Source organism: Humulus lupulus, chromosome 5 (genome assembly GCF_963169125.1).
Source record: "Humulus lupulus chromosome 5, drHumLupu1.1, whole genome shotgun sequence".
Taxonomy (NCBI): Eukaryota; Viridiplantae; Streptophyta; class Magnoliopsida; order Rosales; family Cannabaceae; genus Humulus; species Humulus lupulus.
The window spans coordinates 21791309-21863397 of NC_084797.1; the positions used below are offsets into that span (position 1 = coordinate 21791309).

Genomic DNA, 72089 nt, shown 5'->3' on the forward strand with positions numbered 1-72089 from the left:
CATGGCATTAATGCGGGACTGACCCTAAGGTCGAAGAACTTATAAGCGCTTGCCTGGTCTATGACCAGATGTTTATAGCCAAGGTATATGACCCCGGTGACTGTCTGTCACATGGCTAGGGGACGCTGTCCATAGCACGACTCTAGAGTCGGGATGAAGGTTATGTTGGTGACCATTCACCATGCACCTGTCCTAATCAAACTTATGAAAGGATCACTTATCAGCTAAGCCCTGGTGACCCTATCGTCACATGGCTAGAGGGAGCGATACTCATTATTGTGACTTTTGGCTATTGTCACCTATTTGTTTGGACTGATAGTCCTGAATGGTTGTTATGATCGTTGTTGATATTATATCATGCTTTATTGTGTTTTCTTGCTGGGCTTTGGCTCACGGGTGCTACGTGGTGCAGGTAAAGGCAAGAGGAAGCTGGACCATCCTTGAGTTGAAGAGCTTAGGTGATGACGTGTACATATGCAGCTGCTCGTCTGCCATGGCCGAGGTTTATAGTGGAACTAGGGTTGAACCCTATTTTTCCGCTTAGAACGGCCTGTTGTAAATATTTTCTGTAATAAACTCTAAAACTTTATTTTCGAGGTCCCAATATATAAATATTAAACGTTCTAGTGAAACGTTACATCTTAACCAAAATGTTTAAACCCTAAACCGCTAATCATACTTAGTTACACGTTTTTGGCCAAATGACTCGATTAGCGGGTTTAGCATTGTTTACAAGGCACACCGTAACTGTCCCTGGAGTTTAGGGTGTTACATCGGAGGTCTATCCGAGCGGCTAGGCCTGGACTGATTACCCCAACGGGACTTACGAGTCTCGCCTTGCCTCTTTCCAATGTTAGCGTCGGTTGTAAGAGGGGGTAATCAGGCCAACACCTCCTTAATCTGCTGACTAGATGTCGCCAGTTGGCTCCTCAGCTGAGTGTTCTCCATCTCTACCGCAGTGTAAAAATTCAGGTTTGGATTAGTTGGCCGGGGTGCTGAACTTCCAATGTCATCCTGGCCTATCGGCTGGTTGCCCGGCCGCTGCTGGACTTCAAGGTTTTGCTCACCAGAGATGGCGGCATGATGAGCCTCCTGCCCATCATGTTGTTCCGCCTCGTTACTGTGTCTTGATCGAGTGGTCACCATAGTTGGATATTCGCGATAGCACCAATCTAACAAGCTATCAATGAAAGCACCAAACTGTTGACGCAGTTCTTCGCCAACAGGTAATTAAGAGAATGAGATAATGAGATTATTGCTTAACAATGAACCGAAACAGATGAATGATCTTTAGATGGACTGATGATACAATTACGTTTTTAGGTGGTTCAAAGGTTAAAATCCTTCTACTCCACCAGCCAATATTATTGGTATATTTCTGGTATTTTTTACAGGGTATTTCATTACACAATAGAATCCAACCCCTTCCAACTCCCAGGGTCTCCATATTTATAGGAGAGGGCACCTGAGAGTTGGTAAAAGGGGGGTCATCCCGTGACCCTCTTACCCATCATGTCACTTCTGTGACACTCATGATTAATTCCTAAAACCTGACAAATGAAGTTTGGTCTAATCAATAGGTAAAGGAGATAATGGGCCGCACTGCCCAACCCAGTCGTGGGTGCATGAATACGCACGTTCATGCTGCGTGTCCAAGAAGTTAGGGATATATCAGACACGTGATGTCTGATATATGCACGTTTACCTTGCATGGTTGACTTTATAAAAGGTCATAGCTTCCAACTCCAGCTCGTACCATGAGCTGGATGCCTCCTCGACCTGCGGCCTTCACAGTGCTGACTTGGTCCTTAAGTAATCTTGGCGAACCTTTGGAAACCCCGAGCTAACGAGGTAGGACCTGACGACAACAGCTCCGGTCATGGGGGATCCACGTGGCTGACATAATTAGGCCATACCTCAGCTCGCTAATATCCCGTTGGAAAATCAAGGCGTACAGATAGTGTTGCTCTTATTCCTTCAGTTGTCTTGAGGTGTAGGCTATCACCTTGTCACTTTTCATCAACACACAACCCAATCCTTGCTTGGACGCATCAAAGTATACTACAAACTTGTCATTGGGTGTCAGTATGAAAAGTATTGGTGTTGAACACAATTTGTCTTTGAGCAACTGGAAGTTTTCTTGACATTTATCAGTCTAGTTGAACTTTTGTTGCTTCCGGGTCAGGTTGGTAAGCGGAGTGGCTATCTTAGAAAATCCTTCTACAAATCTTCGGTGATAGCCTGCTAGCCCGAGAAAACTTCTAACCTCTGACACATTCTTAGGTCTTGGCCAATCCTTCACAGCCTCTACTGCGACTCCATCCTTGGATACTATGTGGCCGAGGAACGCAACTTGTGATAGCCAAAATTCACATTTCCTGAACTTGGCATAAGGTTGGTGGTTCTTTAGTCGCCGCATATGGTAAGTCTTAAATGTTCCTTGTGCTCGACTTCATCCTTGGAGTATACCAATATATCGTCAATGAAAACCATGACGAATTTATCCAAGTAATCCTTCAAGACCCTATTCATTAAGTCCATAAATACGGTTGGAGCGTTGGTAAGACCAAAAGACATAACTAGAAACTCGTAATGTCCGTATCGAGTCCTAAAAGTTGTCTTTGGTATATCATCTTCCCTTACCTTGAGCTAGTGATAACCGGACCATAGATCAATCTTGGAAAAAAAATCGCTCCTCGGAGTTGATCAAATAAGTCGTCAATCTGGGGTAGCGGGTACTTGTTCTTAATTGTCACCTTGTTCAGTTCAAGGTAACCGATACACATTCGTATGCTTCCATCTTTCTTCTTCACAAATGAATCCAATGTCTAAGTTCTCTTGTAACTGCATTTTCAACTCCATGAGTTTGGTAGGTGCCATTCGGTATGGTACCTTTGAGATAGGCTCGGTTCCTGGTACTAGTTCAATTTTGAAGTCAATTTCCCGAGTAGGGGGTAACCCTGGTAAGTCATCATGAAATATCTCTTGAAATTCCTTTATAATGTGGACGTCTCCAACCTTTAATGGTGTTTCTTGTGCCACATCTATGATGCTTACTAAGAATGTGTGAGATCCTTTCTCTATCATCCTTTGAGCTTTGAGAGATGAGATAAGTGGTGTCCGTAGTCCTGAAACTTTTCCCATAAAACATAGTTTCTGACCCTCAGGGGTTTCGAACGTTACTTGCTTACGTCGACAGTCGATGGTTGCACCATGTCTTGCTAGCAAATCCATGCCCAGTATTACGTCAAAGTCCTTGATCTCTAGCTCTATCAGGTCTCCTTCTAGCTCTGTGCCCTCGACTTTGATCGGTACTCCTCGTACTATTCGTGATGATAAGAAGATTTTGTCTGAAGGCAGTTCCGTAACAAACATATTTCTAAATCTTGCACAAGGTTTGTCTAATTTCTCTATCATTCCTAACGATATATACGAGTGTGTTTCTCCTTAATCAAACAATACTGAACATATATTATCGAGGATAGGAAGCTGACCTGTGACCACCTTGTTACTAGTTTTGGCTTCTCCTTGGGTTAAGGCGAAGACTCTGGTTGGAACCATCATGTTGTCCTTCTTTTCTTCTATTTTGAGCTGCGGACAATCTCTTTTCTGATGATCTTCCTGGCCACAATTAAAGCAACCCTTGCTGTTTGCACAACACTCCCCAGTATGTCTTTTCTGGCACTTGGAGCACTGATGGTATTCCACATAACCCAACATGTTATTACCATTGTTAGTTCGTGCTCTTTTGTCAACATCAGTCTGTTTATTATCAAGATTCTTTCTTTTCCACCCATTATTGTTATGCAGGTTGTTACGGTTTCGACCATTCTGAGTCTGATTCTGCTGCTTGGGTTCTGACTGCCTCATCCTTGCTAACATTTTCTTGGAGCCTTTCCACCTCTATAGTTGTTTCCAAAACATTGGCGTAAGAAGTGGTTCCGGGGTTTGCAATCTTGACCCCTAATTCGATCTTGGGTATGAGTCCCCTGGTGAACTTGGTAACCCTTAAGTAGTCGTTTGGGACTAACTCTGGTGCGAACTTTGCTAGTCAATCAAGTTGTCGAGCGTACTCGACTACCATCAAATTTCCCTGTTTCAGACTGGCAAACACTTCGACGCTCGTAGCAATGACTGCCGAGTTTTAGTACTTTTTGTGAAACAGCTCCACAAATCGGGCCCAAGTCATGGTGGTGATATCATGAGTTTGCTATACAAAATCCCACCAGATTTTGGCATCCTTTTTCAGTAGGGAAGAAATGCAGGATATGCGATCCGCGTTTCTGAGGTTCATGTGTGCCAAAATTGACTCTACATTTCTGAGCCGTTCTTCATCCTCAAAGGGGTCGATATTCCCTTCAAAATTTGGAGCGTGCTGCTTTCGGAAATGCTTGTAGACTAGCTCTATGTATTGAGCTGGATAAGGCGTATAATTTGCCATCAGCCATCCCCCATATGGATATCCTCTATTATGCTTTTCCTGGGGTGCTTGAGCCGTTGGTTGAGGCTGTGACTGAGGTTACGGCTGTAGATGAGGTTGCGGATGATGTTGTCATTGTTGCTGCAGTAATTCTTCTACTTATTGCCATAACCATATAATCTCAGTGTTGTTGTCAACCGGAGGTGGTGCATTTCTATTAGCAGCAACATTGGTAGCACACGTTCCCCTTCTTCGGATTGGAGGGGCCTTGTGAGTCTCGTTGGCGGTGATGGGGGCATTGTCATTCGTGCATGCAGAACTTCGAAGCGACATCTTCAGCAAAGTTCTAACAGTTGAGAAAACACATTAGAACATACCCTAATAATTTCTAAGGCAAAAACTTAGTCTAAGCAAACATAACTCGGACCTATCAGTTATGGTTTCTTATGAAAATTTATGTAATTCATCTTTATAAATTAGGGTGTGTTTCTATACTTAGATTATTAGGCCATCTTTATTATTTTCTAAGTATGTTTCTAACCACCCTATATGACATAATTCTCATGCTCGAAACTTGTTGTTGTTCCAAAGTTAACCATATTGAGGGAGGGTTAGGATCAGTAAAATCGTTCCCACTACTATGGCCTTCTAAACTCTCAATATAGAACTTGGTCCATTGATTTGTATCCACTCTCACCGAACTCAGTCATTATTTATTGAATTCATTCCAAGTTAATTATGATTTCAAAAACCAAAAAAAATCAAATTCAAACATGCCATTAAAAAATAACAACTTTATTCATTTGGAAAAATATTTTCACTTATCACAATAATAAATAAAAAATAAATAAAGAAACAATACTAATAATAACTACAGTAAAATTTCTAAAAATCCGGATCTTCTACATCTGGCATGTCATCGTTTATTTCCTCATAATCATCAATATCATAAGCCTCGAAACTACCACGGGGAGTATTCATTAGGACATTATTCTTTTGTTCATTGGTGAATTGAATCTCAAACCTATTAGTAAACCTAAGTATAAGAAAATAATATCTCATGGCTACCGGTAATTCATCTTCATCATCTATAGTTTTCCATAATGCTTCCAAATTTGAAACCATAGAAGGCATATCTTTAAAAAGCCTAATTACTATGACATGGCTGTCATCATAATTTTCCTAGTGATTTGAAGGTGAACTATCTCCTTGTGAAATTTGACCAATCTTTGAGTGATTCTTTCTAGCACTCCTATTGTATCCCTTGGTTCTCTAACCCTTTTCAATGCCTTAATGGCACAAATATCTTGATAAGTCATAGCTCCATTCATTTTTGACTAAAAACATAAAGTCCTCCATTCAGAGCAGTTTCATACATGTTTCTAAGAGGTTCTACCATCCTCATCTCATTATTGCCATGTGTGCTCAAGTTGGTGTGAAATGGGATCCTTCAGAGCCTTTGTTGCAGCCCATGCATATACTTAATAGATCCTCCATCACTCGCTTCAAGGTCACTAACACTGCAAGGGAAAGCTCATCTTCTCAAACTCAGGCTAGGCCACCGCCATCAACCAAAAATATGACCTTGGCAGACCATATGACACTTGTGGAGGAATCTCCGTACACTACCTCTCAAGAGTTACACGCTCATCGTATTGAATTTCAAGCACACCAGCAGCGCATGATTGAGTGTGCCAGCTACCAAGATGTCTATTTCAAGATGAATGCCATACACCTTGGTATGGATATGGCGAATTATCCACCTGCACCACATTGGATTCAACCGTATCCACCACCTATTCCCATGATGTACGATGACGAGAATGAGGAGGAAGCTGAAGATGATCAAGCAGATATGGCTGATGAATGAGCATTTACTTCGGTTGAGGGAGTTTTTTTTTTCTTTTTATTTTACTTTTCATTGAGGACAATGTATTGTATAAGTGTGGGGGAAGGGAACAACTAAAACTGAATTGCTTTGATTTTATTTTTATTATGGTGCGTTGTTTTTATGTTTTTATAACGTTTTTTTTTTTTCATTTTTAGTTTGTTTAGGTTGCCATGAGCATGGTTGTGTTGAAAGTTGTTTGTCGATGATAAAACTTCTGATTGAGATGAGACTATTCCTAGGAAATTGATGAATTCTGCATGAATTGTGTGCTTAACTCTTGTGTGGTTGTTACTTACGCTTGATCTTAGATTTTTAAAATAATGTGTGCACAATTAGATTTACTTTTTTACTATTGTTTGGAGATATTTATGCATGCTATCATCTATATACATATAGTCTCGACCACTCTAGAAATCATTGATTAATTTTTTGAGGTAAAATCCTAAGTACACATTATTAGGAAAATGATTAAGGCGTGTTCTTTGGATCATTTGAGCCTTTCAAGCTTACCTATGAAATTGAATATCCTAGTTTCTCATTTTTTTAGCCATATGACTAATCGTTTTCTTTTATAAGCCAATATCTAAACCTTTGTAGCTTAAATTTTTTATCCTTTTTGTGACCCATTACACCATAGTTTTATATGATTGTTTGATTTGGTGGGTTGGATTTTGGATTGTAAAAATGGGAAGTTGTATTGGTTTGTTGGATTATATGGTGAAAGTATATGATCTACTATTTCTCACAATGAGTCGAATTGAGAAAAAATAATAAAGAAAAGAAATATATGCATAGAGAAATATTGAAAGAAAAAAAAAGTTTTGCAAAAGTTTAAGTGTGGGGGAATTAGTAAGATCAATGTGAAAAGAACGAAAGGCGGAGATTGTGTATTTTTTTTAATTGTATGGGAAGTTTGTGAGAAGATCTAGATTATAGAAAAATATATAGGCTATGGTGTGATTTAAGCTTTAATATTCCTTTTTTTATCTACCTTCAACCTTAGCCTTACATTACAAGCTTTTAAAGACCTTTTGATTCTTGGATTATGTGTGTTTACATTAGTGGAAAACAATTGGTTAATGTCTATGGAGTGGATGTTTTTCATGAAAATATTATTACATATGAGACTTTAAAACATATTATGGCATGCATAAATTGATTCAAATGTTTGTGTTTTGGTAGGTTTAATTGTGCATAATCATAAATGAATCAAGTTTAGGTGCTGACTAGACATTGAGTTGAAATTTTGAGGAATGTGGAATTTAGATTTTTCTTATAATGTATTTGGTTGATCAATCTTTGAGACAACTAACACTTTCGACAAAATTATTGCTTATTTTTTATTTGTTTAGTTTTTAGTTTTTATTAGTAGTTTTGCTAAGGGACTAGCAAAGTCTAAGTGTGGGAGAATTTAATAAGGGTATTTTGGATATTATATTTGTTATCCTTTCGCACTTAGATAATGTTAATTTCAAGTGTTTTTAGGTGTTCTTAGCTTTGTTTTACGAGTCTTTAATTTTTAAGCCATAAAATATTTTATAAGGTATTATTGATGAATTTTATATAATTTTGTGGTTAGGAATGGATGTGCAATGATAGGACTCAAGAAAATGATGTTTGGAACAAGTTTGAAGTGTTTTAGAAGTCCCTAAACCTGAGGTTCGAGCTTAAAGTTGAAGATTACGAAGAGAAAGCACAAAGCAAATTTTGGGTTGTGGCTGCGGCCACCAACATTTATTGGTCGCGGCCACCGAGAATTAGTGGTCGCGACCATGCAACAACATTTTTCTTAAAATTTCAATTTTAAATGTAATTTTTGGTGGGCTATAAAAGGAATTAGGGTTAACTTTGAATACAGCTTTGGATTGCGAATTTAAGAGGCTAGAGCAGTAGAGGAGGAGAAAAGACACCAGTAATAACATTCTTCAATCTATTTTTTCTTTCTTCTCAAAACTCTTATTTTCATTGAATATTTATGTTTATGAATATGAATATGATTATGGAGTGGTTTTCTTTATAGTTTATGGTTATTTCAAAACCATAGACATAAGATCTTGAATGCATTGATGAATTTTATTTCTTCTATTCCCTTATATTAAATTGCTTATATTTTTCTATTTGAATGTTATGAATCTTGTAAAATCTTGTTTAGATGGCTACTAATTAGGGTTTTGCATTGTTCTACTATCATCTTAGGATTACTATTAACCTAATAGTTTAGGATTCTAAGTAGAGTGATAAATTACAATTAGAATATTGTGACGGGTATTTTAATTGTGATGAAAAATAGAACCTAGGTTAAATGAATTGCATGCTTAATGAATTTGTTGCCTAGATTAACATGTTTCCATAGAGTGTAATGTTTTTACTAGGTTAAATAGATCGCATGCTTAATGGTTTTATTGCTGGGTAAAAAGGGTTAATTAAGAGCGCTCAACTTTAATTAAGTATAATAAGGAAATTGGGATAATTGACTACTTTAATTGGTTTTATTGGTTTTATTGCGGGATTAATAGTTTAATTGGGAATAGGGAATATTATTCATCATTGTTGATAGATTGATTGTCGAAGATGGAGAGTAATTCTTGACTATTTCTTTAATAATGTTATATCCTTAGTTATTTAATCTTTGATATTTATTTCATTTTATGTTTTCAGATTTTAATACTACAATCTCTTTCTAATTTCAGTTTGGTTCTTATTTTGAATAATAATTGGATCAAAGTCCTCGTGGGTTCGACCCTTATTTATCGTTGTACTGAAGTAGCTGATATACAAAAATATATATTTAAATTTGATACGGTATTCAACACCCATCAGTCTACAAGAAGGTTTCAAGAAGAAGCTCGTAGGATTTATCAAGGATAAACTCTGATAAGACTCCTTTTATTTGTGTCGCTTGGGAACCAAAGAAATCACCACAATTGGCCCCCACAAGAAGAAGCTAGTAGGATTTATCAAGGATAACCTCTGATAAGACTCCTTCTATTTGTGTTTCTTGGGAACCAAAGAAATCACCACAATTGGGGTAGTAGTTTTTCTTTATTCAAGTTATGCCTCGTAAGGAATTAAAAGTTTCACCACAGTTGGCCCCCCGTAGATGTAATTTATCTTGATAGGATCCAAAGAGGTCACCAAGCTGACTCTAGGATGTAATATGACAATGGCATTGTGCTTACCCTTGCATGTTGCCTACTATTACTAATGTCAAGCTCCTATCTTATATATTACATCTCTTGTCTCCAATGACACTTATATGACGCACATATTGTCGTTGACAATTGGAATTGTCAAAGCGTATCGGAGAGAACGAACAACAAAGTGTCGGGTGAGATAGATCTTATCAACCACTTGGGAGGTATTGTACCCAACATCACCAAGCACCTAGCCATGTACAAAATAGGTTCCTAGCCTCACGAGCCTCAACAGGCACCTAGCCGTGTACAAAATAGGCGCCTAGCCTCGCGAGCCTCAACAGGCACCTAACCATGTGCAAAATAGTCGCCTAGCCTCGCGAGTCTCAACAGGCCCCTAGCCATGTGCAAAATAGGTGCCTAGCCTCGCAAGCCTCAACAGAGACCTAGCCATGTGCAAAATATGTGTCTAACCTCGCGAGCCTCAACGGGCGGCTGGCCATGTGCAAAATAGGTGCCTGGCCTCGTGAGATATATATATATAAATACTTATAATATATATGTATGAGCGGTGAATCTTATAAGACAACATTTGGATCTATAAGTACTATCTACCCTTATAGAGTCTAAGAAAGTCAAAAGGTCCCTCAAAAGTGACTTCCTCACAAACAAACCCACCCTACAAAGGGACCACGTTGTAGAAGACAAAAAGGGAGCCCAAAGAGATCCTAAGTCTAGATCGACCAAGTCGCCTTACCAAGGGATAAAAGGGCCATGAAAATAGGCATTGCGAGGCTTTACAAGTACCATCTCCCTATAAGGGTCCCAACCCAAGGGGAGATCACATCAGGGACCAAAATGGCTCCTCATAATATCATATGTCGACTAAAGTCACTGTAACGCCCTGGATAGCCAGGATCGCTACACTGTGTACTTATAAAGTGCAAGACTTGTTAATTAAGTCATCAATTTAAAAAAAATGTGTCATTAGTTTAAGTGTTCTAGGGTTAAAAGACATTTTGGTCTCAAAAGACACGTTTTATAAGTTGTAAACAGTTTACAGTAGGGATCCCCAAAACATCAGTGTTCAAAAGCTGGTTTACAGAACCCAACAGTTAAAAGTAAATATTAGCCATACTAAGGCAAAATACAAGGTTCTGGTCCTCTCATCCCTGTAGTCTCCTCAACCGTGGTGGCTGAGCGGCCTGTCATGTACATTCACCCTGCAGAGTTCTCCAATCAAGGATGATCGATCTTGCCTTTGCCTTTACCTGCACCACACAGCATCCGTGATCCAAGGCCCAGCAAGAAAACAACATACACAACATATATAGAAATCTCAAAACAGATATTCTAACAAGCATGATCAGTTATCAAATCCATAGCATATAAGCATATTTCAAGGTACAAGCAACTTCAACCACACTTAGATTACTCAACAACCTCATCTATAGCCAAATACAGTATTCAATTTACACAAATACTAGGGCCGACACCTTAGGCCGCACCCTCTGTTTAACCCACTGACTCTAGCCCGCTTAAACCGAGCTCAGTGCAAAATAAGCTGTCCTCGGATACTAGTGTTTGAGCCGTGCCAATTGCACAAGTTAACCGTGGCTTGCTTAGGCCGTTGGTTACAATTTATGTGGCATAATACCACTCTCTCAACCATCTATATTAGGGAGCCCTTAGTCCCGTTCAAATATTCAACCGAGTGTAGTTTTCTTACCTTTAGTCTATACGGTTATTGAATTACGAGCAACGCCCCTCAAGCATGATCTGTTCCCGAGCCTAAGCCTTTATCACCTAGTCACAACCAAATTATAGGGTTCCATTAATACTTGAATATAGGTTTCCAGTTACAAAACTGACTCCCGGGACTCCAAATTCCACCAAGCACGATGGTGAAATCAATTCCTAGCATACTAGACCACTTTCCCGTGCCTAAAACCCTCAAAAGCTCAGGTGTGCAACCAAGGGCTGCGGCCCTTGAAGCTTAGCCACAGCCCTTGCCTCAAAACAGAACCAATGCCATCTTAAACAAAACAAGCACTGCGGCCCTTGCTTTGGGCGCCGCGGCGCCCTCCCATGGCCGAACCTCCTTGGCCCTTTTTCATCCTAGGGCCACAACGCTCTAGAACAGAGCCGCGGCCCTTCCCTTCGTGCCCAAAAAACCCATCATTCTAAAGCCCAAAACCTCAACCAAAACCACCCCTAAGCTTCCTACTTCAACACCCAGCATATCCCTAACTCATGCTACACAATTTCAACAGAATTTCAGCTCAATAAACCATAGAAGATTCACCTCCAATCCTTGAGACTCTAAGAACACAAACACCCTGTTATAACCAGTCAAAACTCAAACTCAAATCATCAATTCATGAAACAAATCTTACCTCCTTGATTGGATTCCTCCCTTAGTCAAAACTCAGCTGATTCCAAGGATTTCCCCTGCTCAATTCCACCCTAATCATCAATTGAACAATACCCTCAATAATCCAACTGAAGCTTAAGGTTGAATTTCAGAAAAAGAGATGGATTATACCCTTACCTTAGTCTTGATTCAGTCCTGGTTTATTCACTGAGCTAAGCCTCAAGATTTACTCTTGAATCTCACTAAACTTCCAACAATTCTTCAGCTCCAATCCCCAACTCCCTTGAGTGCTTCTAATTTAGTTCCCTTTGTTTTTCTTGAGAGTGAGAGTGAGAGTAACCAGCTGAGTAAGAGATTAGGTCGGTTTATTTTTCCCTAAAGGCTTCCTAACTCTTGTCTTACTTATTAAGCTAATCCCAAGGCTCAGGGTGCCGGAACTGCCCCCGAGGCCAAAACGGTAAAATCCCCCAATATTCCCGCCTAGACATTCTAACCTCAAATATATCTCCATATATTTATTTTCATGACCCAATAGTTCAAATCACTACCCGATACCTAAAATACCCTTGACTTGTCCAAAGTCATATCTTAAGTCCCGTTGTGACCTTCCCCGCTATCTGACCCTAGGATCATCTCGAGTTGCGCTCTATGAACCTGGCCACATAATAATGTGGTTCTCACATATATCACATAAATATTCATATTATCACATAATATCATTAATCACATATGCGCACATTTAAGTCAATAATATTCACTCTAATCCCAGTTATGCCCTCCCGACATACTAAGCAAGGCCTTTAAGCCTTATTAGCGAGTTTGGGTCGTTACAGTCACTTAGCCCAAAAAGGGTGTAACGCCCTGGTTACCCCAGAACAGTTACGGTAAACGGTGAACTGAAAATTTGACTCGCTACCCGAGTCCTTTGGTTAAAAAATGTGCATCTAAGTGTTATTAACAGGCTAAGGTGGAAAAACCAATCAAAAGGAAAGGATATATTTTATTTAATACATAAAACAGTTCATGGGCCCATAAAAACATTTACAAGTTATTTACAACTCAATATGGTCATTACTATTTCAAATTTACAAACCCCGCCGACCTAAGCGGAAAAAATAGGGTAAACCCCTAGTTCCTCTGAGAACTCCTTGGTCGTGGTGGTCAAGCGGTCGCATATGTACACATCACCACCTAAGCTCTCCACTCAAGGCTGGGTGAGATTTTCTTTCCCTTTTCCTGCACCACATAGCACCCATGAGCCAAGGCCCAACAAGAAAACACAATATAGCATGATATAATATCAAAAATGATCATAATAATCATTCAGGACTTTCAGTCTAAATAAAAGTGTGACAGTTGTAAAGTCACTAAGGTGGGTACAACTCCCTTTAGCCATGTGACGATAGGGTCACCGGGGCTTAACAGATAAGTGAACATTTCACTAGCTTTAACAGGTTAGGTGCTTGATTACTAGTCACTAACATAACCTACCTCATGACCATAGAGTCATAACCCTGGAACATCGTTCCGTAGCCATGTGACAAACGGTCACCTAGGCCTTAGGCCCTGGCTCTGAGTAACTAGTCCTAGACTAGCCAAGCGCTTATAAGTTTCGTCGACCTTTGGGTCGGTCCAGCATTAATGCCTTAGAGTCAATCAACACTGATATCGATTAGAACTAATCTTTATTCGGCCCTGCGTTCATGACGCTTATGCCGTTTCTGACTCTTAGGTCAGTGCTACGCGACCAGTGCCGTCCCTGACTAATCAGTGCAATACACAAGTAAACAACAATCGCTAACATTTAATATGCAATCAATGTCCACATTTACCAACCAACATGCCTCAGCAACAATCATGCATGTCATATACACAGGGTGCAGTTTCCTTACCTCCGGTTCGAGTGAGAAATATAATAAGAACGACTCCTGAGAACGATCAACCTTTTGGTTCCTTAGCGGTTACCTAATCACAACCAATTATAACCTCCATTAATGAAAATCAACAATGAAAAGGTCTTAACCTAAACCCCACTCTCGGGACCTCGAAACATGCCCACGCGGTGAGTAGATTCAATCCCGGGCCTTAAGGATTGAAACCCCGAGCCAAAAACCCTTAAAAACACTCAAAAAGGGATTCTGGAGGAACAGAGTAGCGCTACAGCACTGCTCAATAGCGCCCCAGCGCTATACTCAGAACCCCCAAAACGCCCAAAAGCATCCGGTGTAGCGATATAGCGCCCTATGATGGGCGCTGTAGCGCTACCCCCAGACTGGTTTTCCCCTGAAACTTCCTTCTTCGACTCCTTCAGTTCTAACTCGATTCCAATGCTTCCAAATCCCATTTTTGGTGCCAAATGAACCCAAAAACCATCCTCACATACCCCAAAAATCACAACCATAAAAACCCTAGCCAAAACTCCCAACAAAACCAAGCATCCAATCTAGAAACCTCAACTGGAAACCAGAACAAAAACAGGGCAAACCAGGGAATTCAATGGCTAGAAACTTACCTCAAGCTCAGATTATGATGCTCTTCAATGGTGGAACACACTCCCAAACTCCCAAGGTTTACTTCCCAAGCTTGAATCCTCAAGAATGGCTCAAAAATCACAAAGAAAGCTGAAGGAAAATAGGTACAGGAAAGCTCTTGAACTTACTATGTTTTTCTCCACCTTTCTACAGCCATAAATGGCTTATATCTATCCTAGGAGTGAAAAGACCAAAATACCCCTAGGTCTAATAAGGGTTTCTAAAGGCTCCCAATGGAAAAATTGGTATTTCCCACTTATCTCGTTAATCATAATTAACGCTCTCCAATTTCCGCTATTCTCGATAATCTCAAACATCAATAATTCACATCTCGTTACCCTTTAATTCCCGGCAACGCTCTAATCATTAAAATCACCCCAAGACTCATCCCGAGCCCCGAACTTAAACCTGTTATGACTAGACCGCTAATTAATATTCCAAGATTGTCTCATGCTGAATAGCTCGAACAAGCCCACATTATAATGTGGTCTCAACAATATGTCACCGACATGCATACAAATATACAATTACGCCCTCAACGAGCCAAATTACCAAAACACCCGTGTTATCAAACGTGGACCCACATGCATGCATTTATCATCATATTATAATATAATTCACATAAACATGCATATTATCAGTTAATGGCATAATTCGACAGTTATGGCCCTCCCGGCCTACTAATCCAGCCATTAAACTACATTAGGGATTTCGGGGCATTAGAACTATCCCATCCTTACAGTAATTTCGTCCTCGAAATTTACCTGAACAACTCAGGATACTAATTCTGCATATCTGCTCCAGCTCCCAGGTCGCTTCCTCGACCTTGCTGTTCCTCCACAATACCTTAACCAAAGGTATCGTCTTATTCCTGAGGACCTTATCCTTTCTATCAAGAATCTGGACTAGCTGCTCTTCAAAGAAGAGATCTGCCTCATGCTCCAGATCTTCATAACTCAAAATATGATTCACATCAGATACATACCTCTGAAGAGTTGAAACATGAAATACGTTATGCATGGCTGACAACGCCGGAGGCAAAGCCAATTTGTAAGCCACTTGTCCAACCCTCTCCAGGATCTCAAATGGACCTACAAATCTAGGACTCAACTTACCCTTCTTCCCAAACCTTCTCACCCCTTTCCATGGCGAGACTCTAAGGAAGACATAGTCTCTTATTTGGAACTCCACGTTCCTACACTTGGGTTCTGCATAGCTCTTCTGCCTACTTTGAGAAGCAAGCATTCGAGCTCTAATCTTCTCAATGGCCTCACTAGTCCTCTGAACTGCCTCAGGACCCAAGTATTTCCTTTCACCTGTCTCATCCCAATGAATGGGAGACCTACACTTCCTACCATACAGCATTTCATAAGGTGCAACTCCAATTGTAGACTGATAACTGTTGTTGTAGGAGAACTCTATCAAAGGTAGATACTTACTCCAAGATCCACCAAAGTCCAGCACACATGCCCGCAGCATGTCTTCTTATATCTGGATCGTCCTCTCAGATTGCCCATCTGTCTGAGGATGATAAGCAGTACTAAACTTCAACTGTGTCCCCATGGCCTTTTGCAAACTTCCCCAGAACTTGGAAGTAAAAGTAGGGTCCCGATCTGACACAATCGACCTTGGCGCTCCATGGAAGCGCACAATCTCTCTCACATAGAGATATGCATACTGATCAACTGTATAAGTAGTCCTCACTGGCAAGAAGTGAGCTGACTTGGTGTAGCGATCCACTATCACCGAAATAGAATCATGCTGACCAACAGCCTTGGGTAAGCCCACCACGAAATCCATTGTGATGTCTTCCCACTTCCACTCTGGGATATCCAGAGGCTACAATAACCCTACCAGCCTCTGATGCTCAGCCTTGACCTGCTGACATGTCAAGCACTTAGCCACATACTCTACTACATCTCTCTTCATCCCCGGCCACAAATACAACGATCTCACATCCTGATACATCTTCGCGGTGCCTGGATGCAAAGAGTAAGGTGTAGTATGAGATTCATCAAGAATCTCTTGCCTCAAAGCAGTGTCTAATGAAACACATATTCGCCCCTTGTATCTCAGCAAGCCTAACTCAGACACTGTATAATCTCTGGATGCTCCAGCCATAAGATCCTCTCTGATCTTGATCAGCTGTGGATCACTCAATTGACCCTCCTTAATTCTCTCCAACAGCATAGACTGTAGCATAATATTAGCCAACTGGCCCACCAGCAACTCTATACCAGCTCTAGTCATATCATCTGCTAACTCTCTGGCTATCAGTCTCATACCATAAATCTGTCCTGGACCCTTCCGGCTTAAAGCATCAGCTACCACGTTGGCTTTTCCTGGATGATACAAAATCTCATAGTCATAATCTTTTACTAACTCCAGCCAACGCCTTTGCCTCATATTCAAATCTTTTTGGGTGAAGAAGTATTTCAGGCTCTTATGGTCTGTATAGATCTCACACTTCTCTCCATAAAGATAATGCCTCCATATCTTTAAAGCAAAGACCACAGCCACCAACTCTAGATCATGTGTGGGTTATCTCTTTTCATACTCCTTCAACTGACGAGAAGCATAAGCAATTACCTTCTCTGATTGCATCAGAACACAGCCCAAACCCTGATGAGATCACAAACTTCTCCTGATTTGTCGGGAGACTTAGAATCGGAGCTGTAAACAATCTCTGCTTCAGTTCCTGGAAGTTGTTCTCACATTTATCTGGCCACACAAATTTCTAACTCTTGCGTGTCAGCTCAGTCAATGTAGTAGCTATCTTTTAGAACCCTTCCACGAAACGCCTATAACGACCTGCCAATCCAAGGAAACTTCTAACCTCATAATCATTCTTTGGCCTTGGCCAATCTCTGACCGCTTCAATCTTCGCTGGATCTACCTTAATCCCCTCCGTACTAACAATATGCCCAAGAAAGAATACCTGAGATAACCAGAACTCACACTTCTTGAACTTGGCAAATAATTTGTGTTCCCTCAGTCTCTATAGAACCAACCTCAGATGCTGCTCATACTCTGACTCGGTCTGAGAATATACCAGAATATCATCGATGAAGACAATCACAAACTGGTCTAGATAATCCTTGAACACTCTATTCATCATATTAATAAAAGCAGCAGGGGCATTAGTCAATCCAAATGACATAACTAAAAACTCATAATGCCCATACCTGGTACGAAAAGTAGTCTTCGGTATGTCTCCCTCCTTGACCCTCAACTGATGATAACCATAACGAAGGTCGATCTTTGAGAATACCTTTTTACCTTGCAACTGATCAAACAGATCATCTATCCTTGGCAAAGGAAACTTATTCTTAATTGTCAGCTTATTCAATTCTCTGTAATCAATACACATCCTTAGAGAACCATCCTTCTTTTTCACAAACAGAACTGGCGCACCCCAAGGTGAGAAACTAGGTCTGATAAAACCCAAATCCAACAGTTCTTGCAACTGTAATTTTAACTCTTTCAACTCAGTTGGGGCCATTCTGTAAGGTGCTCTAGACACTGGCTCCGTCCCTGGTGCCAGTTCTATAACGAACTCAATTTCTCTGTGTGGTGGCAACCTTGGCAAATCTTCCGGAAACACATCCAGGAATTCACAAACTAATCTAGTATCTTCGGTCTCACTGACACGACCTGAGTGGTATCAATCACACTGGCCAAGAATCCAATGCAACCTCCTTGCAAGAGATCCCTAGCCCTCAATACATAAATCATAGGTATACGAGGTCCATGCACACTACCAACAAACACAAAAGGATCCTCACCTTCAGGCTCAAAGGTGACCATCTTCCTTCTGCAATCAATGGTTGCCCCATACTTTGCCAACCAATACATACCCAATATCATATCAAAGTCAGTCATAACCAACTCTATCAAATCCACTGACAACTCTCTACCCTCCACCGTCACTAGCAAAGATCTGACCCATCTCCTGGATACCACTAACTCTCCAGTGGGTAATAAAGTTCCAAACCCCACAGCATAAAAATCACAGGGTCTACACAGTCTATCAATAATACTACTAGCAACAAAAGAATGTGTAGCACCAGAATCAATCAAAACATTATAAGGGGTTCCAGCACTAAGAAGCTGACCTGTAACAACTGAGGGAGAAGCCTTCGTTTCTGGTTGAGTCAATGCGAACACTCGAGCTGGGGCCGAGCTGTCCGCTTTCCTGGGTTCTTCTTTTTTGATCTTAGGGCAATCCTTTTTAAGATGACCCACTGTTCCACATGAGAAGCAGGCCCTTGCCCTACACTCTCCTAAATGACCCCTCTTGCATCTAGGGCATTCAGGATAAGACTTCCAGGCTTCATTACCACCTGGACGACCCAATGAAATACCACGGGGCCGCCTATCAGAACCTGGAACTGGGAAGGTGTCAAGAACCTTCCTCTTCTGCTCACTGGGGCCTATACCCCTACCAGAACCCACAAATGGAGGACCTGTCCTCCTGAAATCCTTTCTGGCTGCGTTGTCACGCCATATATTGTTCTCTGCACTCTCAGCTGTGAGTGCCTTCTCAACCACCTGTGCATAGGTAGTAACCCCAGCCACAGTGGTGATACGTACATCACAAGCTAATATGGGCTGAAGCCCCTGCAAAAATCTCTCTCTTCTGGTCCCGTCAGTGGGTACCAGCTCCATGGAAAAATTTTCCAAACGATCAAATTACAAGGCATACTCAGTGACTGACAAGTCCCCCTGAAGTAGCCTAATAAACTCCTCAGCTTTAGCTGCCCTGATGGCATCATTGTAATATTTCTCGTTGAACAAAGTCTGAAACTCTTCCCAACTCAGGGCATTAACATTCTTGGTCTGGGTTATCACCACCCACCAAATTCGGGCATCCTCCCGAAACATATAAGTGGCACAGGCCACCCTCTCATTACCAGATACCCTCATGAAATCAAGGATAGTGGTAATCATACTCATACACTGCTCCACCTTGGTAAGATCTGCAATGCCCTAAAAAACTGGTCGTTGTTGCTTCTTGAACCTTTCATAAAGAGAATCCCATTTATTTCCAACCTCAGGCAGCGGCTCTGCTGCTGGCACCAACACAGAAGGTGCCTCTGATACACTGGCCACTGTAGGCGCTTGCTGCTGTTTCAAGAGACGGAGCTCTTCCCCCTGTCTTAACACTGTTGCCTGCAGATCGCTAACTATCTACTGCCAGTTTACAAGAGCTGGCTGTGGAATCTGCGACTGGTCATTCTCCAGACCCTGACTATTATTATTCTGGCCTTGATCACTTTGGCCAGCTGAAGTATCTATCTGCCCTGGATTCATTCTTATCTGCTATACCTTGCTGAAACAACGATCAATACGACCAGTCAGGTAGTAATAACAAAACGTCTTGCCGCCTTACGGTCCAAGAACAAGTAGAAAATTATCATATTCCACAGTCATACAATTATACAGGCAGATACATGATTATAGCATTCAGCACTTAGCATGTATCACATAATAGTTCACAAACAACAATACTAATAAGTATGTTCTTGCAATTTCAGTACTAATTAGCACATAGTTGCTGAGGATATAATATTTCAAGGCACATGTTTAACATGGTGTCTCATGCATATAGGTAAAGCATATATACTATATTTAAGCAGTTATACATATAACTACATAAATAGTTACCAAACCATGAGTCGAGCTTGACTTCAGTGATGTGTGTACATGCCCAGCCAATCTACAGGAACCCTAACCTTGGCATGCTCCGATACCAAGTTGTAACGCCCTGGTTACCTTAGAACAGTTACGGTAAACGGTGAACCAAAAATTTGACTCGCTACCCGAGTCCTTTGGTTAAAAAATGTGCATCTAAGTGTTATTAACAGGCTAAGGTGGAAAAACCAATCAAAAGGAAAGGATATATTTTATTTAATACATAAAACTGTTCATGGGCCCATAAAAACATTTACAAGTTATTTACAACTCAATATGGTCATTACTATTTCAAATTTACAAACCCCGCCGACCTAAGTGGAAAAAATAGGGTAAACTCCTAGTTCCTCTGAGAACTCCTTGGCCGTGGTGGTCAAGTGGCCGCATATGTACACATCACCACCTAAGCTCTCCACTCAAGGCTGGGTGAGATTTTCTTTCCCTTTACCTGCACCATATAGCACCCATGAGCCAAGGCGCAGCAAGAAAACACAATATAGCATGATATAATATCAACAATGATCATAATAATTATTCAGGACTTTCAGTCTAAATGGAAGTGTGACAGTTGTAAAGTCACTAAGGTGGGTACAACTCCCTTTAGCCATGTGACGATAAGGTCACCGGGGCATAACAGATAAGTGAACATTTCAATAGCTTTAACAGGTTAGGCGCTTGATTACTAGTCACCAACATAACCTACCTCATGACCATAAATTCATAACCCTGGAACATCGTTCCTTAGCCATGTGACAAACGGTCACCTAGACCTTAGGCCCTGGCTCTGAGTAACTAGTCCTAGACTATCCAAGCGCTTATAAGTTTCGTCGACCTTTGGGTCGGTCCAACATTAATGCCTTAGAGTCATTCAATGCTGATATCGATTAGAACTAATCTTCATTCGGCCCTGCGTTCAGGACGCTTATGCCGTTTCTGACTCTTAGGTCAGTGCTACGCGACCAGTGTCGTCCCTGACTAATCAGTGCAATACACAAGTAAACAACATTCGCTAACATTTAATAAGCAATCAATGCCCACATTTACCAATCAACATGCCTCAGCAACGATCATGCATGTCATATACACAGAGTGCAGTTGCCTTACCTCCGGTTCGAGCGAGAAATATAATAAGAACGACTCCTGAGAACGATCAACCTTTTGGTTCCTTAGCGGTTACCTAATCACAACCAATTATAACCTCCATTAATGAAAATCAACAATGAAAAGGTCTTAACCTAAACCCCACTCTCGGGACCTCGAAACATGCCCACACGGTGAGTAGATTCTATCCCGGGTCTTAAGGATTGAAACCCCGAGCCAAAAACCCTTAAAAACACTCAAAAAGGGATTCGGGAGGAATAATGTAGCACTACAGTGCTACTCAATAGCGCCCATACGCTATACTCAGAACCCCCAAAATGCCCAAAAGCATCCGATGTAGCGCTACAACACCCTATGATGGGCGTTGTAGCGCTACCCCCAAACTGGTTTTCCCCTGAAACTTCCTTCTTCGACTCCTTCAATTCTAACTCGATTCTAATGCTTCCAAATCCCATTTTTGGTGCCAAATGAACCCAAAAACCATCCTCACATGCCCCAAACATCACAACCATAAAAACCCTAGCCAAAACTCCCAACAAAACCAAGCATCCAATCTAGAAACCTCCACTGGAAACCAGAACAAAAACAGGGCAAACCAGGGAATTCAATGGCTAGAAACTTACCTCAAGCTCAAATTATGATGCTCTTCAATGGTGGAACACACTCCCAAACTCCCAAGGTTTACTTCCCAAGCTTGAATCCTCAAGAATGGCTCAAAAATCACAAAGAAAGCTGAAGGAAAATAGGTACGGGAAAGCTCTTGAACTTACTCTGTTTTTCTCCACCTTTCTACAGCCATGAATTGCTTATATCTATCCTAGGGGTGAAAATACCAAAATACCCCTAGGTCTAATAAGGGTTTCTAAAGGCTCCCAATGGAAAAATTAGTATTTCCCACTTATCTCGTTAATCATAATTAACGCTCTCCAATTCCCGCTATTCTTGATAATCTCAAACACCAATAATTTACATCATGTTACCCTTTAATTCCTGACAATGCTCTAATCATTAAAATCACCCCGAGACTCATCCCGAGCCCCGAACTTAAACCTGCTATGACTAGACCGCTAATTAATATTCCAAGATCGTCTCATGCCGAATAGCTCGAACAAACCCACATTATAATGTGGTCTCAACAATATTTCACCGACATGCATACAAATATACAATTACGCCCTCAATGGGCCAAATTACCAAAACACCCCTGTTATTAAACGTGGACCCACGTGCATCCATTTATCATCATATTATAATATAATTCACATAAACATGCATATTATCAGTTAATGGCATAATTAAACAGTTATGGCCCTCCCGGCCTACTAATCCAGCCATTAAACCGCATTAGGGATTTCGGGGCATTACAAAGGGTCTCAAAGAAGACGCTTGCAGAAAGGGTCTCAAAGAAGACGCTTGCAGAAAGGGTCTCAAAGAAGACGCTTGCAGAAAGGGTCTCAAAGAAAACGCTTGCAGAAAGGGTATCGAAGAAGACGCTTTCAAAAATAGTACTATGCATAACAACGAGAAGGACGATTCTCGATCAAAAATAAAAAGTCAAAAGCACGCGCATGACGAATATAAAAAAAAGGATGGGAGATACCCAAATGGTCAACACATCCTTAAAATAAATCAACATGCATTCTTAAAAGGAGCTCAAATGCTCCTCCAATGAGCATGGAACACTAACAAGACATCAAGTGTGTTTCTTCAACGAGCAAGTACTGGTAGACTTCGCGGTCGATTCGTCCTGTTGCTCTGACAATGAAGAAGAAGCCAACAAGACAAAAGGACCACAAGAAAAAAAAATTGTTAAAGCACTCTTCACTCTGAAATCTGACAAGCGCTGGATACACGTAAACCACCCAGAGCAACATCCTAAGAGCACCACCCGAGAGCTCACCTTGTCTAGACGATACTTCTTTGGCTTCTTCGAGTAGTGTGCCTCAAGCTCCTTCGTGTGGCTCGATGTTTTGTACGAAAATATCACCCGTGGGATCTGTACAAGGGAATAATTGGCATTAATTAAATTTCAAAGGCGTCCTAAGGATCATAACTCATGAAGTATACTTTTCCATATCCCATAAACAAGGAAACGCATTCATACCTGGCATGTCATAAAGATGGCACAAAAAGAGTCTACAAGAACACCTAAAGGTCTCCTTATAGACTGGGGGGCAAGTGTGGGTGCCCCAAATCCGTTAAGGAAAAAAAAGGTTCAATCCCTTGTTGAAATAAATGGCTAAGGGTTTGTGGATGTCAAAAAGTCGACATGCTCCAGAGGCAGGCTCCTTGTCACCAATACCTCACAAGGCCAAAACTTAAGACTTGCCTCCTACGATGAGCTACCCAAGTGAGACCACGTCGTAAGGTTCCTCACAATATCCCTCTCTCATGCCAAGGGTGGCGCCTCGCTTGGATTGTGGCCTCGCGCCAAGGGTGGCACCACATTAGGGATGTAGCCTCACGCTGAAGGAGGCAGCTTGCGATGGATGGGGCCTAGCGCTAAGGATGGCACCTCGCTTGGATGGTGGCCTCGCGCTAAGGGTGGCACCACATGAGGGATGTGGCCTCACTCTGAAGGAGGAGCCTCGCACCAAGAGTGGCGCCTCGCATGGATGGTGGCCTCGCACTGAGGGTGGCACCACACAAAGGATGTGGCCTCACGCCGAATAAGGTGCCTCGTGATGGATGGGGCCTCGTTCCAAGGGTGGCACCTCACGTGGATTGGGGCCTCGCGCCTAGGGAGTCGCCTCACAAGAGTTATGGCCTCACGCCTAAGTAGCTACAACTCAGCCTCACACCTAAACACCCTACAAAGCCTCATGCACCATGCACTTATAAACCAACTAGCAAGGTCATCATTTCTCAAGCCTCTTTGCAATATATGCCATGCTGATGAGGACTTTCCCTATTTGCTAGAGTAGGTGCCACCAGCAGAGCGTACCTCCCATATGTATCCCTTCCCAGTCCACAAGTAATATGATACTTAGCAAAATATAAAGAGGCTTGAAGCACAGGCACTTCTCGAAAAGGTGAAAACATCCATTGGGTACGTGGAACACATATAGGTACAAAATGTATGTACCAACCAAGAAGGGACAGAGCACGGGCACAATGTCCATCTCAGACAAGTGGCGACATTACTAGGATAGTACATGGTGGAGCATCCACTATCATGCTCCTGACATCTGTACCAGACAAGTATTGGCGGTACGAAATAGCACAAAGCCTGGAACAGAACCTGCATGTCTCTGATGTGTACCAGAACCAACCACCACCTCTCCAGCACCACTGCTACCTGTACCACGATCACCTGCACCACAATCACCTGCAGCCTATGGATGTTCCCTTTTTGTCCCCATGGGACCACTATGTAGTAAGAGCCAACATTGCTCAACTATAAAAGGAACCTCTCTTTTCCAAGGAGGGGGGTTGGGAAATTTTTTGTAACACCATATCATTCTAAGAGAAATACACAAGTTTTCCACCATTGTTTTTCTGCAACTTTTGTCTAAGTTTTTCTAAGTTCACCTAAGTTTACAAGTTTTTTACTAATTCACTTAAGTTTTCCAACATAAGTTCGTTGATGAGTTTTTATCGTCAACAATAAAATAATTGATAATTAAATAATTATAAAATAGTAACAAAAAATATCCCTATGTAAATTTGTAATAACATCTTTTATTTATCATTTTTTTTAAAACTATCAATAATAATGTAATACCACTATAAATTTATCAAATATATATAATAGGAAAAAAAAATACAAAAACTATACATATAATTTGTATCTGACCCAAAAGGCTCCTCACCATTTGCATTTCCCGAATTGTCTTCCAAACTCGCTAAACAAAAAGGTGCTCCTGTCTGTACCTCAGGTTCTTTCAAAGCTCATTCTCTTACTTTCTGTTTTAATGATAATGAGAAGAACATGCAATTTTATGAGCATCGTCATTTTATTAGTGATCGAAATTTTCTTTTTGCTCCTCATCGTGTTTTTGGGGTCTCACTTACTTTAGAGGAAAGAGGTTGGTTGCGAGCTTGGTCTGGGTTTGATGGGTTTGTGCCTCGGGTTGTTAAAGAATTTTATGCAAATTTGAATGATGAGTTATTAGACCAATATTCTTTTATGTTTCATAAGGTGTATGTTTAGGGACATTGGTAAAAGTTTAGTCCATCTAAAATTGATAAGGCCCTCAATCTCGTTCCTGTTGAGATTGATGATTCTATTGAGTTTTCAAAGGATCAAGTTTTGTCTGAATTGGTTGGTCAAGCTATGGTGTGGGAACCGAGCACCTCTCTTTGAGTCACGGATCTCACTCATTATTATGGTGCTCTTTTCAAATTCGCAATGTTTAATTTGATGCCTACCACTCATTCCTCTACCATCACTCAAGACATGGCCTTTCTATTGTTCAAAATTGGGACTGGAGTCGCAATAGATCTTGCTGCTATTATTTTTGACCAAATCATGTCTTTGAGTGGTGCCAAACGCAAGGGGCAACACTTGATGTTTCCACAAGTCATTTACAAACTTTTGGACTCTCAGCGTCCTTTGAAGAAGTCCCATGAGACTTTGACTTCTCCATTGGTTGGTCCCACCTATACTGTCAAAGATGATCATGCTCCATCCACAGCTCGAAAAGTCAAAGGAATTAATTTGGTTGGTCCTGATTCTGGCAATGTTGTGAATGACACTCCTGCTGTCCCAACTGATCTTGCCTCTATCCAGACAGGAATTAAGAGTCTTTCTGACCGGTTCACTCTAATGGAGGAGACTCAGCGCCAAATTCTTGCTTCATTGGCCATTCTCAGTGCATCCAGCTCTCCTGCTCCATGATGGTCACAGTACCCTTTGATCTATTTTTATTTTGCTTTTGTTAGATGTAAAAGAACACTTGATGTGTCTTTCTTTTGGTTTTGTTTCCTTTGTTCTTTGGCATTTTCTTAGACAATGAGGGGGAGAGAGAGTAACTCTATTTTTTGGTACATCGATTATGTTGACTGACCTACTTTTTCTTATTAACAGTTTTATCTTGTGCTTTGGTTATCTTCCGCAAGGGGAGTCATTTTGTGACTCTTATGATTTTAAGCACTTACCTGTGTTTTGCAGGGATCTTTTAAAAATAGATATTCTTTGTCTATAAAATTGCCAAAGGGGGAGATTGTAAATCCTATAATCGGCATTTTTATATAAATATCTTTTTCTTAAAATATAAATTGGTTGTTTCCCTTTATTATAATTTTCGGAAATCCACTTTCCCATTTTGCGAATTTTGGATAATTATGAGCTTCCTTATTTAGCTTATATTGTCTCAATTTGTTTATAAAGGGAAGATTTATATTGCAAATATTCAGTACTTACCCAAAGTTGTTTCTGGTTTATTTGCTTATATATTTTCGTGCAGCTCAAGAATTAATAAATAGGAAACTGGATCCTTAATGTCATTAATTGTTGTTTCCTTTTTGAGCTTGTTTTGATCCGACACAGGTCTGAGCTGTCCCCACCAAAATCGTATCTGTCAGATCAGCATCTTCTAAAAAAGGCAACTCTTCATCAATCAATAATAACTTATATGATTCTTGCCTTTATTAGAAGAATTCTTTCTCAGCCTTTATGAGCACAAAAAAGGACTCTATAAATAGGGCTCTAAAGGCAGTGAGAAAAGGGAACTCTTTTGTGCATAATTTGTGAGTGTATTGTAATATTTGTGAGAGTTCCTTATTTGTATTCAAGATCATAGTATTCACGTGATCTTGTAGAAATATGAGTGTTTAGTTTTTTGTGGTGAGTTGATACCACGTACATGAGTGAATACACATTGTAATTTGAACACAACTTTTATAGTCTTCGGGAGAAGATTTTTACAAGCCTTGCGTCGGGAGGATGCAAGCACTCGCTGGCCATTGAAGGGAGTTCAAGTGGTTGAGCGTTTCAATCAAGATCAGATTTGTGAAGAGAAGTACAACAAAGTTACAGCAAATCTCAAGAGGGAGTCTTGTTTTGTTTAAGTCAATATTTTGTACTTGTGATTCTTTATTAATTGGTTTTATTCTCTGGGCGTGGCCCCAAGGAGTAGGTTATCTGAAAGGGTTTCTGAACCTTGTAAAAAATCATTGTGTTCTTTATTGTTTTGCACTGTCTTTTTATTGTGTTCAGTTTCTGTCGTGACAAGTTCGGATTCTGTCCTGACAGAACTGTAATCTCTTTAAACAGTTAATTACCATTCTGCACTATATTAATTCACATGGTTTAATTAATTTGGTAATTACTAAAAATGGAATTTCAATTGGTATTAGAGCAGGTCACTAAACTCTTACCGAGATTTTGTGGTTTTCCGTTTGTTTTGTTTCTTGAGAAATGTCTATCTTTGTAGAAGGAGGATCTATCACTCGCCCTCCATTACTGAATGATACAAACTATCCATACTGGAAAAAGGATGAAAGCTTTTATCAAATCCCTTGATGAAAAGGCTTGGAGATCAATATTAACTGGTTGGACACCACCTGTCGAGACAGATTCGAAATCCGGTAAGACACAGGTAAAATCTGAACTTGAATGGTCTAATGAAGAAGATAAATTGTCAATTTATAATAATAAAGCTTTACATGAAATTTGTAATGGAGTTGGTGAAACTTATATAAAATTGATTTCCTCTTGTGAGTCTGCTAAAGATGCTTAGGAAATCCTTCAAACTCAATTTTAAGGAACCACTGATGTTTAGCGATCTAGGCTTGTAATGTTGACCACTAGATTTGAAAATCTTCGCATGTCAAAAAAAGAAACCCTCACTGAGTTTTATGAAGAATTGTCTGACATTGCTAATGAATATTTTGCTTTAGGAGAAAAGTTGTCTGACTCTGTTTTGGTTAGGAAAATTGTTAGATCTCTTCCTAACAGGTTTCAATCCAAGATCACAGCCATTGAGGAGGTAAAGAACCTTGACACCTTGAAAGTTGAGGAATTGATGGGATCTCTTCGAACTTTTGAACTTAATCAAAAGATCTGCCATCAAGAGAAACCAATTGTCATGAAGGAGAAATCGATTGCCTTGAAATATTCCAAAGAGAAAATGGAAAGCTCAGATGAGGAAGATGATGATGAAATGATCTTGTTATCGAAAAAATTTAAGAAGTTTATGAAAAAGATTGGTAACAAGAAAAACATGTTTAAATCCTCCAAAGGTAATAATTTTTCAAAACCTTTTGAATCTACTAATAAAAAAGGTATTCAATGCAGGGAGTGTGAAGTTTTTGGACATATTCAATCTGAAAGTACCAATACCTTAAAGAAAAATAAGAAGGTCATGGCAGTCACTTGGAGTGACCAGGACTCTGAAAGTAGTGATGAGGAAGAAAATTCTAATCTTGCCTTAACTTCTGTTTTTTCTTGCTAACCTCTTTCTGTGCAGGTGAATGAGAACCTTGTTTGTTTAAATAATAATATTTCAACAGATGAGGGTTCCCATGGTGATTCGGATGAATCCGATTTGGATGAGGATTCTTTGAAAGAATCATACAAAAACATGTATGATCAATGGTTGGAAGTATGTTCAGATAATCGCTTGATGGCAAACAATAACAAAGTTCTCAAGAAGAGAAATGAAGAACTTGACTCTCTTGTTAAAAAATATGAAATTGAGATTGTTGCTAAAGATTCTGAAATCAATCGTTTGTCTAATGAAGTTGATAAAATTGTGAAAGATGTCAAATTTATTAATCATAGATCCATGGTTTTGGATGATGTTCTGCTTGCGGGTCAAAAAGCTTGTGATTTTTCTAGGTTAGGATCAAATGGATCTAAACCTAAAGGAAAAACAATTTATATTTCTGGAAATCTTCCTATTGTTTCGACAAATGACCCTTTTGCAGGAACAACTCAAACTCTTGTGACATCATCTTCTCAATTTGTCACAACACATGAGAAACAGACCAGAAATTTTGAGAATAAAAAAACTGGTCATTTTATTCCAATTTGAAATTTCTGTGGAGTGAAAGGTCATATTCGACCTAAATGTTTTACCTTGATGAGTTTTCTTCAAAAAAGTTACTTTGATCATCATGGTCATTTGAGACAAATGCCCTTGAAGAAAAGGACACGACCTAAGAAAGTATGGGTGAATAAAAATGAATTCAAATGTCTTGCTGCCTTTACTTGTCTTAGAACATGTGCTTTTAACTCTTGGTACTTTGATAGTGGTTGTTCTAGGCATATGACAGGTAACAAAAGCATACTCACTGACTTCAAAACTTTGAAAAATGGGGAAGTCACATTTGGTGATGGTAAGTCTTGTAAGGTACTTGGTAGTGGCACTCTAAATTATGAAGGACTACCAAAGTTGCAAAATTTTCTTTTGGTTGATGGACTTAAAACTAATCTAATTAGTATAAGTCAAATTTGTGACCAAAACTTGTTTGTAAATTTTTCTCATGATAATTGTTTTTTGCTTGACCAAAATGGAAATTGTGTTTTGAAGGGTTATAAATCTGTTGACAATTGTTATACATTATCTCAATCACGCAGTTGTCACACAAACACAAGGAGTGATACTAATTTGTGTCATGAAAAACATGGTCATGTGGTGTTTGAAAATTTGAGAAAAATTCATGTTCATGATTTACCGAATTTAGGTAAATGTGAACCATATCGATTGGGAAAATATTTGAAAATTTCCCATGAAAAATGTTTCAATGTTGGAGTGTGTGCTCACTTCCAAGGGAACCCCATGGAGTCTCATGTGACTGCTGTAAAAAGAAGTATTCGTTACATCAATAATACTCTTGATTTAGGCATTTGGTACTCCAAAGAAACAAATTCTAACCTTGTGTGTTATAGTGATGCAGATTGGGCAAGAAACACTGATGATCGCAAAAACACAAGTGGTAGTTGTTTTTACTTAGGAAACAATTTGGTCTCCTGGCATAGTAAAAAACAAAACTCCATCTCCTTGTCAATAGCCGAAGCTGAGTACATTGCTGCTTGAAACTGTTGTACTCAACTTTTGTGGATGAAACAAATGTTGGCTGACTATGGGTTTGATATTAAAACTTTAACCATTTTTTGTGATAATACAAGTGCTATTAATATCTCCAAAAATCCTGTTCAGCACTCTCGCACCAAACATATTGACATTCGTCATCATTTTATTAGGGAACTTATTGAAAACAAAACATTGATTTTAGAATATGTTGAGACTAACAAACAAATTGCAGATATTTTTACTAAAGCTTTAGACACGGTCAGATTCGATTCCCTCAGGAAATCCTTGGGGGTTTGTTTTATTTGAAATTTCCAATAAATTGATTATCTTGCCTTGCATATGTGTTTGTGTAAATCTCTTGTCCTGTTTGGAAGAAATTTGATGGGCATATTTTTTGTAGGTTAGAAAATGATCAGTATAAATCTTATACTTTGTTTGGAATAAAAAACCATATTTGAAAAATTATAGACCATTCAATTTATATTTGATCAAATCATTGTGTGTATGAGCTTTCCTTAATCCAGTTTCTTTTTCAGGCTCAATTTTGGAAAATTGCTACCTATACTGATGTGTGAAAGCCGACACTGAGTAAGTTGATACCAGGTAATTAGCAATTATATTGGAGGATACTCTACTAATGTAAAGGGCTACCATCAGTATAAGAGTTATAGCCTCCATTATGGTTACAATTTGAAAAATACCACAATTGCCAAATATGGGCAATGGCCCTAGCTTTAAAAGGCCAAAAAGAAACGCCAAATTGATTACACATGCACACACACATGCCTGTTGACTAGACTATGTAAGATGGTTGTAAGACTCATACATATAATAAATTGATTCAAATATGTTTTGTGATTGGTATATTTTTCGAATTATGGTCTCTTAGTATTTGAATTATAACTCATTTCTCTACTTTGTGAAAAATATGGTTATCTTGTTTCTTTTGAACAGGACTTGGCATTTACATGGACACATATGGTATGGCAATTTACACTCTATTTTCGGCAATTTTGTAAAAAAAAAAAAAATTGTAAAATAAAATCTGTTTTTGTACCGTGTACTTAAAAAGGAAAAAGAAAAAAAGGTTTGAAAAATTAATTGATGCAATTTATTTGTTTTATCTCAATATATTCTAAAATATTCAAAAAATTTCCAATTTTGAGGTGTGAAAGAATTTGTTTTAAAAAGGAGATATTTTGGCATTTATCACTTAAAATCTGGTTACCCATTTTTTACCCATTTTTGAACTTGCCTCATTTGTGCACCGAATACTCTATATATTCGGATTCACTTTGGTTGTTTTATAATCAGTGTTTTCTTGTTGAATCTCTCACGTATAACCAAAGTGTTTAGGGTTTCTTTCTTTGTGTGTTTCACTCTTAGCAGCCATGAAGACTCGAGGCCGAGGTTCATCTTCCAAGTCTGTGAAGTCTCAGCAGGAGACAATTCCTGAGTCAGTTCCCACTGCCACTCCTCTAGTCCCAGCATCAATCCCTGCTGTCTCTCCTACTCCAGGCCGTCGACCTAAAACCACAACAAGAAAGAAGGTTCTTGCTCTTTTGGGTCCTATAGGTTCTACTGTTCTTGGAGCTTCAAGTAAAGGAGTTACGTTCCCCAACCTGGATGCTGAGCCAATCCTAGCCTCGGCAGTTCCACTCGCCTCTTCCGAAGGTCAAATCAAAGCCAAACCAACCTTGCCTACAAGTCATTCCCAATCGATCTCCACTGAAGTTGTGTCTGATCCATCTAATCATGACTCTGAATCGTCATTATCTCCTGATGTGTTGACCCCTAAGGCAAAGGGCAAACGCAAGACCAAAGCTGTTGGAACAAAGAAAGGGAAGAAGGCCAAAGAGGCTCCAACAAAAGGTACCAGCTCCATCTCTGATTCATCTCCTCTATCCCGATTTAAATTAAAGGCAAAAATCAACCCACCTCCTTGCACCTCATCGAAGGATATTTCTCCTGAAACGGAAGACTCTCAACCTGAGTTGGACCCTTCCTTGACCGAGCCACATCCTGATGTTCCTCTTGATGATTTGGCGGAGGAGAGTGAATCTGAAGAAGACCCATCCGAAGCCTCTCCTGTTGCTTCTGACCTAAAAGGCTCTTTACCATTGGCATTTCTCGAATTGTCTTCCAAACTCGCTAAACAAAAAGGTGCTCCTGTCTATACCTCAGGTTCTTTCAAAGCTCATTCTCTTACTTTCTGTTTTAATGATATTGAGAAGAACATGCAATTTTATGAGCATCGTCATTTTATTAGTGATCGAAATTTTCTTTTTGCTCCTCATCGTGTTTTTGGGGTCTTACTTACTTTAGAGGAAAGAGGTTGGTTGCGATCTTTGTCTGGGTTTGATGGGTTTGTGCCTCAGGTTGTTAAAGAATTTTATGCAAATTTGAATGATGAGTTATTAGACCAATCTTCTTTTATGTTTCATAAGGTGTATGTTAGGGGACATTGGTATAAGTTTAGTCCGTCTGAAATTGCTAAGGCCCTCAATCTCATTCCTGTTGAGATTGATGATTCTATTGAGTTTGCAAAGGATCAAGTTTTGTCTGAATTGGTTGGTCAAGCTATGGTGTGGGAACCGAGCACCTCTCTTTGAGTCACGGATCTCACTCATTATTATGGTGCTCTTTTCAAATTCGCAATGTTTAATTGGATGCCTACCACTCATTCCTCTACCATCACTCAAGACATGGCCTTTCTATTGTTCAAAATTGGGACTGGAGTCGCAATAGATCTTGCTGCTGTTATTTTTGACCAAATCATGTCTTTGAATGGTGCCAAACGCAAGGGGAAACACTTGATGTTTCCACAAGTTATTTACAAAATTTTGGACTCTCAGCATCCTTTGAAGAAGTCCCATGAGACTTTGACTTCTCCATTGGTTGGTCCCACCTATACTGTCAAAGATGATCATGCTCCGTCCACAGCTTGAAAAGTCAAAGGAATTAATCTGGCTGGTCCTGGTTCTGGCAATGTTGTGAATGACACTCCTGCTGTCCCGACCGATCTTGCCTCTATCCAGACAGGAATTAAGAGTCTTTCTGACCGGTTCACTCTAATGGAGGAGACTCAGCGCCAAATTCTTGCTTCATTGGCCATTCTCAGTGCATCCAGCTCTCCTGCTCCATGATGGTCACAGTACCCTTTGATCTATTTTTATTTTGCTTTTGTTAGATGTAAAAGAACACTTGATGTGTCTTTCTTTTGGTTTCGTTTCCTTTGTTCTTTGGCATTTTCTTAGACAATGAGGGGGAGAGAGAGTAACTTTATTTTTTGGTACATTGATTATGTTGACTGACCTGCTTTTTCTTATTAACAGTTTTATCTTGTGCTTTGGTTATCTTCCGCAAGGGGAGTCATTTTGTGACTCTTATGATTTTAAGCACTTACCTGTGTTTTTGCAGGGATCTTTTAAAAATAGATATTCTTTGTCTATAAAATTGTCAAAGGGGGAGATTGTAAATCCTATAATCGGCATTTTTATATAAATATCTTTTTCTTAAAAGATAAATTGGTTGTTTCCCTTTATTATAATTTTCGGAAATCCACTTTCCCATTTTGCGAATTTTGGATAATTATGAGCTTCTTTATTTAGCTTATATTGTCTCAATTTGTTTATAAATGGAAGACTTATATTGCAAATATTCAGTACTTACCCAAAGTTGTTTCTGGTTTATTTACTTATATATTTTCGTGCAGCTCAAGAATTAATAAACAGGAAACTGGATCCTTAATGTCATTAATTGTTGTTTCCTTTTTGAGCTTGTTTTTTATCCGACACAGGTTTGAGATGTCCCCACCAAATTCGTATCTGTCGGATCAGCATCTTCTAAAAAATGCAACTCTTCATCAATCAAGAATAACTTCTATGATTCTTGCCTTTATTAGAATAATTCTTTCTCAGCTTTTATGAGCATGAAAAATGACTCTATAAATAGGGCTCTAAAGGCAATGAGAAAAGGGAACTCTTTTGTGCATAATTTGTTAGTGTATTGTAATATTTGTGAGAGTTCCTGATCTTGTAGAAATATGAGTGTTTAGTTTTTTGTGGTGAGTTTATACCAAGTACATGAGTGAATACACATTGTAATTTGAACACAACTTTTATAGTCTTCGAGAAAAGATTTTTACAAGCCTTGCGTCGGGAGAATGCAAGCACTCGCTGGCCATTGAAGGGAGTTCAAGTGGTTGAGCGTTTCAATCAAGATCAGATTTGTGAAGAGAAGTACAACAAAGTTGCAGCAAATCTCAAGAGGGAGTCTTGTTTTGTTTAAGTCAATATTTTGTACTTGTGATTCTTTATTAATTGGTTTTATTCTCTGGGGGTGGCCCCAAGAAGTAGGTTATCCGAAAGGGTTTCTGAACCTTGTAAAAAATTCATTGTTTTCTTTATTATTTTGCACTGTCTTTTTATTGTGTTCAGTTTCTGTCGTGGCATGTTCGGATTCTGTCCCGACAGAACTGCAATCTCTTTAAATAGTTAATTATCATTCTGCGCTATATTAATTCACATTGTTTAATTAATTTGGTAATTACTAAAAACGAGATTTCATATAGCATCTGAATTTAATTATATTTTCACTATAATTTTTGTTTTTGAAATGGACACTAAAATGTTTTAACAATACAGCATATTCGTACTTAATCAATATTTTTTTAATATAATTATTTCTTAAATGATTCTTTTGTTAATTAATATGATTTTAGTGTTTTTAATTAAATATATATATATATATATTTATACATATACATATAACATCATATTCGAAAGCCGATATTTCCCTTTTACATACAAATAATTTAAAGCATTAAATATGGCAAAATGACTCACTTTGATATAATTATCTGAATTCATTATATATATTTGTTATTTTTAATTATCTTTTTGTTGGAATTTTGTTTGTAATATTTACGCTTTTAATTGTTTTTTAAAATATTTAGGGTGTGTTTGGAAAATCACTTATTAATTAGAATTTGGTGCAGTTCAGAGTAATTATTCAATTTGACGTGTTTGTATGATATTGTAATTACACAATAATTATGTAATTAGAGGTAATTGAGATGTCTCAATTATACTCTTCAATTTTCATAGCCCAATAAAAATTGAGTGTAATTATACTGTGTAATTACTAATTCTAATATATTTTAAATAGTATTTATTACATAATATTATTTTTTTATGTAATTATAAATAATTTTGTCAAATATAACAATAAAAATTTATAAATAATTACCATGTGATATTGAAACACATTATATTTTAAAATATAATATAATTACTCATATATATATATATATAATTACTAAAGTAATAATTACATTTCTTAATAATTAATTTGGATAGTTGTTTCCCAACATACTCTTATTACTTCAATTTAGTGGTAAAAAAAAGAAAAAATATTATTATTAGGTTGGGTTTCATGTACACAACTTTTTACATTATTTTTTACACCTATTATAAGTCATCAGATTAAATAAAATCCAACAGTCAAAATTACACCATATCTTTGATAAAAATTAGAATATAATAAAATCTTAGGGTATGATTGGTTCGCAATTACAAAACTGTATTTTTGAAAAATGGGATTCTGAAATAAAAATCTGAATTTAGTAACTAAAAACATGTTTCTGAAAATGTGATTGGTATATATTAGTAAACTGTTTTTAAGTTTTTAAAAATTAAATTTGTCATTGGTATTAAATTTGAAAATATAACAGAAACTAGAATATGTAGAATTTTGGAAAATAATTTTACAAAACTGAGAAAACAAGTTTTTCTTTCTTGTTTTCTATTTTCCTTAACAAATTTTGGATACATATTTGAATTTAATTTTAAAAAACAAACTACCAATCACTAATTATAATGAGTCTACTAATTTTAAGGATTTGAAAACATAAAATTGAATCTAACATGATACCAATCAGTCCCTTAAATAACAAAATCTTAACTGTAACTCTCTTACGGCCGTTCCGTTCCCATCATCTTCATCGTTCATTACCGTCAACGCTCACCGCTGTCTATGATATTTCGCCGCTGTCAACGATCATCGTCGCCGTCAATAATCACCAACCACCTCTCTTTTCTCCTTTCTGTCGCAATCTATTTCTCCTATGTTCAAAGTGTGTAGATTTATTTGTATTTCTCTCTTAGTTTAGTCTAAATAATCATGGTGAGAAATTTTTGTTTGATTATGATTGAATGATTCTACTAGAAGAGTCAATATTCACACTCGTCTATTGCTGGGTGATATAGCTTTTTCTTTTTTCTGCTCTTCTTGTCAATAGTTTAAAAAGAGTCTCCAAATGATAATATCAGTCCACATTTCAGTTGTACTAGAATGTTGGATATAAATTTGTTTTTTTATTTTCACAATGTGATAATTTTTTTTTCTGTTGTTTTAATATATTATATATTGTATCATTTTGTCATGATGCTCCTCATTCTTTATTTTCTTTATGCCCAAAAAATAAAATAGAGAAGCAAAACAAGTCATCAAACAATCAAAACATTTGTTCATTGTTCAAAGATTTACAATTAAGCTTTCTCTCCCTCACCGCACGAAACCACCTGTTGGAAGAACATATAAAAGCTACAAGGAATTGTTCTCAGCAAGGTTATGAACCATCACAAAGCAAAATTAAAATAAAACTTAAGGAGTAAAAAAAAACAATTAAAATTCATAAATAGGTTCCTTTGATGATGGTGTTGCAATTGTAAAAGTCATATTGAATAAAAAGTCACATGAAGATAAATGCAAGCAGAGAATAATGGTAATCCAATTTGTGTCATAATACAGTAAAGACTCTTGACATAAAACATAAAGGATAATTTTATAGTAGGGACTCCAAAAAGAGTCTTACCGTAGAGTTCTTTTGTGTTCTCAACCCGTGAATAGTTTTTGACGCGATTTTTTTTTATGATGATCTATATTGTAGTTATTTAGAGCATCCTGCAAATTTTCAGAAAATTCCGAATAATTTACAGTGTCAAAAACAGATTATTGCATGCGTGACTTATTTTTTTGTGCACGTGGAAAATAACATGTTTGAACTTAGTTTTCGATACTGTAAATTATTCAGAATTTTCTGAAAATTTGCAAGATACTCTAAATAACTACAATATACATGGTCATAAAAAAAATCCAGCCAAAAACTGTTTAAAAATTGAAAACACAAAAAAAATTATACGATAGGACTCATTTGGAAGGACCTACCAAACAAATTTCCAAACATAAAATGCAGGAAAGACAAAAAATAAAATGATAAATAAATTTTGCAACTTCAAAAAAGCCGGGGGTTCTATGCATCTGTTTAACTATAAAATCAGAGAACTAAGTTTTAGATAATAGCATTCTAGCAATAATGTTTTACTATTCTTCTTGATGGTCGGCAATTGTTGACGACAGCGACAAATGAGCATAAACATCGATGACCGTTGACCGCAATAAATAATGAAGATAACCATACAATTACGATTTGATTATGTTAGGTAATTTTTGTCGTGGATTTTATTTAATCTGAAGGCTTATGATTGGTGTAAAAAATAATGTAAAAAGCTATGTACATTGAACCCAACCCATTATTATTAATGTCTCATCTTGTCTTTGACAATTAATAACAAGGATGTGAGGATGAAGACTTGAAAAAAATATTATTATGTCACCATGACTATGAAATGACTTTTGTAGTCATCCCTGTCCCCTAAAACCGAATGAAAAAAATTCAAGCATTTTTTTTATATTGGCATAATAATAATATATGTGAAATTATAATTTATATTTAGTCAGAAAAACAAAGAGCGAATTAACATTTATTTCGAGAAATATAATAAATTAACTTTTATTTGAATAGTATAAATATACGTTTGATCCACGAAGTTAAGTTAAATAAATACTTTGTGGATTTCAACCTCACTTTTTTATTTTTCCATCTTCGATTGGACAATTATTTTTATGAAAATTACTGGTACTTAGTTGCATGTGTTGTTTTTATTGAAAAGTGGTAAGCATTGAAAAGTTTTTTTTTAATTGATTTAAAAGTTATATTGGTTATGATTTTAATATGTATATATATTGAGAATTTATATAAGAATAATTCATTTATATTGATATCTTGCATGTTTATAAAGTAGAGCGTTTAGGATTGGCATGATATAGTGTATTATGGGATTAAATTAGACTCACACTTACTTTGGTATAGAGAGGAAACTAAATAAAAAATAAAATGATATTTAGTTTGGTGAAAAAAAGCTTAATTATCGAATTCACTACAAAAATTACACAATATTCAAACATAATATTTTTATTAAGAATATACATATAATATAAAATAATTACAAAAATCATTTACAAAATTTTATTTACAAAAATATTTTGCTACATCATTAAAAAAAAATGTCAGATGTCAAAAATAATATAACTGAATTAGAAACATTCTTGACATCTCAAATTTCTTATTTTTTTTAAGTTTTCAAAAGCAATATTTTAGTTACTTTGATGGTGATAAGTTACTAATTAGTTACTTTTTCACAACAACAAAAAAATAAAGTATATTATTTCATATATATTTTGGTTGCCGCAAAAATTTATTTTTTTATCTTAAAATATTAATTAGTCTTTTTTAGGTTATACTATAGTGTCTTATTATTTAAGATACTTTTACGTTACATTCAAACTTGTTTTAGGAACTAATGAGTTATAATAATGTAATTTACATGTATAATAAGTTTATTGTATACTATATAGTAACTTTTTTTAATAAAAAGTTTTAATTCATTTTTTAGTCACTAATGTAATTTACATGTAAATAATAATATTTCTTTTATTAGTCAAACAAAAAAGAAACTTCAAAGTTACTTTCGAATTATAATAAAAAAAATACATAGTTTGGTTTTTTATAATGAATTTTTGTTTAATCAAATTAAAAAATAACTACATAGTTACTTTTTTAAATACAACACAAAAGTTACATATTACAAATATTGAATATACATTTCCGTTGTATGTTTTTTGTTTTTTTTTTCAATAAACAAAGCATAAAATCAATTTTTTGGTTAACAAAATATAAAATAAACTAAAATGATACTTTTAATTATGGTAATCTTCTCTGGCGACAGCGAAAAAGATTATGCTTCTCACTTATCAAAATGATCATCTTGAAAAGTAAGTCGCGATGATATCACTTTTGAGCCTAAACAACCAGCGATGTGCCAAGTCACATAAGAGAGAGAAAATCAGTTTCACAAGTGCATTATCATCTATTAAAAAGTAATAAAAAATGATGTATATAATTTAGTTCATTACCCTTTGCTCAGAAAATAAACAATAAAAATAATGTTATATATTTGTGTCACAAAAACCGGTATACAAAAGAAAATGGTATAAAAAACGGCATTATGTAAATATAATAGTTCACGTTATTTTTGTAAAAATAATCCAAAAAAACAACATCATATGTAAATATTCCTTTTAATTATTATTTACTTTTAACCAACAACAAAAATGTACATATGTTGAAATCTCTTATCCCAACTTTTTTATAATTTAAAATCATTACTCAACAAAAACACAAATTTATACTTTTTTATTAATATTAAAAACTCAATGTACTATTTTTGTAAATGTTGTCTATGTTTTCTCCTAGTGACAAGTGGCACATTCTAAGAATGATTAGGGTTCCATGTTAGCTAGTAAAGTCTCCCGGAACCTATCCAGGGCTCCACGGGGAATAAACCGATCATTTACCACAGTTCACCACCACTGGAGGAGTACATCTTCCCATAAGTATCACTCCCCGAGGACCCTGTCACAGGATAATGCTCTAAGTCTCACTACAAGACCATCTCCTCCCTGATCGACTCCTCCAAGTTCGCGAGGACCTTCCTCCGGTCTAGGGGAACAGTAGCCAGGTGTCAAGCACAATGACCTTGGGCCACAGACAACTTTCTGACACTAATGTCACATGGATCATGGTGTCGATTCCGTACAAATGGCAAAATGGATATCCCACAACGTCGCCAGACATAAGAAAACGTGCAACAACCACTCTAATAGTGTCAGGGACGTCTCTCCCAACGAAATAATGGGATGACATTCCTCACATTGGGTCCACCAAGATACGTTGGAGCCCACAAACGTATTTACTACTAGAATGTACATTTATTAAGTAATAACACATCCATTAAGGGAGGGTAATTGTAATCAGCTCCGATTATTGAGCTTAATTGCTCATCAACCTATAAATAGGGTTAGGACACACATTGTAAAGGATCTAAATTCCTACTTTCAGAGTGAGCCTATACGTTGCCTGAAAACCAAAAGAACTTGAGTTGTGCAAGTTCTTAAGCATCCCAATACAAGTGACTCATGGACTAGGGTTAATTAATAACCTGAAATACGTAAAAATCTGTGTTCCAATCTCTTTTTCTTTAATTTTTTGTTTATTTAGTTGTTAGCAAAAAAGTTAGTCAGCAGTAATCTTAACAAAAGTGTGAGAATCCAATATAAACTATATTTCTTAGGTATACTTTGTATATAATCTGTGGTGGAAATTAATATTTTCATTTACTAGTGTTAATAACAATAATTCATAACTTGATGAAGAAGAAATTTTAAAAATGAGAAAAAAATCCTATTAAAAGTATATATAGACTGTAATAAAAAGATTGATAGTGTTGGAAAATATGCATGTGATATTGTTTATTAAAGAAAAAAATAAAAATAAACATAAATATTTATTGTGAGAATCGGAGATGAAGAGAGAATACAATTATATCAATAATTGAAATGATCAAAATAAAATAAAGCAACTATTAGAAATACTACTTTTTATACCAAACCAAATCTAGTGTGTCACACTATCGTCTTAAAACAATTATGCATCCTCATTGAATGCAGAGGTTTGCTAACAGTGTTTGTCTCCCATGATAAAACAGTTTATGAGTAGTAAATAAACATCTTTGCTTCTACTCCCAAAGCACTAACCAATGTCTAAGAATACCACCAAGATCTGATTCGGAACTGAGAGAGCTTCGACTACCAAATGGAATGAACTCAGAAAGAGCTTCAACCCGAAATACAAAAACTAAGAATTTTGAATAGAGGAATAGAGAAAAAATTTCTGAAATTGTTGAGTGTTTTTTAATGTACATTAAACAATGAGGTGAAGCCCTTTATTTGTAGCTTTCAAGGAGTAATAAGTGCTTGAGAATCAAGCAAATAAAATCAGGCAACTGCAAAAAAAATAAATGAAATTCCGTTGTTTAAGATTACCAACTTAATTATTTAAATTAAATAATTAATTGTTAAACTGTTACAGAAATGTTTAAACAGATACCAGATATGTTTAAACAGTTTGTGACCAGAAGATAAAAACGAACATAAAGTAAAGAACACACGAATTTTTACGTGGTATCAACAATCTTTGCAGATTGCTATTAGTCCACGAGGCCACGCCCAGAGAATGAAATTTATTAGAAGAATATCTAAATGATTACAAAACCACATTGACTTATACAAATAAAGACTCCCTCTTGAATTTGTCGCAACTGTTGTAATCTAAACTTCTAATCAAATTTCTGAAGTGCTAAGATCTTGAACTCCCTTCAAATCATAACACTTGCACTTTTCCTCCCGAAAAGTGACTTACGAACAAGACTTCTCCCGAAGCTTGATGACCAATGTCCAAGTGTGTTCAACCTGCACAATTAACACAAAGGAAAACAATACAGAAGTACACTGTAATAAACCACTAAGAACTTGCTGGACTCAAGTTCTTCACATAATAAAAAAAAGTCTCTCTAAAACTTGAAAAATAATACCCAAGAGAGATAATAAAAAACCAACGACTTAAGGATGATTATATACTGTTTAGAATCCCTTTAAGTCGTGGAAAACAAATCAGAAATCAAACAGCCCATAAATGGAAAATCTTCCAAAACAGGAAAGTCAGAATCTGTTCAAACAGACTGGCAATCCGTTCAAACAGATTCATTGAACCTGGACAGTTTTTCAACCCAGTTTCCTTAAATAAATAAGGAAACAATATATCATTTATAATTGCAAGCTGTACACGATTTCTGGGCAACCAAAACAGATAAACAAAATAAATACTAATAATTTCCATTTCAAGAAAAAGATATTCTTTTATAGGAAAATATATATTTATTTTACATAAATAAAAATCTGAATATAGAAAGGCATATTTCACCAAAACAAGAAACTACCCATTTTCGAAATTCACCACAAAATATTACAAAAGAGGAAACCACTAATTTTGAAAATACCCTTTTAATTAATTTTGTCATTATTGTCAAATATGCCAATAAAGGATTTTACAATCTCCCCCTTTGGCAATTTGATAGACAAAATTAATTCAAAAACCTGCAACACAAATGTTAGTGATAAGTAAAGAGAAAAAACTCCCCCTGCAAACATGCACGAACTTATAACAAACATGTAAATAAACTAGACTTAACTCCCCCTCAAAATAAGAAGGTCCAGAGTTAAACAAACAAACAATCAAGCAGGTTTTGGAAATCTACTCTCCCCCTTTGTGTCTTTCAAAGTAGCCAAAGAACCATAAAACTAAAACAAGAGTAGCAATGTTTAATGGACAAAAATGAGAATAAAACTAAACAATTGGAGCTTTGGACATAGATTGAACAGCCTCCAACACAGAACGTTGCAGTCCTTCAATTGACATCACTCGAGCAGTCAAAGAATCAACAGAGGCTCAAACAGCAGCTATTTCGGTTGCAACAAGTCCTGAATCTGTGGCAACAGAGGAGGAGGCATGAGGGATGTCATCTGAGGTGATCTTCAGAGATTGGGGCTTGACTTTCTTGGAGGACGGAGCAGCAGTGGCTTCAGTAGGAGGGGCAGAGGCCTTGTAGGAAGCGGTAGTAGTGGGTGCCACCAAGTCTTCTTGATCTCGTTGGAGATCTTTTTTCTGCATACTCAACACTTTATAAATAACATGAGGGAAAGGAAGATTCAAGTTTTTCCTGTTACCTTTGCGAAACCCAATGATTTGATCATGAATAACCAAAGCCAAATTTATACCAAGACCGGTCCCCACTTTGTACAAAAATGAAGCCATATCAAAAGAAATAGTGGCGGTGTGAGAAGTGGGCTTCCAATTTGTTGTGGCAAACTTATGAAGAACAGCATAAGTGTAGGTGAGGTTTGAGACTGAGATGACTGTATTAGATGGCCATACCATTTTTTGACCAACCAACTCAGTGATAACCATGTCCTTGTCAAGAGAAGCACCATCAACATCATCCTCGACATCAAGGGGAAGATGCAAAGCAAGAGCAATGTCTTGAGGAGAAAAAGAGAACCAATGGCCCCTAACAAACACTTTATTATACAGAGGAGATGAAGGTTCAATAATTTCATTAGTAAGATTGGGATAGAATTCCTTGACTATTCTATCCACAAAACCAGAAAATTTAACCAAAGAACCTGTCCATTGTCGATCTTGAAGCATTGTTAGCACACCAAAAGGACGATGATCACTCAAGACATAATTTCTTTCAATGATAAATTTTCGTTGAGCATATAGAACCATATCACGTGCATTATCATTATAGCAAAAAATGGAAGAATAAGGTTTGAAATTTACACCTGAATGTTTTGGTGAAGGTGTAGAACCAGAAATAGGTTTCTTCCCTTTAGCTTTGGATGGAAAAGGAGATGCAATGTGGCCTGAGTCAGATTCGGCTTCTTGTTCAGAGGGGATAGTGTCTTCTTTTTCTGGCTCATCAGACTCAGCCTCTGATTCTGCAATGTCAGGAACCGTTTCATCAGACAATGTGGTATCATGAGTTGCTTCAGATTCTGACTTATCTTCCTCAGGATCAGATTCGGAGGAGGACAGTGAAGGGGGATGAGCCTTCAATTTTTTCTTGGCAGCAGACAAGGGAGAAAGAGACGCGTCCAACCCCAATTTCCTTTTGGGAGTCACAGAATTTTTCTTGGACTGACTCGGCTTCAAGGGCAATTTGAGCAACCCAGCAGCAGCAGCTTTGGAAGAGGAGGAAACAGATTTCGATTTTGCCCTAGCCTCCAAAGACAAATCAAACGGAAGAGGAGAATGGTCCTTGGCTCGAGAGGGCACCACCACTTCAGATGGTGGTGCAACAATGTCAGCAGAGATATCTAGAAACACCATAGGATGTTCATGAGAGAGCGAAAACACCTTTTTGCGAGCCTTGGATTTGCAGGACTTTCCAACAGATGTGGGAGCTGTTGGAACAGAAAGAGGCGCCGTTGACACAGACGGAGGAGGCGAAGGAGATGGCACCTTTCGGGATTGAGAAACAGGGATCTTCTTGGAGGAGGCACCACGAGTTCTCACCATTTTTTCTCTGAAAAACAAAAAGTACTTACAAGAGAATGAGAGAAAAAAAATGAGAAGGAGAAGAAATAACTGAGTGAAGTCGTGGGTGAGAAGAAATAGGGTAATGGCATGCCTTTTTAAATAACTTACTTACCCAAAATGAATACCCACGGCAAAAAGAGGTTTCCCTTTTTTATTAAAAAATTGTTTTAATTAACCAAGAAAAGGAAACAATCTACACGATTCACATACAACTTTCCCTTTTTTTTTTATTATTAAAAAATCTGTTTATAAAAATGTAATATGTATAAACACCCAAACCAAAAAAGGTAACCAGAAACAAATACCCCACACGATCTCCTCAATGACTTTTTCCCTTTTTTTAAAAAAAATTCTAAACAAAGTACAAGACAATAAAGATACAAATCATGATATTCCAAAATGAGAAAGAAGTCAAAAATAAATTCCTTGGAGACAAAGAATATATTAAATCACACAATTAAATGCATAATTTCTCATAATCACCACAATGATTCGGTCCACCAAGAATTTCCTTGTCAAATTATTATTTTTTTTATTATCATTTTTTTATTTTATATATATGAACAAAAATAAAAACTCAACCCAAAAAAAATCTGCTTTGATCAAAGAGAGTCATCCTGATAAGAATAAAATCAAGCAAATGAAAATAAGTGTTAGTGTAAAACATAGATAAGAACACTTGTGAAAAAGAAAAATTAGAAAGAATATTCGAGAGAAATAAAGCACAATTCAGTCACAAGCACATATTATTAAGTGAATCAATCAACATGTATGAGTCTTACACTCACATTTTTTTTTTTAAACTGTGTACAATTTTTATTGCATTGTTTCAAGCATAAGTGTGTGACAGTGTATGCAAGGGAACATTGCCCAATGACAAATAAGTCTTTTTCGAAATTAAAATAATTGTAACCCATGAAGACGCTGTCACACTACACCAGTGGTAGCCCTTTTCTATGGTAGCGTATCCTCTTCATAACTCCGAATTACAAAGTTCCAACTTACTCAAAAGACGGCTTTCACACACTGATGCAGGTAGCTCAATTCTTGCACAGGAGCTTGAAACAATGCTACACAAAAGGAAGCTCAAACATTAAACATTGATTAATTTACTCGAATATGCCTAGGAGGAATTGATTAAATTTCTCTCAAGAATATACAACCAAAGATTCATAAACACAAGACAGATTATCCATCTTGACACACAACAAAATTTTCAAATTGATTGACAATTTTCTTAACAAAAAATAACACACATTAGATCAAGTGGACAACACCATAACAAGAAAATTTAAAGAGAACAAACCCCCAAAGATTTTCGGAGGAAATCAAAGCGAACCGAATCAAGAGCTTTAGTGAAAATATCTGCAATTTGTTTATGTGTTTCAATATATTCCAAGACAATAACTTTATTTTCAACTAATTCTCTTATGAAATGATGACGAATATCAATATGTTTAGTACGAGAATGTTGCACAGGATTTTTTGAAATATTGATTGCACTTGTATTATCACAAAAAATAGTTAAAATGTCAAGATCAAACCCATAATCCATCATCATTTGCTTCATCCATAAAAGTTGTGCACAACAACTTCCTGCTGCAATGTTTTCAGCCTCAGCTGTTGAGAGAGAAATAGAATTCTGTTTCTTGCTGTGCCAAGAAACAAGATTATTTCCCAAGAAGAAACATCCTCCACTAGTGCTTTTTCTGTCATCAGTGTTACCTGCCCAATCAGCATCACTAAAACACACTAGATTAGGGTTAGTTTCTTTTGAATACCAAATACCATAATCAGCAGTCCCATGAACATATCGAATGATTCTTTTGACAGCTGCAACATGAGACTCCATGGGATTTCCTTGGTACCTGGCACACACACCAACACTATAACTCAAATCAGGTCGACTAGCAGTGAGATAAAGGAGACTACCAATCATGCTCCTATACAGTGTAGGATCCACTTTGACACCATTTTCATCTTTGGATAGCTTTACAGTTGTTCCCATTGGTGTTTTGGCAATCTTTGAACTTTCAAGTCCAAACTTTTTGACCAAGTTCTTAGCATATTTGCTTTGAGAAACAAATGTGCCTTCATCTAATTGCTTGACTTGTAAACCTAAGAAATAAGTCAATTCTCCCACCATGCTCATTTCAAATTCCTCTTTCATTTGTTTCACAAATACCTGCACCTCATTGTCAGAAGTAGAACCAAACACAATATCATCAACATAAATCTGAGCAATAATAATGTTAGATTTAATATTTTTGATAAATAAAGTTTTATCTACTCCACCCTTTTTGTATCCATGAGAAACAAGAAAATTGAGTAAGTCTCTCATACCAAGCCCGAGGGGCTTGCTTCAAACCATAAAGAGCTTTCTCCAATTTGTAAACATGATCAGGTGCATGAGGATCTTCAAATCCTTTGGGTTGTTCAATGTATACCTCTTCATTCAAGATCCCATTGAGAAATGCGGATTTGACATCCATTTGGAACAACCTGAAACCAATCAAACAAGCAATAGACAATAATAATCTAATTGATTCAAGTCTTGCAACAGGTGCAAATGTTTCATCAAAGTCTATTCCTTCCACTTGTGTGTACCCTTGTGCCACTAATCTTGCTTTATTTTCGCACGATTGTACCAAATTCATCAGATTTATTTTTGAAAATCCATTTTGTGCCAATAATATTGGTATGCAACGGTCTTGGCACAAGGATCCACACTTTGTTTCTAAAAAATTGTTCCAATTCCTCCTGCATAGCTTTAATCCAATTTTCATCAGTTAAAGCTTCTTTCACATTTTTAGGCTCAATTAAAGATAAGAAACAAACAAATTGAACAACATTACTAAACCTTCTTCGTGTTACCATACTGTCTTTTGGGTTTCCAAGTATTAAATCTGCTGGATGATTTAACTTAACTCTGGTTGATGTCTCCTTTTGGACTTCATCCAAAATAATATCTGGAAATTTCTTTTCTGTCTGTCCAGAATCTGTTTCATCGGATTCGAGATTTGTTGGAACAGATGGACCAGACGTTTCAACAGTAGTATCACTGACACAAGCTTCTTCGTGTTTTTCAGTAGGTTCATCAATAAACCTTTCAATTTCTTCCTCAGTAGAAAACTCAGAAAAATTCCTGGAATCATCAATAACAGCGTTAGCTGACTCCATTACAGTTTGGGTTCTCATGTTATACACACGATAGGCCCTACTGTTAGTGGAGTATCCAATAAAAACACCTTCATCACTTTTAGCATCAAATTTACCAAGATTTTCTCTGTCTCTCAAAATGTAACAAACACATCCAAAAACATGAAAGTAAGCCACACTTGGTTTCTTACCTTTCCAAATTTCATAAGATGTTTTAGATGTACCTGGACGAAGAAAAACACGATTTATGATATAGCAAGCAGTGTTAATTGCTTCTGCCCATAACCGTTTAGTCAATTTTTTGCTGTTTAGCATCACTCTAGCCATTTCTTGAAGAATGCGGTTTTTCCTCTCTACAACTCCATTTTGTTGAGGAGTTTTGGGAGTTGAAAACTCATGAGAGATACCTGCAGACTTACAAAAATCATCATAGACAGAATTCTCAAATTCTTTACCATGATCACTTCTTATACGAACAATTTTTCCAATGTTGCAATCTTTTTCAACTTTTAATTTCAAGCAAAGAGTTTTAAAGGCATCAAAAGTGTCAGATTTTTCTTTCAAGAAATCCACCTAAGTATATCTAGAAAAATCATCCACACAAACAAAAATATACCTTTTGCCATTTAAACTCTCAATTTGAATTGGACCCATAAGATCCATGTGAAGCAATTCTAAAACTTTCGAAGTGTTTATGTCAGAAACACTTTTATGTGTAATTTTCAATTGCTTACCAAGTTGACAACTCTTACACTTACCATCAGATTCTTTACCTAGCTTAGGTAAACCACGAACACTCCCTGCATGTGACAATTTTTTCAAGGTTTTGAAATTTATGTGACCAAGTTTAGCATGCCACATATCAGTGTTATTACTCACAACAGATTGACACATAATAGATGGCAGAAGAGTGTAGCAATTGTCATTAGATCTATAACCTTCAAGAACATTCTCACCATTCTTGTTTAACACAAAACAATTCTCTTTATCAAAGTTAACAGTATAACCTTGATCACAAATTTGACTTATGCTTAGAAGATTAGCTTTAAGACCTTCCACAAGTAACACTCTTTTGTATCTAGGCAACCCTTCAAAGTTAAGAGTACCCATACCAAGAACATTACCTTCAATTCCATTGCCAAAAGTAACAGACCCACAATGCATAGGTTTTATGTCTGTAAGAATAGACTTGTCACCTGTCATATGTCTTGAACAACCACTGTCAAAATACCAAAAATATGAAGAAGCAGATCTATCATATTCACTAGTAAAACCAGCAAAACAGTTATTCTTTTTAATCCATATTTTCTTTGATTGAACATTTTCCTTTTTTACTCTTTTGAAATCATCAAAATAATTGAATTTTTCAAAATATTCATTTTTAGCAAAATTCATAAGAGTAAAACATTTAGGACGAATATGACCCTTCCTACCACAAAAATGGCAGATTGGAATGAATTTTTTGAATTTACCATTGGATTTGCCTGCTGACTGTGTCCTTTCTGTTGGAACAAACTGAGTACCGGATACAACAGATTTCAATGAGGATGCAACAGGAACATCAGACGATAACATCCCAGCCGAGATAAAGACAGTTTTCTTTGATTTTTGAGAACTTGAAGCACCCAGTCCCACATGACTTCTTTGACCTGAATTCTGTATATTCTCAAAAATAGTTGAACCGGGGTTAAGCATTCTAACATTTTTCTCAAGAGTATCGAAATCTTTAGACAACTTATTAATTTCAACATTTTTTGAAATTATTTCTTTTTCCAAATTTTCATTCAAATCAGTAAGTTGTTTAATTTCAAGGGATAAATCTTTATTTTTGCTTACCAATGACCGATTTTCAGAACACACTTTCACCCATGAACCATACATTTTTTTGTAAGATTCACTCAAAGACTCATCATTCAATTCAGATTCATCACTATCAGAATTTTCTTCATCTTTTGAAACATTATTCAAGCAAACAATTTTTTCATTTTCAGATTTAGAACCAGGTAAAATAGAAGTGAGAGCGACATTACCTTCCTCATCTTCACTACTTTCAGAGTCATTATCACTCCAAGTAGCAATCATACCTTTTTTGTTCTTTTTCAAAGTATTTGCACATTCAGACTAGATGTGACCAAATCCCTCACATTCCCTGCACTGAATACCCTTTTTATTAGTTTGAAAAGGTTTAAGAGAAGAAGGGTTACCTTTTGACATCTTACCATTGAATTTTTTGTTTCCTATTTTATTCATATATTTTCGAAAATTCTTTGCAAGCATTGCCATTTCATTATCACCATCTTCATCATCTGAGACTTCCTTTTCAGTGCTCTTGAAAGCTATGGTTTTCTCCTTTTCTTTGGAAGAGCTTGGCTTGTCTTTTTGACGAATCTTTTGATTTAACTCAAAGGTACGAAGTGACCCCATCAGTTCTTCTACCTTCATAGTACTGAAATTTTTTGCCTCTTCCATAGCAGTGAGCTTAACATTGAACCTGTCAGGAAGAACTCGAACGATTTTTCTAACAAGAACAGAATCATCAAGTTTTTCACCAAGTGCAAAATACTCATTAGAAATATCAGATAATCTCTCATAAAATTCAGATAGTGTTTCAGAATCAGACATTCTAAGGTCATCAAACCTGGTTTGTAACATGATAAATCTAGACCTTTTAACATCTACAGTTCCTTCAAACTGGGTTTGAAGAATTGTCCAAGCATCTTTAGCCGAGACACATGTGGAAACAAGTTTTATAAAACTTTCTCCAACACCACTAAATATGGCGTGAAGAGCTTTATTATTATAGCTGGATAACTTTTCTTCTTCTGTGTCCCAAACAAGTTCAGATTTTACAATTGTGCTTCCATCTTCACCTTTTTCAGTAGGAGGTGACCATCCAGACAAAATTGCTCTCCATGCTTTCTCATCTTGAGCTTTTATGAAAGCTCTCATCCTAACTTTCTAGTATGGATAGTTTGAGTCATTTAGCAATGGAGGTCGAGACACCGAACTACCTTCTGCAAAGAAAGACATTTCACACAAAACAAATCAAACGGAAAATAACCACAAGATCTCACTAAGAGTTTAGTGAACTGCTCTGATACCAATTGAAATTCCGTTGTTTAAGATTACCAACTTAATTATTTAAATTATATAATTAATTGTTAAACTGTTACAGAATTGTTTAAACAGATACCAGATATGTTTAAACAGTTTGTGACCAGAAGATAAAAACGAACATAAAGTAAAGAACACACGAATTTTTACGTGGTATCAGCAATCTTTGCAGATTGCTATTAGTCCACGAGGCCACGCCCAGAGAATGAAATTTATTAGAAGAATATCTAAATGATTACAAAACCACATTGACTTATACAAATAAAGACTCCCTCTTGAATTTGTCGCAACTGTTGTAATCTAAACTTCTAATCAAATTTCTGAAGTGCTAAGATCTTGAACTCCCTTCAAATCATAACACTTGCACTTTTCCTCCCGAAAAGTGACTTACGAACAAGACTTCTCCCGAAGCTTGATGACCAATGTCCAAGTGTGTTCAACCTGCACAATTAACACAAAGGAAAACAATACAGAAGTACACTGTAATAAACCACTAAGAACTTGCTGGACTCAAGTTCTTCACATAATAAAAAAAAGTCTCTCTAAAACTTGAAAAATAATACCCAAGAGAGATAATCAAAAACCAACGACTTAAGGATGATTATATACTGTTTAGAATCCCTTTAGGTCGTGGAAAACAAATCAGAAATCAAACAGCCCATAAATGGAAAATCTTCCAAAATAGGAAAGTCAGAATCTGTTCAAACAGACTGGCAATCCGTTCAAACAGATTCATTGAACCTGGACAGTTTTTCAACCCAGTTTCCTTAAATAAATAAGGAAACAATATATCATTTATAATTGCAAGCTGTACACAATTTCTGGGCAACCAAAACAGATAAACAAAATAAATACTAATAATTTCCATTTCAAGAAAAAGATATTCTTTTATAGGAAAATATATATATTTATTTTACATAAATAAAAATCTGAATATAGAAAGGCATATTTCACCAAAACAAGAAACTACCCATTTTCGAAATTCACCACAAAATATTACAAAAGAGGAAACCACTAATTTTGAAAATACCCTTTTAATTAATTTTGTCATTATTGTCAAATATGCCAATAAAGGATTTTACAATAAAAAAATTAATTTTGTGTAACTACCCAAAATTAATTTAACATAATGCACTTTTCGTATATGGCAAGAATTAAGATCTTCATATTTGTTTCTAGATTATTCTAGAATATTCTGATAGATTTTTAAGAAAAAAAAAACTAAATTATGGGTTGCAAAAAAAAAAAGCCCAATTCAAATTGGTCTTTATGGGTCTACATTCATGCCCGCAGGACATGCGAGCACACACAAGCGTTTTTACTCCACGCACAATGATTTGCACCCCTCAGCATGCAAGAGAGAGCTTCCTTCCTTGTCAACTTATCAAGCTAAGGATATGAAATTCTATTTAAACCCATTTGAAAGAATACTCAAATTTCAATGTAGGACTAACATAAATCCCATTATTTTTCCTAATCATTTTTCTTACAAGTAACAATTTCTCATTCACTCCACAATTATTTTGAGAATATTAATACTTTATTTTTATGTACTCGTGGAGGAGAATACAAATCTCCTAAGATATCTCACTAATATCAAGTGAGTCTCAATAAAAACCATGCCTTAAAATGTTACTTTACACACATTTTTTTAATAATTCCCCACATGAATAAAATTGGGAACTAATGACGTGACACAATATGAAAATACTGGTGATAGACTTAACGGTTGAAACCTCAATAGGATAGGCAGGTTTCCTTTGAATCTTCCCTTGTAATAATGAACGCGATATTGTTGAACTGTTCTGCTATTAGTGTAAACAATGACATATTTCACACAGGAATCTTCCTAACATATTTAAGTTCTCACTGTTAATGTTCATTTTCGTCATTGATGTAAAAAATAAATATTCATTGTTCATTCACCATTATAATTTCTTTTTAAAAGTACAACCACAATTTTTTAATACATTAAACTCCTTTATGGTTGAGAAATATAGTTTATTCAATTGTATTTCTTGTTAGAATACTCTCACCCAAAAAACATAATAAACAAAACATTTTTGTAACTAAAATAATATTTAATTAGTTGTCACAACTAAGCAAATAATTAAAAAAAATAGTATATTTAATAACAACAAGTAAACACTCATTTGATAACTCTTCATAAAATAATTTTTCTGATAAACTCTATACTTTGCCGAGAAGATTATTTTGAAAATATTTATCATAGGAATTTTACAAGAAAGACAATAAAAAAAAAACTAGTATTGTAAATTATTTAGATACATTAGTTATATGGTCATTAATTTCAGTTAGTTATAACCTTTTGATTGTGAAATTTTTATTCAATAAATTCTATTCTAGATTTTTTTTAATCCTAATTTATAGTCTATTGCAACTAAACTAATCAGATCATTCCACAGTTTCCACTAGTCTAAAATTTAACATAAAAATAAAGTCACTGTTGTATAAAAACATGTATATTGTTATTTTGGCTTTAGTTGACTTCACTGGAAGAAATATCTTATTCATTAAACATACATATATTTATTTCAAAACCTTGCAATTCGCCTATGCTGCTATTCAGGCCGAGAAGACGCTGCCAGTGATAATTCTGGATTTTGGAGGCGTTTGTGGCAACTTAAAGTACCTCCAAAAATAAAAAATTCCCTCTGGCAGGCATCCTCAAACTGCTTACCAACAAAAACGCTACTGCAAATGAAACATGTTGTTGTTAACGTGCTCTGCCCTTTGTGCAATATTGACCGCGAATCTATCTGTCATGTCCTAGTTTCATGCTCCTTTGCACAGGCCTGCTGGCATAGGCTCGGTATTGGATGTATCCCCACCCCACAAGGTACATTTTCTAGCTGGCTTTCCTCTATCTTGTCACTGTATTCAGGAGAGAAGAGGCAATGGGCTGTCATGTTACTGTGGGCATTGTGGAAAAGCAGGAATGACCTTGTTTGGCAGCAACGTGGAAGTGAAGTGGATGAAGTGATTGTTTTGGCAAAGTCTGTGCTTAATCAATGGATTAGTGCTCAAGACAGATCCTTTGATCTCTCAATGGGGCTTGTTACTCAAACTGATGGCAGCGAGCACTGGAACCCTCCTGCAGATGGCATGATTAAGCTTAATACCGATGCAGCACTTTTTGAAGCTTCCCAAACTTTCAGCTCCTCTTGCGTAGCACGGGACTCCACTGGTGCATTGATAGAGGCTTTTGCAAAGAATGATCGGGGTGCTGTAACTCCTGAAGCAGCTGAAGCTTTAGGCATCAAAGAGGCATTAAGTTGGGTCAAGGATAAACGTTGGAGCAAAGTAGAGATTGAGTCTGATTGCTTGGTTGCAGTCCAAGCAATTCGGAGTACAACAGCCATGTATTCCTATTTTGGAAGAATAATTACTGAATGCAGGAGCCTTTTGGAAGAATTAAAACCAAAATTTGTTTCTATTAAGTTTATTAAACGATCTGCCAATTCTGTGGCTCACCTTCTAGCGAGGTCCACAAGTGTAATTTCTTATCGTCATTGGAGTACCTCTAATGTACCCTCTGAACTATTATCTGTATTATTGCAAGATTTGCATTTCTAATGAAAGTTTATACCTTTGTCAAAAAAAAAATATATATATATAGTAATATAAAAAGACTTGTCCAAATCTCTCTAAATTTTTCCAAATACATAAATGCTAGTTTGGTATAGATGTGTTGTGGGAAAAAAACAATAGTTGTAGCTGTGCTGTGGAGAAAAGATACTGAATATTTGGTAAATTACAGATTTTAAACTACTATGAGTTAGAAATGTTGTATTAGGATGTCATATTTATTTTATTTTATTTAAAAAAATTTATATGTTTAAATTAAATATATTTTTTATAAGAGACTAATAAAGTGATCATAAACAAAAATATTATAGTATATAACATATACATATTATTGTGTATATATATATTATAACTAATGGATGTAGCTAAGATTCAAATTATAATGATGATAGTATTATAATCATGTTCATGATATAATCAAATATGTAAAACTTAAGTTATCTCAAAATTCTCACTTTTTATGTCTTTATTTATTTTCTTTTTTAATTTTTTTTCCTAAAACATGAAATTGATATGTTTTTCATAAATTATAATTTAAAAATACTATGACATACAAAAATAATGTTATAGTATATAATAAACTCTATATTAAAGTAATTTGTTAATTTAAACTTACTAAAATACAATAATATCTAATAAATATAAATTATAAAAAAAAATTTGAAAAAAAATATTTAAGAATTAAATATTGTTTGTTTTATTATAATATTAATTTATTTTAAATATTTTTATTTTGCGTAATATAAAATAAATAAGTTTATTGCAAAGTTTTTTCAAAAAACATATTTTAAGAAAAAGCTAAAACATATTTTAAGAAAAAGCTAAAAGTTTGGTTTTGCCAACTTTAGCTTCTAGTTGTAACTTCTACAAAATTATTCAATAAGTCATTTTCTGACTATTTATTAAGCACCATTATTGCACAACTATTTTAGAAAGCAACTTTAAGCTTTTTTAAAAGTTGTCACAATCAGAGCCAAAGTCTTATCAGTGGTATTGAAAAAAATATATATTATAGATAACAATGATGTTACAACTACTAAAATATAATGAGAAACTTCCTATTCTATGCATAAGGTAAACCCCCACAACAATAAAAATATCCACTACTTAATAAATTACAAACATATGTTCATTTTTGTATGAGTTTCCTAAAATATCCCTCCCTCCTCTTTCCCTTTCTTTCTTTTATCTTCCTTTTCTTTTTTCTCTCTTCTCTCTCACTCCTCTCTTAATCTGTCGCCGCCCCTACTACAGCCCACTGCCGACCCCGACACACACACTCCACCAAATCACCCCAAAACTAATGGGTAATTAGATTTTATGTATATATTGTGGTGGGTGTTTATTTTTACACTTAATAATGTATTTTGAACATATATTTGATTATTTATCCGTTTGTTTTTGGATTTTGTTGAAGATTAATAGATTTGGAATGTTCTACATATTTCTATTTGCTGAAAAAAAAATCGACGGACCTCACCAAATCTCACCAGTCATCACTAAATCTCACCAGTCCTCGATAAAACTAAACTTGAACATACCTCACCAGACCTCACCATGTATAGTTTTGCTGAGGTATGGTGAGGTCTGGTGAGTTCTGGTAAGGTATATTTAGGTTTAGTTTTGCCTAGGTGTGGTGAGGACTTGTGAAATCTTGTATGGTCTGTTCATGCTTAGTTTTGTCGAGGGTTGGTGTAATGCCCTATCACCCTAGAGTCATTACCATGTGGTTTTAAAATGTGTGTTTGACTCGCTAAAAGAGGTGTTAGACCCAAAAGTGTAATTAAATTAAAGCAAAGACTCATTTAGTAAAAATTACATACAAAAGGAGTAAACTTTCATTAAGATCATAAAAAGAGTTACATTGGGATCCCAAAATGTTGTTTAAGACATATTTACAACTTAAAAGTTATTGTACAATCAACCCAGGCGACAAAATTAGATATTTACATTGTGCTCCTCAAAAGTACCCCAACCGTGGTGACCAGGTAAGCCAAACATGTACGCACCGCTCTATGTCCTTCAACTCATGGTTGGCTATCCTTTTCCTTGCTCTTACCTGCACCATAGAACACCCATGAGCCAAGATCCAACAAGAAAACTTCACTAGCATAGCATATAATTATCCACTTCAATAAATGCATAACTAATCAAACACAACAAACAATCCACATGTTTTCATTAAAACTCATAACAGCGGCCTAAGCCGGTCAAGGTGTGTTACCAGGCACCAAGTTCACAATCCTAACCGAGTGGGTGAGTACAACACCCTTAGATTGCCTTGCCATAATGACCTGCATTCAACATGCTTATTGTTGGTCTCGGTCCTTGCCGATCCCGACCCTTGCCGCCGAGTCACAAACACATATATGACATAATAGTTACAAACATTTACACATAACACTAAGAACAATAAAAGCATAGATAATCGCACAAGGCCCTACTCTATGGGCACATACCATTTTCTTACCTTGAGTCCCGAGCAGATAGCGCATGGCAATCCCGAGCACGATCCCTATCCCTAAGCCCTAGCGGTATAACCTAGTCACAAGCAATAACGGTAACCATCAATCACTTAGACTATTTAAGAGTTTTAAGGTATATTTCTAACCTTAGGGATCTCAAATTCTACTAATCAGGGTAGTAGAATCCTTCCCGAGCCTTTAGGTTTGAGTTCCCGAGCTTAAAAACCTTAATTGGCCAATGTTCTCTATTACGACTGTTTACAAGTCTGAGAGCTCGAGGCTCTCTCCTGGGAGACACGAGTCGCGACACGCCTTAGCCAGCGCCGCGGCGCTTAGGTGATTTTAGAGAACCACCAAGGCCATCTCATGTACACAAGGCGTGACGCTTGAAGAACAGCGCCGCGACACGAGCATGAAACCCGAAAATTCTAGGGCTTCCCTATGTTTTTCCCAGAGCCAAATTCACCAAAATTCACTCTAAAAATGAGCTACAATCTCCAAGCAATACATCCATAGCAACAACTTAACACCACAAAATACCCAAAAATTCCCACAGAAGCCTTAAATCCTACCTTGAGCTTTGAGACTCAATAACATCAAAAATGGATTTTAAAAACTTAGAATTTACAGCATAATTAGGTTACAGATCATACCACAACATTAATCCGACCCCAAACTATCCCTTGATCCTTATCCTAGCTTTAACTTCTTGGATTTCCTGGCCAATTCCTCAAGAATGTCACAAAGCTCCCAAGCACATCAAAGAGGGAGAGAGAGAACCGAATAGAGAGAGAGAGAGAGAGAGAGATAGAGAGAGAGAGAGAGAGGAAGAGGCTAAGATGCTTTCTGATTACTTCTCAAGGTTTCTAGCCTCAACTAAGGCCAACCAAAAGCTAGCAAAAGACCAAAAAGCCCTGAGATCAAAACATGCTCTTTAACACCCCCAAAGGCAATACTGTCATTTGCCACATTTTTCGCTAATCCTCGAGTAGTCTATAGATTCTCAATTAATCTCCACATACCTAATTAATCACCAAATAACCACTTATTACCTGATAAATCTCGAATACACGCTAAGTTTCCCAAAATACCCCTAGGCTCACCCCTAGCCGGGTATTTAACCCTGTTGTGATTATTCCGGCAATCCACTCACTAGGAACGCCTCGGGCCACACATCTCAAATGTATCCCCATAACACTGGGGTCTCACTCATAACGCATACATAGTACAAATATACCCTCAACGGGTCAAAAATTACAAATATGCCCCCAATTTACAAAAACGGGCTCACATGCATATATAATACATATAAACATGCATAAATATTCACACTACCATATAAATTATTTTTACCACATAAACACACATATATTCCATTAACTCCACATATAAATCTGATTAAGTCCTCTTGGCACAGTAATCAAGGCTCTCAGCCTTAATAGCAATTTTGGGACGTTACAACTATCCCCTCCTTATCAAAATTTCGTCCTCGAAATTTATTCAACGTTTCAAGATACTAATCCCGCAAATCTCACTATAACTTTGGAGTTAAGTTATTTGCTCTGTTATTTCCTTGTAACACCCTCACTAGAGTGGCAATCGTATTCCGTAAAACTTTATCTCTTCTATCCAGGATCTCCACTGGCTTTTCCTTACATAATGAGTCCAACTACAATTCCAAGGTCTGTTCACCCAAACAGGGGTTGCACTCGACACCTCTTTTCTTAGTATTGGCATCAGTAACACTTTATGAGCCTCTACCCATGCTGGGGTAAGGCTAATCTGTAGGCCTCTGGCCTAATCCTTATTAGGATCTCACAAGTCTAACAAATTTAGAGTCTAATCTCCTCTTTCTTTCCCAAACCATCTTATCTTTTTAGTCCACAACACTTGGAGAAGTACAAGGTCTCCAATCCTGGAATCACACGTTCTCATAGTTGAATTTGTGAGCCCTTATGTCCTTTCAATAAAGCAGACACTCCTGCTATATTTAATGACTTCATTGGTCCTCCAAATCGACTCTGAACCAGAATACTTCCTGTCCTTATTTCATTTCCCATAAATAAGTGATTCTCGTTTCCTATCTCACAATATCTTATCCAGAGTCACTCTAGCCATCAGCCGGTATTCATCACCATGAAAATCCAACCAAGGGACCATACTTACCTTAATGTCTCGAAACTTACATATTCGAAGTAAAACACTCAAAGTCCGAGTTGTTCCTTCAGGTTGTCAGCCTATTTGAAGGTAACCAATAATTCAAAATCCCACTATTATACCCATCGCCCTCTATGACCCTTTCTAGAACTTGGGAAATAAATAAAGGGTTTCCAATTCGGCACTATCAACTCAGGTGCCCCACGGATATGTACGATCCCTTTTCGCATATACTCATTCTTATGGTAACTCGCTCACACAAACCAGAGTGTGCTAACCTAATATGTTAAGTCACCACTTCTCATATCCGCTCATCTCACTTGCAATCCGAAGTGACCCACCCTCACGGTCCATAACTATATCCCTCCATACTAACTCCAGGATACCCTAGAGTTATAATAGCCTTTCTGAATCCTGATTCTCATCTCTCACTTGTTAAAAGATTAGGCAGTGAGCCTCCCAGTATACAAATTTTAGGTCTTAACACCCATTCAAACTTCCTAGATACAACAATTATAAAAGAGGTAGTATAAGACTCATCCAGAATCTCTACCTCAACACCAGCATCCATTGGCTCAATCATCCAATCATTATATCTTAACCTATCCATGCTAAAATGTTAGGATTCTTAGCCATTCCTACAAGATCTTCCTTCTGTATTTCATTGTTCATAAAGGTAGGTTTGTCGATTATCACTCACGATTTCTATACTAAACCTGGTCGTTACCTCACCTGACTTTACTATAGTCCATTGCAAATCATACAACTGGCATAAACCTTTCTAACTCAAGGTGTCAGCCTCCACATTAGTTTTCTCTGAGCAATAAAGGATCTAAATGTGAGTCATTCACTAGTTTGCACCAGTGCCTTTGTCTCATGTTCAGCCCTGTATGGGTGACAAACCATTTTAACTTTCATACTAGTGCACACACTTCTTTTCCATAAGTGTCGGTACCTCACCCTAAAAGTGGCTATCTGGCATTACTGTCAACTCAAAGTCTCATGTAGGACATTTATGTTCCTATACCTTTACCCATTGTGAAGCACGAACCATCACCTGTTCAGTCTACACATGACACACCCTAGTCCTTGACACACTACACTATTAACTCCTCATTTTAAGCAAGGACAGTGTCCACTGTACCGTCCTCCTGTGTCAGTCCATCGCATGCATATTCTAATACCATAGCGTGCTAATCAACCTTTATTTCAACTTCTAAAAATCTGGCACGTAACTATCCATTAAGACAAACTTTAGGTTCCTACGTTACTTCAGTCAAGGGTATGGCAATCCTCGACGACGCTTCAAGTGAAAGCCGATGTGTTTTGCCAGTCTCACTGTGCTTCAACCCCTAAGGCGTTCCTTTAGAAATTTCCTTACAACTTATATTTTACCTAATTCATACATAATCTCATCACTTCCCATAATGTGACCTTGAATATCATTTGGAGAAATCGAAACCTATCCCTTTTGGAACCTTACCTGTAGTATCAGGGAAAAAATGTTTTACTCGTGTTCTGTTCCTAACCGGAAGTACTCCAAAACATTCTCGCAACTTGTCCCCCCTCTTAAAAAATGGTCTTGACATATCCCATGGTGGGATGCTCCATCAAATCAGTACCCCAAGTCCAATGACTTCTTCGAATGAACATTTAATTATTTCTGCTCATCTAGTGCCATTCTGCATGATGTCTCTTGTACCAGTTCTATTCCTGCCTTAGTCCCATATCACCCTCAATTTCCTAGACGCGACTAAATCCCGACGAATCCTCGTAAACCTATCTAAAACCTCATTGACCAATCTATTTTTCCTCTGGTCTAACTAACATAACTCTAGTGGTACCTACCATAATAGCCAGGCATCCCATAAACGTAGTTGAGTCCTTTCCTTTTAAATCCAGAAGTCACCATCCTTTCTTATAGTCCACAGTTGTCCCTTATTTGGCAAACTAATCCATACTTAGAATCATACCAAAATCCTCATATAACATCTCAATCAATTATTATTGCTAACATTCTACCCATAATACTTTAACCCATCTCCTAGAAACTAACAACTTTCCTTGGCAGACACTAAGATCTCAAGCCCCATAACGCAATAATAATACAGTATGTACCACGTATCTATGTTTCTACTAAGAGATACGAAGCACCAAACTCAATTAGTAAAATATTAAGGAACAAGAACTAGAGAGCCAACCTGTCGCCTCCGAAGGACTAGCCTTAGGCTCTGACTGCATCAAGGCGAACACTCGAGCTAGAGTCGAGCTATCCGTACTCCTTAGTTCTCCCCTCTTTGATCTCGGGCAATCCTTCTTGAAGTGACCAACTATTCCACATAGAAACACATACCTTCGTTCTGCATTCTCCCGGATGGCATCCTCTGCACCTAGCGCACACTGGATAACTTCTCCAGACCTCGTTGACGCCCTGGCAGCCACCCTGAATACTATGACCCCTCATGTTAGGGCCAGGAGTAGTAGGACTATCAGGGGTCTTTCTTTTCTGGTTACTAGGGCCTCCATCCCTAATTGATCCCGCAAATGGGGGTACCATTGTCTGAGCTTCCTACCCTACGACACTCTCGCTCTATATCTCACCTCCTGCGTTCTTTATAGTAAGGGCCCTCCCTACCGCCTGAGCGTGGGTAGAAATATCATGTACTGGAGCGATCCTAACTCTCTAAGCCACCCCAGAGTTCAGTCCTCGAGTGAATCGTTCCTTCCAAGCCACATCTGTTGGTACCAAATCAAAAGTAAATTTGGCCAACCCATCAAATTCATTGACATACTCTGTCACTGTCTTGATACCTTGAACCAAGTTCATAAACTCATTGGTCTTCGCAATTCGAACTGTGTCACAATAATATCTTTCGTTGAACAATTGTCTCAATTCTTCCCAACCCATCATAACAACATTCTGGGTCTGGGATACCACCTCCCACCACGTTCGGGCATCCTCCCGCAGAATGTACGTTGCATAAGATACTCTATCATTGCCTACTGCTCCCACATAGTAAAGGATGGAGCTAATCATGCCCATCCACTGTTCAACTCTGAATGGATCCAAGCCTCCCTAAAAAATTGGAGGATAAAGCTTCTAGAATCTTTCATATATTAATTCCCATATGTTCCCACCCTCAGGTTGAACTGAAACTAGTGCCATTGTTGTCAAAACATACGGAGCAGTGTTCCCTGATGGAACTTTCTGTCTCAACCACCTAATCTCTTCCTCCTGCTTTTGCAATCTTGCTTGCATGCCATCAAACATCTGCTGCAAATTCCCAGGGCAGATGGAGGGTTCTGGCCCCTGACTATCATCCACAATCCTAATATTACCCATGCCTGGTCTAATTGACTACCTTGGATACATAACTTCTGAATCTGTCTGCAGTCAATGACTTAACCTATCAAGCATGATAATCATATCCAGAACTATTCCACGAGCAGGGCCAAAAAATACAAGTCTATAACATTCATGCATCAATTATTAAGCCTTACTCCCACATAATACATTTATACACGTCATGTTTTCTATATCAACAGGCAGCTAGGGTAATTTAGATAAGCAATTAGACAAATATTTCACTTAATACCAACAACTCCTGAGTCGAGCTTGTCTTTGGCAACAAGTGTACATGTTCGGTCAATCTCCAAGAACCATAAACCTTGACACGCTCTGATACCAAGTTGTAACGCCCTACTACCCTAGATTCGTTACCTTGTGGTTTTAAAATGTGTATTTAACTCGCTAATCGAGGTGTTAGACCTAAAAGTGCAATTAAATTAAAGCAAAGACTCATTTAGTAAAACTTCCATACAAAATGTGTAAACTTTCATTAAGATCATAAAAAGAGTTACATTGGGGTCCCAAAATGTTGTTTAAGACATATTTACAACTCAAAAGTTACTATAAAGTTTACCTAGGCATGAAAATAAGATATTTACACTATGCTCCTCAAAAGTACCCCAACCGTGGCGGCCAGGTAGGCCAAACATGTACGCACCGCTCTATGCCCTCCAACTCATGGTTGGTTGACCTTTTTCTTATCCATTCCTGCACCATAGAGCACCTATGAGCCAAGGCCCAGCAAGAAAACTTCACTAGCATAACATATAATAATTCATTTCAATAAGTGCATAACTACTCAAACACAACAAACGATCCACATGTTTTCATTAAAACTCACAATAGCGGCCAAAGCCGATCAAAGTGCGTTACTAGGCACCAAATTCACGGTCCTAACTGAGCGGGTGAGTACAACACCCTTAGATGAATTTGCCATAACGGTATGCATTCAACATACTTATTGTTGATCCTGACCCTTGCTGATTCCGACCTTTGCCTATTCCGGCCTTTGCCGATCCTGGCCCTTGCCGCCCAGTCACAAACACATATATGACATAATAGTTACAAACACTTACACATAACACTAAGCACAATACAATCACAGATAATCGGACCATGCCCTGCTCTACGGGCACAGACAATTTTCTTACCTTGAGTCCCGAGCAGATAGCATACGACAATCCCGAGCACGTTCCCTATCCCTGAGCCTAGCGGTAAAACCTAGTCACAAGAAATAACAGTAACCATCAATCACTTAGACTATTTAATAGTTTTAAGGTATATTTCTAGCCTTCGGGATCTCGAATTCTACTCATCCGGGTAGTAGAATCCTTCCCGAGCCTTTAGGTTTGAGTTCCCGAGCTTAGAAACCTTAATTGGCTAATGTTCTCTATTTAAGCCGCGACGCTCCTTAGAGGCACCGCGAACCTCTACAGGCCAGAGAGCTCAGGACTCTCTCTTGGGAGACACGGGCCACAGCGCGCCCTAACTAGCGTAGTGGCGCTTAGGCAATTTCAGAGAACCACCAAGGCCATCTCATGCACACGGGTCGCGGCGCTTGAAGAACAATGCTGCAGCTCGAGCCCGAAACCTAGAAATTCAGGGGCTTTCCTACATTTTTATCTAAGCCAAATTCACCAGAATTCACTCTAAATAACAGCTAGACCCAAAATTGAGCTACAATCTCCAAGAAATACATCCAGAGCAACAATTTAACACCACAACATACCCAAAAATTCCCACAGAACCCTTAAATCCAACCTTGAGCTTTGAGGCTCAAGAACATCAAAAATCGAATTTAAAAACTTAGAATTTACAGCATAATTAGGTTATAGATTGTACCTTAATAGTAATTTGACCCCAAACTATCCTTTGATCCTAATCCTATCTTCAACTTCTTGGGTTTCCTAGCCAATTCCTCAAGAATTTCACAAAGCTCCTGAGCACATCAAGAGGGAAAGAGAGAACCGAATAGAGAGAGAGAGAGAGGAAGAGGCTGAGATGCTTTCTGATTACTTTTCAAGGTTTCTAGCCTCAACTAAGGCCAACCAAAAGCTAGCAAAAGACCAAAAAGCCCCTAGATCAAAACTTGCTCTTTAACGCCCCCAAGGGCAATACCATCAATTGCCAAATTTCCTGCTAATCCTTGAGTAGTCCTACAAATTCCCAATTAATCCCCACATACCCAATTAATCACCAAATAACTGCTTGTTACCCGATAAATCCCGAATACATGCTAAGTATCCCAAAATACCCCAGGCTCACTCTGAGCCGGGTATTTAACCCTGTTGTGACTATTCTGCTAATCCGCTCACTATGATCACCTCGGGCCACACATCTTAAATGTATCCCCATAACACTGGAGTCTCACTCATAACACATACATAGTACAAATATACCTTTAACGAGTGAAAAATTATAAATATGCCCCCAATTTATAAAAACGACCCCACATGCATATTTAATACACATAAACATGCAGAAATATTCACACTACTATATAATTCAATTTTACCACATAAATACACATATAAATCTTATTATGCCCTCCTGGGACAGTAATCAAGACTCTCGGCCTTAATATCAAATTCGGGACGTTACAGCTGGTGAGTTCTAGTGAGGTATGTTTTGGGCGACGGCAAGGTAGGGTGGTGGTAGATTGAGAGAGGAGTGAGAGAGAAAAGAGAAAAGAAAAGAGAGAAGAAAGAATGAAAGAATGAAAGAAAGGGAAAAATGATGGAGGGGTATTTTAGGAAGCTCATACAAAAATGAACATATGTTCGTAATTTCTTAAGTAAGAGATTTTTGTTGTTGTGGGGGTTTACATTATGCATAAAATAGGGAGTTTCTCAATATAAAAATGCAACATTTTGAAAGTATTATGTATTTTAGCTAGTCGCAATTTATTTGTTAATTTACATAAAAAAATTTGTAGAGAACGGAAATTCTTGGTTTTAACGGTTTTTTATATTTTTAAGGTTAACTTTAACGGAATATTCTTATATTTAACAGAATATTTTTATATTTAACAGTAGTTTCTAAACACTTAAACTTAAATAAAATAAAATAAATAATTAAAAAATTAAAATAAGATATTTATGAGATATTTTGCAATGATAATTGTTTAAAAATAATTAATAATTAAACAAATTAAAAATAAGATATTTTAAGATATTTTACAATAATAATTATTTTTAAATAATAAATAATTAAACAAATTAAAATATGATATTTTTGAGATGTTTTACAATGATAATTATTTAAAAATAATAAAATTATATTTTTTATAACTTAAATAAATATTTAATTAAACTTAAACTCACTTATTAGAATAATATTATATTAAACATATAATATAATCTATTGTAAATTAGCAACAAATTATTATTTTTTAAAACTTGAAAGAAACTTAAATTTAAAATCCGCGTATAATATTTAATATTACATTAAACATATAATATATAATATCTTGTTGTCACTCCCAAATTCATAAACTTAAAAAATAAATAAATTATTTAATTAAAATACGATAATTATTTCAAAATTTATATAACATTAATATAAATTTAATAAAAATAATTAATAAATTCTATAAATAAAACTAAGCAAACGTGCATATTGCACGTTGCTTGTATCTAGTATATATAATAAGTGTGTAGATAATAGAAATTCATAGTTTTAACGGTTTTTTATTTTTTTGATGTTAACTTTCACATAATATTCTTATATTTAACGATAGTTTGTAAACACTTAAACTTAAATAAAATAAATAATTAAAAAAGTTAAAATATGATATTTTTGAGATATTTTACAATGATAATTATTTTAAAATAATAAATAATTAAACAAATTAAAATATAATATTTTTGAGATATTTTACAATGATAATTATTTAAAAATAATAAAATCATATGTTTTATAACTTAAATAAAACTTAATCAAAAATAAATAAATTATTTAATTAAAATATTATATTTATTTGAAATTTATATAACATTAATATAAATTTAATAAAAATAATTAATAAATTCTATAAATATCACTAATGAAATTTGCATTTACGCTATATCTAGTGTATATATATATTTTATGGGGTTTTACTTTAAGTTCTACCGGTAGGACTCTCAGTATTTTTCGACCCGTGAACAGTTTTCGGCACGGCCTTTTTTTTATGATTGTGTATATTGTAGCTATTTAGAGCATGCAAACTTTCAGAAAATTCCGAATAGTTTACAGTATCGAAAACTAGGTTTAAACATGTTGTTTTTCACGTGCATAAAAAAAATTAGTCACGCATGCAACATGTTTGAACTTAGTTTTCGGTACTGTAAACTATTCGGAATTTTCTGAAAATTTGCAGGATGCTCTAAATAGCTACAATATATACGGTCATAAAAAAAAGTCGCGCCGAAAACTGCTCACAAGTTGAGAACACTGAAAGCCCTACCGGTAGGGCTTAAAATGAAGTCCCTACGAGAGAATTCTCATATATATATATATATATATATATATATAAAATGGTTCCACGTTCACGAATCTCCTTTTTAATGTTTTCATCATTCCAATGTTCAGTGCTCAAATGCAATCTGATCTTCTTCAAATATAATAATCAATAGTAGTAAGGTCGTATCACTTTACTAATATCACAAATGATTATTTCTTTGTTGAAAACTAATCATGGTCAAACACCATTTCATTATTTTTCTTTTTTATTTTTCTTTTAAAAAATAAAATTATAAAATGAGAATGGTGGCCCTACAATTTATTTTATATAATTAAAGTAGTATTTACATTAGGGGTGTAATTTGGGTCACGAAATGATCACACGACATGAAAATAAATGAGTTTGGGTGACACGTTTAATAACTGTGTTCGTGTTTGAGTTTTTGACACGTTTAATAATCGTGTCGCGTTCGTGTTTACCTTAATCGTGTCATATCATAATCGTGTTGACTCGTTTAATAATTGTGTCGTGTCATAATCGTGTTAACACGAATAATTATCATATGTTTTATGATGTTTTTCATATAGTTATGATTAATTGTGTCAATTTCATGTTGTGTCATGACACATTCATCATGTCATAATCGTGTTATCGTGTCGTGTTGACTCGTTTAATAATTGTGTCGTGTTCATGTTCATGTTTTTGACACGTTTAATAATCGTGTCGTATTCATGTTTACTTTAATCGTATCGTGTCATAATCGTGTTGATACGAATCTGACACATTTACACGAATTGATGTTACAATATACATAGTAGCTCATAAAATGTCAATGATCATTCCTCAACACTCCACCATAAATAATACATATTCAATATAATTGTGAAGAAAAAAAATATGGAACCTAGTCAAAATAAAATATACCACTAACACCTTGAGACACAAAAATAAAATCACTAAGGGCAACTTCAACTATGAAATGTATTTTGGTGTTGAACCAACATTAAAATGGTGTAATTTTAGCATCATATTTTTTTTTTCTATTCCAACCACAACACTTAAAGTTACACTAAACAATATATTATTTATTATTGAAAAAGGATATTCTCTTCATTATTATATTATTTTACTAAATCAAAATAATTATTATACCCAATTAATTATTTTAATAAAAATATTATTTTTCATTACTTTACAATAATACCTTGTATTATAAAACTCGCTAAATTAAAAAAATAACATATTAAATTTTCATAAATAAATATTACATTACATAAAAAAAACATTACATTTAATTAACTAAAAAAATAACATACACATTACATTAAAAAACATTGCATTTATTTAAATTATACTAATTCTGCAATTTAGCATATTCATCCCATAAGTGTTCAATTAATGTATTTCGAAGTTCAATGTGAGCTTCCTTATCCTTAATTTTTCTATGTTGAGCAAGGAATTATTGAAATCGAGCATTGTCATCACCCACCATCTCAACGTCTAGCTTTGGCACTTCAACTCATTCTTCAATTGTTGCATTAACATCACGTTCATATTCTATCATCATATTATGCATAATAATACACAAAGTCATTATATCTCGTAATACCATTTTACTCCATAAGCGTGCTGGTCTTGCCACTATTGTAAATCTTGACTACAATACTCCAAATGCACGTTTTACATCTTTTCTACATGCTTCTTGTTTCATTGCAAATATTTTATTTTTAGGACCATGTGAATCATGAATATTTTGAACAAGAGCAAACTATTTTGGATATATTCCATTAACTAAATAATAACCCATATTATACTTCATTCCTTTAATGACATAATTAGCGTGTGGAGCAATACCGTTTGCAAGATTAGTAAAAAGATGGGATGCCTCCAACACATTTATATCATTATTAGATCTCGGTAGACCAAAATATGCATGTCATATCCAAAGATCATAGTCAACTACATCTTCTAGAATAATAGGTAGGGATCCACTAAGACCGACATATTGTCATTCCCAAGTTGTTGGACAATTTTTATATTTCCAATGCATACAATCTAAACTACCCAACATTCCTGGAAAACCTATACGTTCACCAATGTGGAGTAACCTTCAACATCACCAGCGTTAGGTGATCGGAGATAGCAACCTACATACACCTCGACAACAACACAACAAAATCGCTTTCAACTTTCTAAAACCGTAGACTCTCCTATTTTGATGTACACATTAGTAGCATTTGCTGGTACACCATATGCCAACATTTGAAATACAGTTGTTACTTTTTGCAACTCGATAACCCGAGTTTACCGACTCCATCCCTTTGCTGGACGAAGTAATTATCATGCCTTTGTATAACATTAAGAATAGGAAGGAATAAAGCACGACCCATTTGAAATCTTCAGCGGAACATCAACTCTATAAACTGAGGGTTCTCTACAAAATAGTTGTTGAAGAGATTGTGATCAACATTTTTCCGATCACAGTTGACCACGAATTAAGCCTCGATATGACCCTTCGTTGTTTTGGTGTTGAGTGATGCAAAAATTGTTGTTAGTAGTAATTTGACATACCACTTGCTTTTCTAGATCATCATAATAATCATTATCTGCAAAATGAAGAACAATATGATAAATAAGATAAGCTGCCACAATCAGAATTCATCTTTGCTTTAAAAGCTAATTTGTATATATATTTTTTAAATGTGATCCTTGTTTTATAATATAGACTACCTTATCTTATATTACTTTTTCCAAAATTTGAAGATAAGAAATCTAGCGGTTTGATCTAGGCTGATGGATTAATTTGACTACGATCTAAACCGTCGCATTGTGTAGTCAAATCATGTATTCTCTTTTACTCTTCCCAAAAATTTGAAGATAAGAATCTAACAGATTAATTTAGGCCAATTGATTAATTTGACTACGATCTCAACCGTCGCATTGTGTAGTCAAATAATGTTTTCTCTTTTACTCTTCCCAAAAATTTGAAGATAAGAATCTGATGCATTAATCTAGGCCGATGGATTAATTTGACTACGATCTTAAACGTTGCATTGTGTAGTCAAATAATGTCTTCTCTTTTACTCTTCCCAAAAATTTGAAGATAAGAATTTGACGGATTAATCTAGGCCGATGGATTAATTTGACTACGATCTCAACCGTCGCATTGTATAGTCAAATCACGTCTTCTCTTTTACTCTTCCCAAAATTTTTAAGATAAGAATGTGACAGATTAATCTAGGTTGATGGATTAATTTGACTACGATCTCAACTGTTGCATTCTGTAGAAATACAAGTGGTGCTTCGAAACAAGATATCGTTAGTATATATCATTATAGTTTATTTGTGGTTTTTAAGTTATTTTCAAATTTTATTTCATTCATTCTCCTATATATATTTGAACAGTTTAATCAAGCAAAGATGTATTAGCACAAGATCCAAAATACAATAGATGGTTCAAATTTGATCACGTGTGGCCCATCCTTAAAGATATTGAGAAATTTACAGATAACAATACCAATGCACCAACTAGATTCCAACAAGAAGGTCATAATTTTATTCCATCCCAATCATGTTCTCCCGGTTTTGAGTCATCGACATCGACATCTCCACTATGAATTCATTTGATCTTAATATGAATGATGAAGTGACAACTATTAATTTAACTGAAAGACTTATTGGTGTGAAAAAGCAAAAGAAGCTATAAAAAAACTAATGGAGCAAGGTGAGAAACTTGTTGAAGCTCTAAATAAAGATAACTCAGATAGACAATTCAAAGAGAAAAAAAAATGAAATTAAAAAACAAAAGGTTGAACTGGCTAAAATGAGAGAATACAATAATTTTTTATTTACATATTTGAATTCTATAGATGGCCTAGAGTTTCGTTAGTATATTCAAAACGAAAAAAGAAAAATTATGCGAAAAAGATTACAAACATCCCAACATGGAGAACAATCCCAATATCATGGATCTCAATATCGAACATCTTAGTATCAAGGTCCTCAATATGAAGAAACTCAAAAAGCATGAGTTGAATATGAAGTTCAAGGATATCAAGAACAAGACCAAAGATTTCAAAACCTCTCAGAAGATTTTAGTCAATATTATAATTATCTTGGCGAAACTAGGAATAACTTTTCGCATTATTAAATTATTGTTTTAGTTTATATTACTTCCTTTTTAGATTTATGTTATTGCTTTGGTTTTTATATTTGGTGTGTTTGATTTTAACTTTGTAATACATGTTTAAGTTTGACTTTTTATTTTTTATTTTGTAAGATGATTCTTTAATCAATTTGCATTTTAACTTTTATTTTTTTATAAATATATATTATAAATCTTCATTAAAATTAAAAAAATTATACAAATATTTAATTATGATATATTTAATTTTTTATTAAAAACATATTAATTGCATATTTTTCTCACAATTAAATTACAATATAAACTAACTAAATTCATACTACAAATAATATATATATATATAAATTTATAAAATATTAATATAAAAACTAGAAAAAAAAAATGTCCTGCCTACAATGTCCCACTCCCCGTATACGATGAGACAGTATAACATCCCACCAAAATGATACCCATTGTAATGAAAATGATGTGAAATTCACATTGAAATGCCTTATTACCATGGATTTTCCATAACATTTTAAGACACCAAAGAATACCACATGTACTACACAAATATACAAATATATTTATATATACAAATACTATATAGAAATATAAAAATAGCATGAAACAAATATAGTTAAGAATACACTTTCGTCTCGTGCATGCCATCTCTGAACTATCACTTTATTTATTAGTAATAATGTAAAAGAAAAAGAAAAGAAAAAAGTTTACAAAAGATGTATTACTTTATCAAACTTGTTTTTGCTTTTAAAATAAAAAATTTCTAGAGGGTCTTTCACTCCTTAAGTAAAAAATTGATTTTTGTTTTTAAAAGTTAAAATTTATTGTTTGAAAACAAGTTGGACTGTTTCGCGTTATTTTCAGAAAATAATTTTTAAAAATTAAGTTACAAAAAATAGAAAATTTTGAGAACAACAAAAAGTTATTTTCTGTTATTCTCAAATTTTTTTTGTCTATCTTTTTTTTTCTCACAATACTTTTTTAATTATTATTATCTAATATAATTTATTATTACATCATTTTCTCTTTCATTAGTTCTCTCTCTTTACTTTCTCTCACATCACTTTCTATCTCTTTATTTGCTCTCACATCACTTTCTCTTTCCTTACATTTTCTCT

General features: G+C 36.1%; 2 protein-coding genes across 2 annotated transcripts; one reads left to right on the plus strand and one right to left on the minus strand.

Annotated features, from left to right (window-relative positions):
* Window positions 1-5837: 5837 nt before the first annotated feature.
* Window positions 5838-6290, plus strand: LOC133778942 (uncharacterized). The gene has a single exon (XM_062218953.1). The coding sequence runs from the start codon at window positions 5838-5840 to the stop codon at window positions 6288-6290; it is 453 nt and encodes a 150-aa protein (XP_062074937.1).
* A 36584-nt stretch (window positions 6291-42874) lies between these two features.
* Window positions 42875-44506, minus strand: LOC133778943 (uncharacterized). Its single transcript, XM_062218954.1, has one exon. The coding sequence runs from the start codon at window positions 44504-44506 to the stop codon at window positions 42875-42877; it is 1632 nt and encodes a 543-aa protein (XP_062074938.1).
* Window positions 44507-72089: the final 27583 nt, after the last annotated feature.

Coding starts and splice junctions, on each gene's coding strand:
- LOC133778942 (XM_062218953.1), top strand. CDS start 5,838: ATGTGTGCTCAAGTTGGTGTGAAATGGGATCCTTCAGAGCCTTTGTTG.
- LOC133778943 (XM_062218954.1), bottom strand. CDS start 44,506: ATGGTGAGAACTCGTGGTGCCTCCTCCAAGAAGATCCCTGTTTCTCAA.